The sequence below is a fragment of the Dendropsophus ebraccatus genome, chromosome 3 (genome assembly GCF_027789765.1).
Source record: "Dendropsophus ebraccatus isolate aDenEbr1 chromosome 3, aDenEbr1.pat, whole genome shotgun sequence".
Lineage (NCBI taxonomy): Eukaryota > Metazoa > Chordata > Amphibia > Anura > Hylidae > Dendropsophus > Dendropsophus ebraccatus.
In genome coordinates this window covers 123,275,095-123,347,183 of record NC_091456.1, presented here as the reverse complement: position 1 = coordinate 123,347,183, position 72,089 = coordinate 123,275,095, and the positions used below count along the sequence as shown (strand labels likewise).

General features: G+C 44.4%; 2 protein-coding genes across 3 annotated transcripts; one reads left to right on the top strand and one right to left on the bottom strand.

The window, feature by feature from the left end:
- Positions 1-13,134: 13,134 nt before the first annotated feature.
- Positions 13,135-70,624, bottom strand: C3H5orf63 (chromosome 3 C5orf63 homolog). Of its 2 annotated transcripts, none has more exons than XM_069964552.1 (4): positions 70,541-70,624; positions 42,729-42,836; positions 35,727-35,783; positions 13,135-13,942 (listed from the first exon to the last, which is right to left on the bottom strand). In XM_069964552.1, the coding sequence occupies exons 2-4, from the start codon at positions 42,834-42,836 to the stop codon at positions 13,766-13,768; spliced, it is 342 nt and encodes a 113-aa protein (XP_069820653.1). In that variant the 5' UTR covers positions 70,541-70,624; the 3' UTR covers positions 13,135-13,765. The 2 variants fall into 2 exon arrangements, with proteins under 2 accessions (XP_069820653.1, XP_069820654.1); XM_069964553.1 differs by lacking the exon at positions 70,541-70,624 and adding an exon at positions 70,275-70,495.
- Positions 58,090-63,710, top strand: LOC138787316 (U1 small nuclear ribonucleoprotein 70 kDa-like). The gene is made up of 3 exons (XM_069964551.1): positions 58,090-58,201; positions 59,116-59,491; positions 63,607-63,710. Exons 2-3 carry the CDS (start codon positions 59,119-59,121, stop codon positions 63,642-63,644), a joined length of 411 nt encoding a protein of 136 aa, XP_069820652.1. The 5' UTR covers positions 58,090-58,201; positions 59,116-59,118; the 3' UTR covers positions 63,645-63,710.
- Positions 70,625-72,089: the final 1,465 nt, after the last annotated feature.

Here is a 72,089-nt window from a genome sequence, read left to right as displayed (position 1 = left end):
CACAGTCACCAAGCTTACACTGAAAGGGTTAAGCAGTACATTTTAGAATTTTTCTCTAAACAACCAATCTAACCACTTAATACAATAACACTGTAATAATGACTCCTCTGTATTCTCTGCCATTAACATTTACCCTTTGGTAATGGATACTGCTTTTCATTTACTAAAGCATCAAAGGTCTAAAGCATAAATAAAAGCAGAAATCTTTATAAAATAAAAGGCAAAAAGGCAGCGCTATCTGCAGCAAAACAATTTCTGTAGCTCAAACCACAACATCACAGGCATGAAAGGACAGATACTAAAAGGACATTTCATGTCTCAAGAGAGTCTGGCAGTACAAACTCATGTCAACCTTTGCCACATTCCAAACAGGAATAAATGATTCACATGGATTTATATCATTTTACATCACTTAATGAGTGCTCTTCACAGACATGGTGGGGACATCACGATTACAGACAAGGCCACAATTAGAGGACAATAAAACTTTCATACTTTTCTCTCTATGCCTGCCCTACTCCCTCTGCTTTTCGCATTATGAGTTTGTCTTTTTCTTATGGTTATGTGACTCTTTGGGTGTTATGCTACACCATGCAATGCTAATGTGTTATGCCATACACATTAGACATGTCGTTTCAGCAGGATCAATCACTAATCTAATGTTATGGTGACATCCCAACTCTGATGGCAGATGTTAGGGGAGAGAAGCATAAGGCATGTTGGATTTAAACTGCATAATCTTTGGGTTTTTTAGGGAGATAAGCTTCCTACCAGAGCCGTGAGACAGAGGCTTTCACTTCTCTTCCCACTCAAAACACATGCAAGCTTATGTGTATGTGTACCTATGTGTATAGCCTGCTACTTTCTAGCAAAAACAGCACCACTCGTGACTGCATGTTGTGTGTGGTATTAAAAATTTAGCTACAATCACTTCACTGAGCTACAAAACCACAACAAGACAGGAAAGGTGTTGTTTCCGGAAGAAAGCAGCCATGTCTTTCTAAATCTGGATAACCTCTTTGACAGAGTGGCTCATATGTACTATAACTGTCAAGTTCTTAAACAGTTGAAACTTAAGACGAAACAAAGACTGCTCCATGTTTATCAAAGTGCTTTCTGAGAAATGTGCTGCATTCTTAGATTGTCTTGTCTACGTTTAGAGAAAGTTGGCTTAACCCCCTCCCGCCGCTGCACTGTAAATTAATGTAGCTACAGCCTATGCCTGACACTGCAGCGACATTAATTTAAGCCGCAGGATGACACAGGTGCAGGAGCTGCGCCTGTGTATCCGCGGCTGGTCCCGGCTATTAGTGATAGCCAGGGACCCGCCGCAACTCTCAGCACCGGAGTGCCACAACATCTATAGGGCTCCTGACAGAGAATTCTCCCTTTACAGAGGAAGAATTCTCTGTCCGCTGTCCATTGGGGCTCTGCAAAGGCTCTGGCTACAGAGGCCGGCGGGGGAAGGCTGGGCATGCGAGGTGCGTGCCCTTGAGCTATGCCCCCTCCCCTCTCTCCCCTGCCACTGTCACAAGATTGTAACAGAGGCAGGGGACAGAGGAGAGGGGGCAGACATAGGGACATCAGCATATTGGATCATTATGATCCCATAAGCTGATGTCCTAAAATTACCTGGGCATTGATGCATTAATAAACCATGGTCGTTAAAGGGTTAAAGAGAACCAGTCACCTCCCTGGTGGAGTGTAAACCGGCTCCGGTACCTCTTGGCTCTGTGCCCAACAGGCTCTGGCAGAGCGGTGATTAAGAAAAAAAACTTAAATTACTTACGGTAATTGTTTTTCTTTGAGCCCATGACAGCACCCCTGGAGAGCGTCCATCCCCTTTCTCATGAGACAGGAAACAGCCGCCAGGCAATCAATCAATCAATCAAGCTTTAAAAGGAGCCGCATCAACCCCTTACACCAGTTCGTTCCACAAGTATCCTGGATTCTAGAAGATATAAACACAACTCTGCTCTCCAGCAGAGAAAAATAGCTCCCCTCAGCGGAGAGTTCACTTCCCACCTAAGGCGGCAGAAGCAACTAGAAAAAATTTTCTACATTCATTGAGAACTGAATGAATAATCTTATCTCACATGTTTAATGTTAATACAAAAAAACCCCACTCAAATACACCCGGTGAAAAATTTTTTTTTTTTTTTATATATAGAGGGTGGGTATTTAGAGGGGTGCTGTCATGGGCTCAAAGAAAAACAATTACCGTAAGTAATTTAAGTTTTCCCTTCTCGCCCTATGACAGCACCCCTGGAGACTAGACTAGGCTAAATTAGGGGGGGACTACTGCCTGCAGGACTTTTCTCCCGAAAGAGAGATCCTCAGTACCTGGCAACTGTAACCTATAATGCCTGAAAAATGTGTGAGGTGAGCTCCAAGTAGCTGCTCTGCAGATCTGAGGGATAGATGCTGCAGCCCTCTCGGCCCAGGAAGTGGAGACTGCTCTAGTTGTATGGGCACCAAATCCTGTAGGAGGAACCATTTTAGAAGAGGTATAGGTTAGGGAAATAGTATCCTTAATCCATCTGGCTACAGTTTTTGCGGAAGCTGACTGGCCCCTATTTTTGCCGGAAAAAAGGACTAGTAATTGTTGAGATTTCCTCCATTCTTTTGTCTTTTCTAGATACATGATAAGGCACCTTCTAACATCTAATGCATGGAATCTTCTTTCTCCATCGTTTTTAGGCTCGGGACAAAAAGATGGTAAGATCACCTCCTGAGAGCGATGAAAATCGGTTACCACTTTAGGTAAAAAAGCTGGGTCTGGTGACAGGACAACTCTATCTGGAAGAATGTTCATGTAGGGTTTATTAATGGATAAGGCTGATAGTTCCCCTACTCGTCTAGCCGTAGTAATTGCTAATAAAAAGGCCAATTTTAAGGTTAAGATCTTATCTGATAGTTCTTCTAATGGCTCAAAAGGTGATACTGACAGGGCTGTCAAAACGATGTTCAAGTCCCATGGTGGAGTCCTAGGCATAATCGTGGGTCTAAGTCTGCCTGTAGCTTTAATAAACCGCCTAATCCATGGGTGGTCTGCAATTTTGTGATCAAATAAAGCGCTAAGGGCAGATATTTGTACTTTTAATGTGCTAGGTTTTAACCCTAACTCAAGACCCTTCTGCAGAAACTCCAGGACTTTAGGAATGTCTGGGGGTATTAACACATTAACCGGGACAGACATAAATTTATAAAAAGCTTTCCAAGTCCTCAGATATATTTGTGAAGTGACTTTCTTTCTGCTAGCCAATAAGGTATCAATAACTGAATTTGATAGACCTCTATCCAGCATCAGTCGCCTCTCAATAGCCAGGCCGTCAGATGAAGATTTTGCGATGATGGATGAAGAACCGGTCCTTGAGATAGAAGATCCGGAACTTCCGGAAGGACCCACGGCCTGGCTACTGAGAGTTTCCTGAGCCAAGAAAACCATACCCTCCTTGGCCAGAAGGGTGCCACTACTATGACTAGTGCCTTGTCCTGACGTATTTTCCTCAGCATCCTCGGAATCATCCGAATGGGAGGAAAAGCATAGAGCAGGCCCTTGCTCCAATCCTGAATAAAGGCATCCACTCCCGACGGAAGATCCCTGGGGTTGAGGGAAAAAAATCTTTCCACTCTCCTGTTGTCCCTGGTAGCGAAAAGATCTATTAGAGGGACTCCCCACATGGTCGTGATCTGCTGAAAAACCGCTGGACTGAGAACCCACTCCCCCTGGTTGAGTGATACTCTGCTCAGGAAGTCGGCCGTGATGTTGTCCGTCCCTTTGAGATGAAGGGCTGATATGGAAGCTACATGACTCTCTATCAGCCTGAAGATGAAATGGGATACTCTCATTAGCTGAGCTGACCTGGTTCCCCCTTGATGGTTCAGGTATGCTACTACTGTAGAATTGTCTGTTAGAATCCGGACATGTTTGTTCGTGATCATGTGTAGACAACGGGATAGAGTGTAAAGGACTGCCCTTAATTCCCTGAGATTCTGAGGGTCCTGACACTCTGAGCTGTTCCATTTCCCCTGTAGGAGTAGGGATTCTGCATGAGCCCCCCACCCCGTGGGGCTGGCGTCTGTCGTGATCTGAAATATATCTTTTTTCTCCCAGGGAATGCCTTCCGTCAAGTTTTTCCGCGTCACCCACCACTGTAGGGACCTTAGTACTGGGGGAGATAGTGTAAAAGGCTTGTCTAGTGACTCTGCCTGTCTGTCCCAGGTGTCTAAAATCTGTGCCTGTAGAGTCCTGGAATGATACTGTGCCCAGGCTACTGCTGGAATGGTAGACGTCATGAGTCCCAGGACTGACATGGCCTGTCTTAGGGAACAGGAACCCCGGGTTAAAAGATCTTTTACTCTTGTTATGATCAGGTCCACCTTTTGGGGAGGAAGAAAAGAACATTGAACCAAAGAATCTAGTCTTATCCCCAAAAAGGAGCAAATCTGGTTTGGGCGCAGGCAGGACTTTTCTAGATTTACCTCCAGACCTAGTCTGGAGAAGATGTTCTGGACTGACAGGCAATGCTGGGAGACTACCCTCTCTGATGGCCCTACTATCAGAAAGTCGTCTAAGTATGGTATTATGACAATGTCCTGTTCCCTGACATGAGCCATGACCTCCGCTATCAGTTTTGTAAATACTCTGGGTGCCTGGCACAAACCGAAGGGGAGAGCCCTGTACTGATAATGATGAATCCCCCCTCCCATGCGAATAGCCACTCTCAACAGATTCTGGTGGTCCGGTAAATGGGGAGATGGTAATATGCATCTCGGAGGTCCAGAGTGCACATGTAGCAATTTTGTGACCGGTTCAGGATGGCCGACTGAATAGTCTCCATCCTGAATTTCTCGTAGCAGAGGTGCCGGTTCAGGTCCTTCAGGTTTATAATTGTGCGAAACGCACCGTTGGGTTTCCTTACTAGGAACAGGGTTGAGTAAAAGCCCGACCCCCGTTCCGAACTGGGAACCTGAACCAGCACCTCTTTCTGGAGAAGAGAAAGGACTTCGGATTCTAAAGCCCTCTGTTTCTCTGGATATCGGCTCAAATCTGTTATAATAAAACGATGACCTGGGGGAGACAGAATTTTTAGTTTTAATCCATGTTTTATTGACTCCTTCACCCACTTGCTTGAGGTTATCAACTCCCATTGCTGAGAGAATCGCATCAGGCGTCCCCCCCACAGGCCCCCTGGCGTCATTTTTTATCCTCTTTTTTGGAGGTGTTAATTTTGGAGAACAAATAACCCCTCCCTTTACCAGGGGCTTTCCAATTTCTCTGCTTCGGATAAGATGTTTGAGCCCCCCCCCCCTTCCCTTGCTATGAAAGGGCCTCTTGGGAGGAGGAGGAACAGAGGGGAACTTTCTCTTACGGTCCGAAGCTAGAATCCAATGCTGGACCAAACAACAATTCTCCTTGACATGGAAGGGCACATAATTTAGATTTAGACGTAGCTTCCCCCTTCCAATCTTTCACCCAAATAGCTCTACCGGCTGAATTGGAGACCGCTGTAGCTCTAGCGGCTAATCTAAGGGTATCTGCTGAGGGGTCCGTCATGAAATCTACTGCTCCAAAAATAGTTGGGAAGGCTTTAAGAAGATCTTCCCTGGGCGTACCCTCTCTGATATTGGACTCTAATTCCTCTAACCAGAGCTTTACGGATCTACCAACTGAAGTACTGGCTACCATGGGTTTAAAAATAGCTGCAGCCGCTTCCCAGTCTTTCCTAAAAAAACTATCTGCCCTTCTATCCATGGGATCCTTCAATGTGCCCGTATCCTCAAAAGGCAGAGCCCCCTGATTCTTCGTTATCTTAGAAACTGGAGGGTCAATCATAGGGGCTCTATCCCATCTCTCCGTCTCGGTTTCGTCAAAGGGATATTTGCGCTTCATAGCCCTAGGTACAAAAAATTTTTTATCCGGTTTTTTCCACTCTCTATCTATAAGATCTTTCATAGACTGATGGATAGGAAAAACTTTCTTCTTCCTAGGAGCCAGACTTTCAAACATCTTATCTTGAATAGACAAAGTCTCTTTAGATTCCTCCAAATTCATTGTGGCTCTAACTGCCTTAACTAGGGACTCTACTTTTTCCACCGGGAATAACGGTTTGCCCGACAATTCATCTGCTGAATTATCTGAAGATACTTGACATTCCCCCTCTTCCTCTGGATCAGATTCCAGCGTAATAACGGGACTGGAAGAGTGGGATATAGACATTTTGGTTCTGGATGTAGAGGCTGAAGAAGCCGAGGTAGAGGCTGTGGTAGAGGCAGCAGAAACCGACCTCTCCTTGGGCATAGCTTTCGTAACTTCATCTCTAATTAAACCCCTGTAAGTGCAAGTGAGATAACCTTTAGGGAACCGTTGGACCAGCATAACACATTTCTAAACCAAAAAGCAGATAAATCTCACTTAATGCTCTTCATAAAGGAAGGAGACTCTTCTTCTATAACCTTAGAAAGACACACATTGCACAGGGATTTAGAATAAGAGGAATGCAGCTTCTTATGACACATCAGGCATTCCTTTCTACTCTTTCCTTTCTTAGAAGAATCCTACAGTAGAAGTAGCAGAAAAAACAACCCTCAGGAAAAATAAACACAGGAAAATCATTTGGGGTACAACCCCTCTCACCACCATGCGAACCTCTGCCTGGGATTCCTGTGTCTCAGTGTGTTCTGCTTCTTCCTCCATGTTGAAGCTGAAGAAGCTGTAGCCGCAGTAGTGGGAAGCACCTCCACCTGCTAGTATGCTGGTCCAGAAGCTGGCTGGGTTCCTGTTCCGGTTGGCACACACTGAAACAAGCCACACTCCCGCTTTAATTCATAGAGGGGGACCGCCCCCCCTCTCCCTCTCACCAATCGGTGGCGAGCTGCCGAACACCGCCGACAACGGACCGCCCCTCCGAGCCCCTGATAGCCCCCAGACATCAGGTGGGTAAAAAACTCCTCCCCCAAGCCCCGGAGCCCCCGGCGCAGCCCGGCCCCCGTCCACGCCGGCGCGCGAAGTACGCGCGGCGCGAACCGGAAGTCCCTCCGCACCTAGGGCGCCTCCGGAAGTTGGCCGCATCACATGACCGCCGCGACGTCACCACGCCGACGCGGGCACGCATGTACGTACGCCCGCGTCTGCCGGAAGCCGCCGCCTGCTGCCACGAACACCCGGCTTTCCCCCGCAGGCCCGGGACCCGGTGGAAAGAACTCACCCTGGCCGGAGGTAGAAGGGAATTGAAGGCAAAAGGAGGGGAACCAGGAGGACCACAGACTGACCAGGTGGCTCTTTTCAGGTAAGAGGCTTACACCGGCAGGGTAACCCGGGCTATCAATCTTTAGGAACCGGGCGCCCACAGCTTCAGCTTGATCCTGGCGACTTTTGGGAAGGTGCAGAGGAGCTGCACCCTCCACCATCCTTCTTCTCAGAAGACAGGAAACAGAACTGGTGTAAGGGGTTGATGCGGCTCCTTTTAAAGCTTGATTGATTGATTGATTGATTGCCTGGCGGCTGTTTCCTGTCTCATGAGAAAGGGGATGGACGCTTTCCAGGGGTGCTGTCATAGGGCGAGAAGGGAAAACATCTTTAATCCTCTTCCTGGCTCCCAGTCTGTAGGCATTGAGGCTGAGCTGCAGCGGCATGTAGTCATGCTGCCTTGACCCTCTTCCCAACCACCGATTGGCAACCCGAGCACTGGAAACTTAATGCAAAGGCCAGAGCTCAGGCTGCCAATGAAACACAAGTGGCTGGAAGCCATGTTACCACATGCTGCTACATCTCTGCCCAATGCCTACATAGTTGGAGCCAGGACGTGGATTAAAGTTTTTTTTTTTTTTTTAATATGCTGGGAACAGCATCAGAGAGCTGTGCCAGGCTGCTATAAGGTACTGGGGCGGTTCACACTCCACCAGGTTCCCCTTAAACTGCAATCTTCCACCAGATTTCTGAAACAGGATGACGCATCTTAAGGCTGGGTTCACACTACGTATATTTCAGTCAGTATTGTGGTCCTCATATTGCAACCAAAACCAGGAGTGGATTGAAAACACAGAAAGGCTCTGTCCACACAATGTTGAAATTGAGTGGGTGGCCGCCATATAACAGTAAATTACTGCCATTATTTCAATATAACAGCCGTTTTTTTTTAAAATAACAGCAAATATTTGCCATTAAATGGCGGCCATCCACTCAATTTCAGAATTGTGTGAACAGATCCTTTCTGTGTTTTGGTTGCAATATGAGGACCACAATACTGACTGAAATATACGTAGTGTGAACCCAGCCTCAAGAGAACCAATCACCAGGAATGGATGTTTTTTTTTTTATTTCATTGTACAGGAAAAAAAAAAAAAAAACTGTAAATGTAATTAAGTAAAAAAAAAATGTTCTATTCATTAAAATAGCACATCATATACTTTTCAGAAAGAGTCGGCACGAGGACAACCATACCAGAAGTACCCAGCCTGCCCTGCTACATTACGCCATCCTCCATCAGTTTCTGTCAATGACAGCTGCCTGTTCTCACTGGAGCACTGCTGCAGGGCTTGACTTGTGACATTGATCGGGTCAGCAGATGCTGGACACATTGATGGGAAGGTCAGGGAGTGATAAAACACACTGTGCAAGCACCTCTGACTCCCTTACACTTGACCCTGTATCTGTAAATGAGTGTGTCCTGGATATAGCCTGATCGCATGCTTCCCTGTAAACAGCATAGTCTGGGCTATTGCCACCGTGTAGGTAAGGGTTATTAAAGTGATATTGTCACCCCCTTTCCATATAAGGAGTACTCTGCACCATTCTTACGCTTAAATTCTGGACATTTCATATCTTACCGTATAAGGCTGGGTTCACACTACGTATATTTCAGTCAGTATTGCGGTCCTCATATTGCAACCAAAACCAGGAGTGGATTAAAAAGACAGAAAGGCTCTGTCCACACAATGTTGAAATTGAGTGGATGGCCGCCATATAACAGTAAATAACTGCCATTATTTCAATACAACAGCCGTTGTTTTAAAATAACAGCAAATATTTGCCATTAAATGGCAGCCATCCACTCAATTTCAACATTGTGTGAACAGAGCCTTTCTGTGTTTTTAATCCACTCTTGGTTGTGGTTGCAATATGAGGACCACAATACTGACTGAAATATACGTAGTGTGAACCCAGCCTAAAGTATTTCTTGGTGGTCTCTCTCCTCAAAAATGCATGTTGTTGTTGGTGGACAGTGCTGTAGGAGCGGGGTCTAAAGTCAGCGGTGCCCCATATCGCCATTCACAATGGTGTCATAAGCCCCAGCTAATCTGTGATGTCATCTGCATCTAGACCCCGCCTCCCTGCAGCCAGAGGTTTGCCCATTCCAATGCAGAGGAGGCAAGGCCTAGATCCAGATGACATCACCGGAGCCGCTCTACGGTAACAATGTGGGAAGATATATGGGACACTGCTGACATTAAGCTCCGCCCCTACTGTACTGTCCACCAACAATCATATGCATTTTTGAATGGAAAGAGCACCAAAAAATCCTTTATATGGTAAGATATGAAATGTTTATGGTGGCCAGGAAAAAAGGGGGCGTGATGCGCTGCTGGCGTTTCAAGGGGGTGCTGGGCTGTCTGATGCGTGGTGGACCAGTGGGGGTAATACTGCTGGGCTGTGTGTATCTGTGGCTGACTGGTTTGGGGGGGAAGGGGGGTTGGTCTGGGTGCTGGGCTGTGTCATGCAGGGCTGGGGGGGGGGGGGGGGAGGTTGGGTGCTTGGCAGTCTGATGTATGGCCGAGTGTGTGTAGGTAGGGTGCCTTCTCTTTGGGTATTCCTTTCGCCTGGCTGTGCTCTGCACTGCAAAGTCTTGCCACCTTCTCCTGATGACATCTCCTGGGTGCCAGGTTACCTAGTCAATAGACAGCTAACCCTACCCCCAGAGAAGAGATCATGTGTGCTGCTTCTACGAAGGAAGGGGGAAGAAGGAGCAGTGGTGTTGGAGAGGACACAGGGAAGGAGATATTAGACATCCAGAGTGGGTAAGTTTAGAGGGAGGCTGGTATTGGGAAGTAGGACTGCTTAGAATATTATTTTTATTACCCAGATAACCCCCAGATAAGCTTACACTTCCTGATTAGAGAGAAAGGTGCCACCGATGTATAAAAAACAGAGGAACACACAATAGCTGAAGCTCAAAGTTTAGCCTACCCCTCCCTGAGGAATGTTTGCTGTAAAGCATATCTCTAAATGCTATTAAAACAGCTTAGGAAAGATGGCTTCCCACAAAAAAGACGAAACATTCACTTTGAAGGGTTAATCATAGTGCTGCGTAGGCAGGGTGCCCACGTCTGTTTCATGTTTCCCATGGTTCAGGCAGCATGTAACCACTGACAGGTCCCTTTTAATCATTTAATACAATTACTTTCCAACACTAATGATAATTATTACATCAATGCCCAGCTTTGCTAAGCTTGTATTCGTTTTATGTTGTACAGCCCCCACTGTCCCCAAGGAGGTTGTGGCATGCTCCATCAAATGCTGTATTACAGAAATATTCTTCCTTTAAAGCACTGCTTGTAAGGTCCTGAAGAATAATGTAAGACATATTATTACAATCATAGCACACCTGAAGGAAGCATAAGCACTTAACAGCACAGTTAAAATAAATTGTTGTAGGTGTTTGACCTTTGGTGTTTCTTTTAGCTAATGTTGCGTATTTCGATCAATTTGTTCAGAGTAGCAGCAAGTGTACAGCTTCATGGTACAACAAAAGAACAGCTGAAATCGATCCTGTAACACCAACAGCTGTGTGTGACCAGGCTGTTCATAATGAATACGGCTGCCCGAGAAGAAAATACAAAAACACCAGAAATGGAAAATTCACATAGTGTTAAAAATGTTTATACAGAAAGTGCTAGAAATCATGTGGTTTCAAAAGTTTCATGTGGGAGTTTCTTATCTCTAGACACTTGCCAATGAAAGGATCACTATTAGGCCTCATTCCAGCTCTGACTAGCTTCTGTCCCTTTCATCTACAGTGTATTTTACTATATTCTCTCATATTGTAACTTTGCTATACTATACAGATACGGTCTGTAATAGACTATGTTCATACAGTGTATTTTTTTTGACAAGAATGACCATTGTTGCCGATTAAAACGACGGTTGTGCCGTTGTTCTTACATAGTGTGAACATGGCCTTAGGGATGTTCCACAGCTTTTTGTGACAGGTTTTTCATTCAGTATTTTGAGCCAAAGCCAGGAGTAAATTTAAAAATATAAAGTATGGACTTCTACAGCTCCTTCTCTACTGGATCTACTTCCTGCTTTCCCTCAAAAAATGAAAAGCTGCTATAAAAGGCATTATGTGAAACCTTTTTTATAATCCCTTTTGTTAAAAGGAAACTGTCAGCTAGAAGACATTCCAAACTGCTTACATGGATACATAGCTATGTATAAAGAGATTATTCATACATTTATTGTAGTTGTCTGAGGTTTTGATCAGCTAAAAAGGTCTTTTATTGCCACTCTTAAGTGTCATAAAGGTGTGGGCAAGACACTAACATGAAGTTAAGTTCCCTAGCCACACCTCCCTGACTTGTGACAAAGCCTCAGACAAGGACAATAAAAGGTATGTGTGGTCTTACTGCTTACTGATAGATAGATAGATAGATAGATAGATAGATAGAGTAGGCTGCAAAGACAAGCATGGAATAGGCTCTGAAGCTGAACCCACCACATACACAGCAGATTCCCACTACTGTGGCAGCTGGGACCTGAGAAAACTCTGATCGTTATTGTTTAACAACAGAGCACTTGCACTTTACACAGGTATTCTTTTGGAGTGTCAGGATATAAGATCAATTTGGCCATGTAATATACAGGGCCTGGAACACATTGTTTGGGGCTGCGGTGGGAGCGACATGTATATTTTCATGTGTTTTCCATGTGATGGTTTACCCTTATTGGGTTTTTAGGTGTTTTTAAGTGTTTGTCCATTTTGCTTTGTTTTTTTTATGTATTTGTGATAATAAAGAAGTTACTGTGAACTTAATATGCTTGTCATACGTTTGTGGGTGCGCCATTTATTGTTTCTCTGTTTTTATTTATGGTATGCTATTGACTGTAACATCTAAGCAGTTAGAGGTAAAGTGTCCCATCTGTAACCCAATCATGGGTGCCACTGGCTTGTTATTACAGCTAATTTGCAATGACGTTCTTTTTATGCCTTTTTTCACCAGAATATATGGTAAGAACACAGATCCAAGATATGCCAGTGTGAAAGTCGCTTTACTAGTATTTGATTTGATCTAAAAGAATTTAAAGAGGTTATGCAAAAAAACCATTCCCTACAGCCTCCCCCTGGCCCCTCACCAAAAGCAATATTTGCAGCTCAGCTCCTGTTAGAAGTGTACCTATCATTTAAACAAACGTCTGACAAGTCATAGTAACTTATCTGAAGTGTGCATCGGTGGGGCTCTGAGAGCTGAGACCCCTGCCAATTGCTAAAACTGAAGCAAACAGTGGGAAAATAAATATTTCATAAACTGACAATTTTGCTAGGTTTTTCTACCTTCAAAGAATGGAGAGGCCTGTAATTTTAATCATAGGCACACTTCAAATTCCAGAAAATCCGTAACTAATTATTTTGATTTGATTCGTAAATAATTATTTTGCATTTTATTGCACAAAATATTTGAAAAAATAGAAACAGAACTTAATATTTTGTACAATTACAAATTTGCACAATTTGTTTGCAATTACAAAGACCGTGGAGGGATTTTGTCCCATTCCTCCATACCGATCTTTCAGGTTTCGGGGCTGTAACTGGGCAACACTGAATTTCAGCTCCCTCCAGACATTTTCTATTGGGTTCAGGGGTGGAGACTGGCTAGGCCACTCCAGGAACTTGATGTTTCCTTTGGGGCCACTCCTTAGTTGCCCTGGCTGTGTGTTTCAGATCATTGTCATTTTGGAAGACACAGCCATGACCTATCTTACTGAGGGAAGAAGGCTGACCTGGACCTGTGCTGGTGTGAGCGGGGGAATCTTGACATGCAGGATTTTAATCCATGATGGCATAGTGTGTTAGTAACATTAATCTTTGAGACTGTGGTCCCAGCTCTCTACAGGTCATTGGCCAGGTCCTCCTGTGTAGATATGTGCTGATTCCTGACCTTTGCAGAATCACCCCACAAGGTGAGATCTTGCATGGAGCCAGAGACCAAGAAAGATTGACAAATGTCTCATGTTTCTTCCATCCTCTAATAATTGCGCAAAGCGTTGTTGCCTTCTCATCAAGCTGCTTGCCTATTGTCTTGTAGCCCGTCCCAACCTTGCGCAGGTCTACAATTTTGTCCCCGGTGTTCTAAGAGAGCTCTTTGGTCTTGGCTAGAGATGAGTGAATTTACATTACAAATCATTACGAATCGCTTCGTTTGCTCGGCAGTCAGTTTGTACGCAGGCTGACTTTGATCTCTGTCCCACTCGCCAGCTGCTCCACCCCAAGTACCTAGAAAAGCTGGATCCAGTCCTAGGAAACAGGGAGAAGTTTCCTAGGACTGGATCCAGCTTTTACAGGCACCCGGGGTGGATTTATCTAAACAGGTTGAAAAATTTCTGGGTTTACCATGATCATACTGACCAAAGGCACAATTAAAAATTTTTATTATTATTTTTTTTCATCTATTTAACATTTAACAGTCTTCCTCATATCACACAAATAACATATGAAAATTTATATTTTTACAGGTTGTATGAAAACCTAATCTTACATCTTGGGAATCATTTAACGGCATAATTCTGCTCCAACCTACTAAGGTGCCTCTCCAGCTTCTTAATGTTTACTCTGTGCATCATCAGGAACTGTCCATTAAGGTGAAACACTGGAATGTCATGTTTATAGCGATCATACCAGGCCGTGTTCTCAGGAAGTGTGATGTCCACTTGCTCTAAAATAAACTAAAACAGAGAAAAAAAATTCTGTGTTATCATCAAATCTTATACACCATGTAAAATACTGACGAGTTCTTCTGTTATACAGGTATAATATTTCCGTAGGGACTAGAAACGAGCGAACCTGGAGCATGCTCGAGTCCATCCGAACCTGAATGTTCAGCATTTGATTAGCGGTGGCTGCTGAAGTTGGATAAAGCCCTAAGGCTATGTGGAAAACATGGATATAGTCATTGGCTGTATCCATGTTTTCCAGACAACCTTAGAGCTTTATCCAAGTTCAGCAGCCCCAGCTAATCAAATACCGAACGTTCGGATGGACTCGAACCCAGTTCACTCATCTCTAGTAGGGACCCATCTCAATAAGATAGTCTTGTCATTGCAGATGAGCTCAGTAATCAAAATGAGATGAGTGAACTTACAGTAAGTTTGAGTTCACGCAAACCCAAACACTCAGTCTTTGAATCCCGCAGCCTGGAGAAGATGGATGCGACCCTAGGGCTGCCAGGAAAGCATGAATACAGCCATAGGCTTTTTTTTCCAGAAACAGCATCACATCTGTCTATATGTGTTCCATCTTGTATAGCAGTGAAGCCCAATACACTTTTCATTCAAGATTGTCACAACTACATACATTATGTAAGTCAAGCAAACTCCACATTATCACTGTCAACTTGCTTCACTTGGGTGACAAAGAAGTAGCTAGATTTAGGTCAGCAGATTCTGACAGAAAAGGCTACCATTGTAGATCAGTGGAAACTGTACATGCTTCAATACTACTGAAGTGTGTCCTATTCCACCGTCTTTTCTTGTGGGTTTATAAAACTTTCAAAAATATATTTATATTGTCTCTAAAATTCTTGGTGTTTCTCTTTTTTTTTTTATAGACTTAAAAGTAAAAACAGCCCAAAATATTACCAGTGAGGCCAATAAAAATATATTTATGTAGAAGTAACATGCTGTGAAATTTGTTTTATAGTATTATTATTTTGACTTATTCCCAATTTATTGCCCTTCACTTCTTTGCTTTGTGTTTTATATACTAAGGCAATACTGCAGCACACTGTACAACAACTTGCATTGAGGCTGGCTGTGCAGGCTGCTATATCGAATGTCATCACATCATTCCCTATTGCTGTAAATTTGTAACTTGGGATCTGGTTTTGTTTATTGGAAAGATATTTTAGATTTTAGGTTTATCTGGAGTCTTCCTGCTGTTGTGTCATTATGGGTCTGTGATCCTGCTTCCTGTAGATAACTTGTGTATGTTCACTACTCATCTGACCTGGTTGTGCCTTCTGTACCACCCATTCAGGTCTATTCTGCATGCACTGCAATGTCACCTAGATATGAGTGACATATTGTTGGCAATGATAAGACTAAGACAACAAGATCAGCATGAGGATAGGCTTCATCATCATTCCATCATATCAGATGTAACATATCTGACACAGCAAGTGCACATATTGAAAAATATACAGTACAATACATACAGTCAGGACATCTAAGCAACAATATAATTAGATTACCAAATCTTGTCTTTTTGTGACTATGGTAACACAGCTTGTCTATGTTCACCTGTATCTAATAGCATGACAGCTATTCCCAGTGTATCCAGTCCCTCGTATTTATACCCGTCACATCAATAACACCATTATTATAGAGCAATGATAAATAGGTCTTGCATTTTTTTGATGCTGCAAACCATTGAATTACGCTTCATATTTTTCACTTTAGACCATGCACTGAAAGAGTCAGCAGTGTGATTCAAATACAATTACTATGCTAAAAGATATGTGAAAGCTTTTTGCATACTTTAATGTGCACCGCTGTGTCCTGAAGGGACACAAATGCCTGTAAATAAAAGCTTTAGTCTCGTTAAATATTTAATTTAGCTTTCTAAGAGTGAAGAAGGACGGCGAGTACAGAATTACAGGTCAAATGCTTCTGACAAACACATTTTAATCAAAGAAAGAATGCACAAATACTGTAATCATAGAAAGTGAACAAAATACTGGGGATTTGGAGTTATAACCAGCACCTCCATTTTTTTACCCCGCAAACTCTGAAACTTATCATTAGGGTAGAAACAAACACACACACCGGATCCACAGCGTATTTCACGCTGCAAAATTGCAGTGAAATCTGCTGCGGATCCCTTGCCTGTCATTTTCAATGAGATGACATACTCGCAGCGGGATTGACATCCCGCTGCAAGTATGTAAGTGGCACCCCCTTAATCCCCCCCGTCACCTGGAGCATACATTACCTGCGGATTTCGTTGCGAATAAATAAATCACAGATGTTTTGGGATTGTGTTCTGTGCAATGATGTAACAAAACTGGAACTTATTGGGCCTATCAATCAGTGGTATTTTCGGCGAAGGAAAAATAAATACGCTGAAAAGAACACTCTTGACTACAGTGAAACGCAGCTGAGGCTCGGTGATGCTTTGTCGCTGTACTAAGTACTAAAGATAATTGTCATGAAGGGGATGAAAAATCCCAAGACTGCAGTAGTCATAAAAAGTGTCCTCTTATATGGAATTTTGAGAAACCACTTGCTCTGTAAGTTACATTTAGCTATTTAAATTGTTCTTACATGAGTTATTTTTTGCAAACAAGAAATCTAGAAGTGTTTGTCAATAAACCTAATTTACAACGAGGGATGAATCAGTTAATTGCAACTGTACTTAAAAGTGTTACTCTCATTTGAAATAAATGTTGTCATCAGACTGACTGGCAAGACCCGCAGCCATCCTGAGATACAGCCTTGCAATTTTGTATCAAGTACCCTACTGGCTCTGTCCAGCTCAGGCTATAAAGGTCCACGACAACGGCATGGACAAGAATATTCCAGCATGCAATGGCTAAAAAGGGCATGACTTTTTATGTAAAATGGCAGTTTTTTTTGTTTTGCTTTTTAGCAAAATCATACATTTACAGTATTGGCAACCACATGCTGGAGGGGTTTTATCCACATACACTAACTGCACTACTGAAAATCTGACAAACTAATATGCATAAAGTATCAATTGCTTCTGGGGGGTACAGCTCCGCAGCTGAGACATGAACAGCAGACTTGCTGTTCAGTATGGTTTTCTAATTCATTGCTTATAGCCTCACAGTTTTGTGAGTCAAACTACTATTTGCTGTTTTAGGAAAAACATGAAGGTAATGCAAACTGTAGAGTGTCTAATTTTAGGTCCTCTACCAAGGGCCAATTAACATTAATGATTATTCTCATGGTGCTTTTACACAGAAAGATTATCTGACAGATTATCTGCCAAAGATTTGAAGCCAAAGCCAGGAACAGACTATGAACAGAGATCAGATCATAAAGGAAAGAATGAGATTTCTCCTCTTTCCAAATGTATTTCTGGCTTTGGCTGATAATCTGTCAGATAATCTTTCTGTGTATATGGGCCCTAATGCAGCATTTACACGAAACGATAATTGGCCCGATCGTAGAATTAACGATGTCGGAGTAATGATTTTTTTTTCATAACGATCAGCGTTTAGATGGTACGATATATCGTATGGAAAAAATCGTTTTGCGATCGCGCGCCCGCAGCCCGGCCCCCCCGCTCATCCGCAGCCCCCATCGCCACCCCCGCCGCTCCGATCGCAACCCCCCCCCACCTCCGCTCCGGTCGCCCCCCCCCCCGTCGCTCCGATCGCAACCCCCCCCACCTCCGCTCCGGTCGCCCCCCCACCCCCCGCCGCTCCGATAGCCCCCGCCGGACCGGCTGAAAGCATACGTTACCTGCTCCACGTAGCAGGTCTTCCACATCCCCCGGCTCCGCTCTTCAGTGCACTGATTGGCTGAAGAGGGGAGCCGGGAATTTCAAACGGCTCCTCTTCAGCCAATCAGTGCTCCTCTTCAGCACTGATTGGCTGAAGAGGAGCAGTTTGAAATTCCCGACTCCCTTCTTCAGCCAATCAATGCACGGCAGCACTGATTGGCTGAAGAGGAGCCGTTTGAAATTCCCGGCTCCCCTCTTCAGCCAATCAGTGCTGCCTTGCAGGGGTGGCGATCAGAGTGGCGGAGGCAGGGGTGGCGATCAGAGCGGCGGTGGCGATCGAGCCGGCGCAGGGCTGCGGATGAGCGGGGGGGCCGGGCTCGAGCGGCCGGACTATCGCGCGATGACGTTTTACACGGAACGATCTGCGAATTTTTTGCGAACAACGATTTGATAACATGTTGAAAGATCAAAATGAACGATTTCTCATTCATCGTTTGCTGCGTTTACACGTACGATTATTATTCGAATTCGATCATTATCGCGCAAATTTGCACGATAATCATTACGTGTAAACGCAGCATTAGGAAAGCTCATTCACTCGATAATCAGTCTGTGTAAAAGGGCCAGTGATCAACTGAGGAAATCATTGTTATCGGCCATAGATCTGTCTGTCTAAACAGGAGAGGTGCGGCCGATAACTGTGTATTTAACCCCTTGCCCCGTACAAGATTTTTGGCAAATCTGGAACTTCTCACATTCAAAGAGTCATACTGCATATAATTTTCCATAAAATGAGACATACCAGGGCTTTTTTTGAGGGAACAAATAGATCTTTTTAATGACATTCTTCATTTTATCATAAAGCATACTGCAAAACAGAGGAAAATATATGTGTCTCCATTTTGTAGGTCAGTACAATTACAGCGTTAGGCAGCTTTTTTTTTTGCACTTTTTTACTAACTTTAAATCGCTACATTCTGACTTTTTTTTTTTTCCTTCTATAGATTCATATTACGGCTTTTTTGCTATGATCTGTACTTTTTATCGGCACCAGACTTGGGTGGATGGGACATTTAATTTGCTTTTTATTCCATTTTTTTTTCCTTTACATCTGGTCCGAGTGTGACTGGGATCATAACGTGTGAGGTCTGCTCAGCCAGTCAGCAGCCGAGGCACTGACTTGCTGAGCGGACCTCACACGTCACAACCCGGTCCCCACCTAGACCAGGAAGCAATCAGGGACCAGAGTGTCTGGATATAGCTACATTCTGGTGTGGGGGAGTTAAGAGCATGTTATTTCTTTTAACCTCCCACTCTCCAGCACTTGCTCTTCTTCAGGTGACTTCACGAACAATTCAGAAACTGTGTGTGCGGAGTACTACAAACAGGCACCAATCTAGTTCATGGACGTTCAATTGCGCCCACGAAAGGCTGCACATCGAGCCATGTAAAAGGGCCCCTAGTTTGCATCATCTTAATCGGGCATAGTTTTTATGTATTTCTAGAACATTTAAAACATGCCCCACTTTAAAAAGAAGTCCGGGCACTGACTTTTTTCTCAAAAATGCTTGGGAGGAGGTGGGTGAACAAAACAACATACACTTACCTTCCCAGCTCCAGCGCTGGGGTCTGCTGCCCTCCACTCCAGTTCCCCAGTCCCTGGCCGCTTGTAGGTCTGAGTGGGATCTGGGACATGATGTATCAGGCCTGCTTAGTCAGCTGACTTGCTGAGCAGGCTTGGAACGTCACTTCCCAAGTCTTCTCTAAGGCTACGTTCACACAGAGCAAAAGGAGCGGATTACGCAAGGAAATATTTCCGCCTGAAATCAACTGACGCTGAATTCCGAGCAGAATATAAGCAGAATGTAAGCAGAATCCCTGCGTATTCTGCTAGGAAAGTGTTTAGCTCGTAATCAGCTCTTGACAAATTCAGCGCGGAATACTCGAGGAATCCGCGCTGAATCTGCATGCATTCAGCGCTGAAATTCAGTGAGTATTTGGTGAGTAAACTAGACTATACCAGAACATATACTAGAATCCTCCTCCCCCCCCCTTTTCCCCATTTCTGCGCTGATTCAGCGAGTAATTTCCGCTTGTATTACGCTTGCATTCCGCGCTGAATATGCGCGTATTCCGCGCTGAAACAGAAAATCAGAGCCCCATCGATTTGTATAGGCTTCCGCTAGCGGAAGAATGAACATGTTCATTCTTCTGGCGGAAAGCGGATTAGTTCAGTGCGGAAATTCCACTGTGTGAACTGCAGAGCAGAATTTCCATTCAACACAATGGAAATTAGCTCTGCACCTATTTTAACGGCTGAAATTTCAGAGCTGATTCAGCGCAGAAATTCAGCTGCTTTTGCTCAGTGGGAACGAGCCCTAAACCAGGAAGCGGACGGGGACTGGAGTGGAGGACAGCGGATCCAAGTGGTGGAGCTGGGATGTAAGTGCATGTTGTTTTGTTTACCCACCTCCTCCCCAGCAGTTTTGGGGGAAAAAAGCCAGCGCCTGGACTTTTCTTTAAAAGGGGTTATCCAGCGCTACAAAAACATGGCCACTTTTCCCCCTGTCTTGTCTCTAGATCGGGTGGGGTTTCAAACTCAGTTCCATTGAACTAAATAGAGCTCAATTGCAAACAATTCCATGAACTAGAGACAAGAGAGTGGGAAAAGTGGCCATGTTTAAGTCCTACCTGACCATCAGGCATAATGCAAAAATCTCTATTCTGTTTGTCAAATTTGTTATAAAAATCTGTTGGAACAATAGATTTTGCACAAAAATTCCAGCACCCATTTTTAATTTCTCCTCCCAATGTGTTTTTTCTGTCTGGAAAAAGCTGGACTTTGGGGGCGAGGGTCACAGGCATAACCTTAAAGTTCCACAAGTATTAAAATAACTAAAAACTACAAAAAAAATTGCAATAAAAAAAAGAAAAAAAGATTAACATTCATGGTATTTTAAGAGATGAGGGGTGAAGGGAGAACACAGGAATACGTTTACCTGCAAAACTGTGAGTTCATAGTTAATAGCCACATGATTTTGCAAGTGAACAGCAATTTTACTCACAAATATGCACAGACACTTTCAATCAATTAGGAAACTGTGTCAAACAGCATGACCACACATTTTTTGGCTGCTATGAGAGTCCAGACCCAGAAATAAAAGCTGTTTATTAACATCGCTTCATGTCTCATATAATGATTTCACTGTGAGTCCATCAAATAACAGTGCAGGAGATAAGGAGGCCACCTGGAGAGTTAGCTGTGTAGAAAAGCCAGGATATTCATTATATACAACACTGTTAAATACTAACAGTATAGTCTGGAGTCTGCAGTTTTATTTGTGTCCATAATGCATACTGTCTGCGTCACATACACTATAAAAGATTGATGGCAGCAAACACACAAAGACAAGGTAAAGACCTGCTCAGAATGGGGTAAAAATGAATATTGTGCAACTGATAATCCTACTCAGTTGTACAAGGCTTCTGTGTTTGATCAGACGTATATAAACAACATCTGACAGTTTCATCAACCGCACAACACGTGCCAGATGGAGGTCACTGAGGCAAACAGGTTTTCCTTTACACCTTGATTAATGGTTTGTTTGATTGTGGACAGATATGGAAAATACACAGGTATACACCTGATACAGCATGTCACTGGGTTCTGAGAGTCCACTCAGTGTGGGCTCTGCAATAACACGTTTTGTGTGCAGATTCCTACAGCTAGATGTTAAATGTTCATGTTTCAGAACAAACTGCACAGTAAATCATAAATAGTAAAATGACACACTAACAAATAAAATATAACAGTAACCATATTAAACATCAGGTGGTATAGATCAGTGTTTCTCAACCTCAAAGGGAACCAATCACGCCGAAATTGCCCACATTGATAAGGAAACGTGCTGGTACATCACCCAGCACGCTTCCCAAACATCCCCCTGTACCCTCCTTTATTACCCTGCAATCTTACATTTGTGAAGTCCTGCGCCATATGCTAATCAGCCCCAAGTAGTCATGGTGGGCTGAACTAGTCACGGTCCTGGGCGTAGTTATCCGGGTCCTGGGCGGTTTCCAGTGCCGTAATCACGCCCAGAGGGGCGTGATTCAAAGACCTGCGCTCCGCCAACGTCATCTCTGGTTTGCGTTCCACACTTATTCACCACCATACGTCGTGAAATGAATAGAAAATAGAGTCAAGACATTGACAAGGTTAGAAATAATGATTTGTATTTGAAATAACTGTTTTTACATTAAACTTTGCTTTCGTCAAAGAATCCTCCTTTTGCAGCAATTACAGCATTGCACACCTTTGGCATTCTAGCTATTAATCTGTTGAGGTAAGCTGGAGAAATTGCACCCCATGCTTCTAGAAGCAGCTCCCACAAGTTGGATTGGTTGGATGGGCACTTCTGGCGTACCATACGGTCAAGCTGCTCCCACAACAGCTCAATGGGGTTCAGATCTGGTGACTGCGCTGGCCACTCCATTACCGATAGAATACCAGCTGCCTGCTTCTGCTGTAAATAGTTCTTGCACAATTTGGAGGTGTGTTTAGGGTCATTGTCCTGCAGTAGGATGAAAATGGCTCCAATTAAGCGCTGTCCACTGGGTATGGCATGGCGTTGCAAGATTGAGTGATAGCCTTCCTTATTCAGAATCCCTTTTACCCTGTACAAATCTCCCACCTTACCAGCACCAAAGCAACCCCAGACCATCACATTACCTCCACCATGCTTAACAGATGGCGTCAGGCATTCTTCCAGCATCTTTTCATTTGTTCTGCATCTCACAAACGTTCTTCTTTGTGATCCAAACACCTCAAACTTGGATTCATCCGTCCACAACACTTTTTTCCAGTCTTCCTCTGTCCAATGTCTGTGTTCTTTTGCCCATCTTAATCTTTTTCTTTTATTGGCCACTCTCAGATATGGCTTTTTCTTTGCCACTCTGCCCTGAAGCCCAAACTCCCGCAGCCGCCTCTTCACTGTAGATGACACTGGTGTTTTGCGGGTACTATTTAATGAAGATGCCAGTTGGGGACCTGTGAGGCGTCTGTTTCTCAAACTAGAGACTCTAATGTGCTTATCTTCTTGCTTAGTTGTGCAACGCGGCCTCCCATTTCTTTTTCTACTCTGGTTAGAGCCTGTTTGTGCTGTCCTCTGAAGGGAGTAGTACACACCGTTGTAGGAAATCTTCAATTTCTTCGCAATTTCTCGCATGGAATAGCCTTCATTTCTAAGACTAGACTGTCGAGTTTCAGATGAAAGTTCTCTTTTTCTGGCCATTTTGAGCATTTAATTGACCCCACAAATGTGATGCTCCAGAAACATAATCTGCTCAAAGGAAGGTCAGTTTTGTAGCTTCTGTAACGAGCTAGACTGTTTTCAGATGTGTGAACATGATTGCACAAGGGTTTTCTAATCATCAATTAGCCTTCTGAGCCAATGAGCAAACACATTGTACCATTAGAACACTGGAGTCATAGTTGCTGGAAATGGGCCTCTATGCACCTATGTAGATATTGCACCAAAAACCAGACATTTGCAGCTAGAATAGTCATTTACCACATTAGCAATGTATAGAGTGTATTTGTTTAAAGTTAGGACTAGTTTAAAGTTATCTTGATTGAAAAGTACAGTGCTTTTCCTTCAAAAATAAGGACATTTCAATGTGACCCCAAACTTTTGAACAGTAGTGTACATTACCTCTCCTTGCTGCACGGGATCCTGACTCTCCCGCCCAGCCAATCAGTGTGTTGCCCAGCCGCAGCCACTGATTGGCTTGGCGGGAGAGCAGGACGCCGGAACCCGTGCAGGAGAGAGGTAATGTATATACAGACAGAGAAGCGGGAGCCAGGCAGGAGCAGAAGGGGTTAAGGGGACGGCTGCATCAAGGAAGCGGCTCAATTTGCATCAATCTTTTCTCGCAAAATAGTAGCAGAAAACCTTTAGTATGTTTAATAAAATATATTTTATTTTACATATATAATCAGTTATTACTTACATATCCCCGGTTAGCATTATACCCCTATTGTTTCATCAATCTTTCTTGTTTTATATATTTGAAGAATAATACATTACACTTATTCCCAGTCCATTAGTATATGTGAGAATGACCCAGTGGCCTGGTTTGGACATGTATAGAAAGATACCATCAAGACAAGGTAAGTATTGTCTACTGTAGTTACATAGCACATAATCCTGTACTCTAGAATAATTTAACCAGATCACTAGAATGCCATATAGGAATATTTTGTACCAAATAGTAAATAAAGTCACTATAATCATTTTAATTGCCTAAATGCAAATGCACTGAAAAGTCTAAACTAAAACAATAAGATCATTTATTCAGTTTGAGTTAATCTATTTTACAAAAAAGTGAAATAAATAAATAAAATATAGGGGGAGGGGCGTTACGCTGTTAAAAAAAATATATATATATCAGTGCCACTATTAAAAAAAAAACAAAAAAACAACAAAATGAAGTGTATAAAAACGCCATTTTCTTAACATTTCACTTTACTTTGAACTTTTGTAGTATATCTATCCATTGTGTTTGACATCTGTGTTGTATAAAGTTAACCCTTTCCCGCACAAGGACGTAACTGTACGTCCTCGTGCAGGTGCGGGCGTTCAGACCGGGGCCGCACGACGACCCTGCTCTGAACCGCCGCGACCCCGTGTACCTCATGTAGCCCGGGATCGCGGCTATTAACGGGCACGGTCAGATCGCCGTGCCCGCTAATTAGATAATCAGAGGCAGCTGTCAAAGATGACCGCTGCCTCCGATTAACGGATTCAGCTGTTCCCTGGTGTCTAGTGGGGGAGATCGCTCCTCCGTGACGTTGTCCCGGAGGAGCGATCTCCGTTACTGAAGCCGGCCGGGGACCTCTGCAAGATGGCGCCGTCCCCGCCTCGGCACTCGTTTGTTTTCTTAACATTTCACTTTACTTTGAAATTTTGTGGTATATCTATCCATTGTGTTTGACATCTGTGTTGTATAAAGTTAACCCTTTCCCGCACGAGGACGTAACTGTACGTCCTCGTGCAGGTGCGGGCTAATTGTAGTGGGGCCACGTCTTCGGTCGTCCAGCGTCGGAAATCTTAGGAAACACTCGGGTCCTCGGGTTCGGCGGGCCTCGGCAATCTCCGGCAGCGTCGCTCTACTGCCCCCTAGCGGCTGATCAGTAAATATCATTCACTGATCAGTTGCTTTGGGTTAAAAAGTTGTTGTTTTTTTCCCCCAATTTTTTTTTCTTCCTTTTTTTGCGCCCTAACGCCGCTGAGTGCTGATCAGCATCGCACGTAAGTGCGCCGCTGATCAGCAACTCCTCCTTTTTGGCGTAGGGGCGTTTTTTCCCCCTTATATCCTACTGCCACTGTCTGCTGATAAGTGCCGCACATAAATGCGGCATTTATCAGCAGCTCCTTTCTTGGCGTAGGGATATTTTTTCTTACTGTCAAAAAAACACGTAAAAAAAACCTACACTACACCACACTACATGAAATAAAGTTTTACACTACACCACTACACATTTACATACCCCATATACCAATCACCGTATAAAGATGGCCCCCAGGTGTTTTCGGCGTCGGACGCATACGTTATTATAGCCTCCGACACCGAAACAGCCAGTGAGGATGAATGGGGGGATCCTTTTTCCTCCATTCATCCTCATCATCCAGTGACGTGTCTGGGGGGTAGCATAGCGTACGCTGCCCCCCCCCAGACACGTCTTTTCCGCCAGTACCGTCCCAATAAGAGATGACGGTATGGCGTGAAATTCTACAAACTCTGTGAGAATACCTCAGGGTACTCTTACAGATTTAGGGTACGTGCACACTGCGGCATGGCGAAGGATAACACTTTGTGCATTCCGCAGCTGGCACCCGCCGGGGGACTGATGGAGGCACGCGTCTCCACCCGTGTCATAGACTCCATCCTATGCACACGCTGATTCCGTTGTCCGTCCAAAGAATGAACACGTTCATTCTTTGGACAGAGGGCGGAGTCCGCCCATGCACAGAATGGAGTGTGACACGAGCGCAGAGGCATGCCTCCATCAGTCCGCCGGCGGGTGCCAGCTGCGGAATGCACAAAGGGTTATCCTTCGCCATTCCACAGTGTGCACGTACCCTTACAGTGTATGAAGGAAGGGACACCCGAATCCAGCCCCCAGATGTCCCTCCCCATCCTCGAAGTTAGTGGGGAGATCGTTCGTGAACTGATCCTCCCACTGCTGGATAAAGGTTACCACCTGCACGGGGATAACTTTTATACCAGCCCCCCCCTCTTCTGGTCCCTCGCTGCCCGAGCTACTGTAGCTTGTGGCACGATCCGAAAATATCAGCAGTAGTAATAAAGCCCTAATATTTAGCAGCCATAGAGCGGACCCCGCGCTTCTGGATATGAAGGACCCCGTATCGCACCAGGTGACGTCCTGACACAGGAGAACGGGAGACCCCAGAAGAAGTGCAAAGTGTGGCGTAACAGGGGGATCAGAAAGGACACCATTTTCCAGTGTGACGCCTGTCCTGATCCCCCCGGCCTCTGTATACTGGATCGCTTCAAGGCGTACCACACATCATTGGGGTTCTACATTTTCTAAATTCTGTCCCTTATTCCTATTTTAGGGGTCACGTTGATCCAGGGATTATTCTGATTGCCATTATGGAGTCGGGAAGAAATTTTCCCCCTGTGATGAGGCTACTGTCGTCTGCCTCACGGAGGTTTTTTTTGCCTTCCTCTGGATCAACACAGGTTGAATTTGATGGACACCTGTCATTTTCAACCTTATAAACTAATAATTGGCCTAATACCCCCAAATAAATTAGAATTGTCCCTTTTCCCCAGCTAAATAGGTATGGCCGCCATTCCCATTAGAGGGTACCATGATGCAATTACAAAGCTCCTGTGCGGCCAGGACAGTAGAAACCCCCCACAAGTGACCCCATTCTGGAAACTACACCCCATAAGGAATCTAACAAGGGGGGCAGCGGGGATATGGCCCCCTGGTGACAGCCACATTTGGGACGTGAAAATGAAAAACATTTTATTTTTTATTTTCACGGCACATGTTCCACATATGTGCCCGTCACCAGTGGGGTCTATATGCTCACTGTACCACTTGTTGGATTCCTTATGGGGTGTAGTTTCCAGAATGGGGTCACTTGTAGGGGGTTTCTACTGTCCTGGCAGCACAGGAGCCTTTTAATTGCGACATGGCCTCCATCCTTCATTCCAGCCTCTAAATGGCGCTCTGTCCCTATGGTGGCTTGCCCTGTGCCCATATGGCACATTATGTCCACATGTGGGGTATTTTCGTACTCAGGGGAAATTACCCTACACATTTTGTGTTCACTTTCTTTTTTAACCCCTTGTGGAAAAGGAAAAAAAATCAAGGCTAGACCAACATTTAGTGAAAAGATGTTTAATTTTTACACTAAATCATTGATCTTGTCTTGATTTTTTCATTTTCACAAGGGGTTAAAAGATAAAAAAAAAACACTAAATGTGTAGAGCAATTTCCCCTGAGTACGGAAATACCCCACATGTGGACATAAAGCGCCATGTGGATGCAGAGCAAGCCTCCAAAGGGAAGGAGCGCCATTTGGATTTTGGAGGCTGGATGTTGCCAGAATGGATGATGAACGCCATGTCGCATTTACAGAGCCCTCGTGCTGCCAAAACACTGGAAAACCCCCACAAGTGACCCCATTCTTGAAGCTACACCCCTCAAGGAATCTAACAAGGGGTGCAGTGAGGATATGGACCCCTTGATGACGGCCACATTTGTGCCGTGAAAGTGAAAAAAATGAAAATTTTCCCTTTCACGTCACATTGTTCCACATTTGTGCCCGTCACCAGTGGGGTCCACATGCTTACTGAACCCCTTGTTAGATTCCTTGAGGGGTGTAGTTTCCAGAATGGGGTCACTTGTGGAGGGTTTCCAGTGTTTTGGCAGCACGAGGGCTCCAGTAAAATCCAGCTTGCAAAGGCCAATTGGCACTCCTTCCCTTTGGAGGCTCGTCCTGCACCCGCTTGGCACTTTATGTCCACATGTGGGGTATTTCTGTACTCGGGAGAAACTGCGCTACACGTTTGGTGTTTTTTTTTTCTTTTATCCCCTTGTAAAAATGAAAAATGAATGCTAGAACAACATTTTAGTGTAAAAAATAGAATTTTTACTTTTTTACACCACATTGTTCTGAAAATCTGTGAAGCACCTGTGGGGTCCAAATGCTCACCGCACCCCTTGTTACATTCCTTGAGGGGTGAAGTTTTCTAAATAGTGTCCCTTTAGGGGTGTTTTTAGGTTTTGGCACCCCAGAGCCTCTGCCAACCTGAAGTGGTACAGTCAAAAATGACCAAATATAACAGAAGCGTTGAAATTCACTAGGCGCTCCCTTATATCTGAGGCTTGTGGTTGCGTCAAATAGCGCAATAGGGCCACATATGGGGTATTTCTATAAACTGCAGAAACGGATCAATATTGGGGTGCATTTCTCTGCTAATAGGTTTATCATTATGAAAGATATTGGATTACAATCTCTGCACAGAAAATAAAAATTTTCAAATTTCTTACACACTTAGCTTTTATTTCTGTGACTCCCCTAAAGGGTTAAAAAACTTTCTGGATGTGCTTTTGCAGAGTTTGGGGGGTGCAGTTTCTGAAATGGGGTGCTTTGTGGGGCTTTCTAACATACAGTCCCCTCAAATACACTTTAAACCTGAACAGGTCCCTAAAAATATCTGATTTGAAAATTTAACTGAAAATTTGGAAAATTGCTGCTAATGTTTTAAGCTTCCTATTGTCTAAAAAAAATTAAATATAGTTTAATAAATGCTGCCAACATAAAGTAGACATGTTGCTAATGCTATTTAATATATAATTTATGTGGCATAACCATTTTCTGTATAAGCAGAAAGGTTTCAAAGTTGGAAGAATGCATTTTTTCACAATTTTTCACGTTATTTTGGTGTTTTTCATAAAGATTCGTTATGAGTGTCGACTCCATTTTACCAGAAATGTAAAGTACCATATGTCACGAGAAAACAATCTCAGAATCGTCCGGATAGGTAAAAGCATCCCGAAGTTATTAATGAATAAAGTGACACAGGTCATATTCATAAAATTTGTCTCTGTCCTTAAGGGGTTAAAGGGATTCTAGCACAAAATATTGTCTTCTTCTAATGCCTTATCAAAATAAAACATTTTAAGTATAGGAGAAAAAGTTTTAAAAATAAAATAACCATTCTTATCCTAAAATAAGTCACATTTCTCCCCTGTGTCATAGCACCATCTGGGTGATGCAATACAATGTCTCTCTTGCAATATAAGATTTGTATTTTTTTGTATATTTTGAAGATAATTGCCTAAGAAACAGCAATACACAGCAATGTAAAAAAATATTTCTGCAAAAGCTTTAAAAAGTTTTACTCGATTAGTATCTGATCATACTAAGGTATAGAGTCCATGAAATGTTGTGTCTGTTGATGAAGGATTATGAACCACAAGGAGATAACTGCTATTTTTTTTACATAATTAAAAATCTGTACTGAAGTGTTTTTGTTCTCATCTGCTTTTACTTGCTGATTGTAAATTTTCTCTTCTGTGCATGACTTTGGGGGCAGCCAACTTGTCAGAGCTGCAGCTCTCAGCTCTGAACAGCAGTTCTTGAGATTTTATTTAATAGCAGACACCTGGACGTAAGAAACCTCAAAGACTTCTATGGTATAATGTTGTGGTCATGCTCAGTGGCGTGTGAAGAGATCACTGTGCAGGCACCAGGATGAGGCATGCTGTTAAAAGTGTTGCCAATATGTACCTTTGACTTTACCTTACTTGTTTCAAAAGTTGTATAGTAAGTCTTAAAGGCGGAAAAAAAATGTTTTTTCAAATCAAGGCATTGTGCACGGTGGGGCTTGTGGAAGTAACAAAAAACATATCCAAAAGAGTCCCAGCACTCACCATTCTTGCTGAATTTTGTGAAGTTTATTTACAGTGCATCACAGATAGATGTAGGACGTGTTTTGTCTGTTAGGCCAGCAGTAGCCAATGAAGGCTTTATAGCCTACATGTATCTGTAATGCATGTATAAATGAACTTCACACGATTCAGCAAGACTGGTGAGTACTGGGACTATTTTAGGATATCTAAGTTTAAGAATAGGCTGGAACCGTTCTGCACGCTCCTCATTATCATCACAGACAGGATTACAGTGTAATTAATGTACAGACAGCGAATCACACTGTTAAAGGAGAAGTTTGTTGAAAATTATAATTAAAGTATTGTATTGCCCCCCAAAAGTTATACAAATCACCAATATACACTTATTATGGGAAACGCATATAAAGTGCTTTTTTCCCTGCACTTACTACTGCATCCAGACTTTATTTCCTGGATAACAGAGTGATGTCACGACCACAGCTGTGTGGGCTGTGGCTGCTGGAGAGGATGATGACAGAGGGATGCTCAGTGTCCCTCCAGTGCCCTGTGTCCCTCTGCCATCATTCTGTCCAGCAGCCACAGCCCACACAGCTCTGGGAGTCGGGTCGTGACATCACCATTTTATCCAGGAAGTGAAGCCTTGATGCAGTAGTAAGTGCAGGGAAAAAAACACTTTATATGCATTTCACGTAATAAGTGTATATTGGTGATTTGTATAAGTTTTGGGGGACAGTACAGTATTTATTAATGCCGGGGCCTATTTTTCAAATCTGAACTGTCTTATTTATGTAGTTATAACTGCGATGCTTTTAATTATTGCGGTTATTCTTATTTTCAGAAAAATTTCAAATTCTGATTTTATTAGGGACCAGTTCGGTTCTGAAGTGGATTTGTGGGGCCTGAATGTTAGTTACCCCAATAAATCCTTTTACTGCAAAAACTGCACTCCTCAAAGTATTCAAAGTAACATTTCATAAATTTATTAACCCTTTAGGTGTTTCATAGAAATTTAAGCAGGTTGGAGGAGAAATTAAAAATTTTCATTTTTTTTGGCAAATATTCAATTTTTATCCATTTTTTCCTCTAACACAGCAAATATTAACACAGCAAATACCACTCACTATTTATTCTGCTTATTCCAATGTTTCTAGAAATCCCTCATATGTGGCCGCAGTGCGTCACCTGACTCCACAGGCCTCAGACATGACAGACCCCTGGTGAATTTTGGGGCCTCTTTTTATTTCAGTTTATTTTTTTTTTTAACCATTATACCATGTGCCAAAGCGCGGCTCTCCCCGGGCAGGGGCAACAGGAGGAGGCTGTTTTGCCTCCTCCCGCTACCTGATTGCCGCTAGGGACAGTGGCAGGGAAGCAGGGACAGCATGACGTTCCTGGAAGGTCATGTTGCAGGAACTACCTGCTTTACAGAACGTTCCGGGAACGTCATTTTGCGGCATGGGGTTAAAACAATACAATGGTGACAGCTCTCTCTACACACACACACACACACACAGTGACCTCTGCAAAGGTCACAGACCAAGCCTAGAAAACTCTCCAATGAAAGTCAATGAATTATCTACAGTCTATTGCCTCCTATAGTCTATGTGGCTGCTGCAAAGCATCTCTCTAAATGTGGTAAACAAAGGCAGTAAAGAAATTCAGGCAAGAAAGCAAACTCAAAAATAATTTAGAAGAAATTAAATCAGGTTAGAAAAAAAAATGTTTCAGTATCACGTTTCAGGGAGGGTGAAATGGGCGCAGTATAGTGCAGCCCGTACATGACAGGGTGGGCAGGAAGTTAGGGACCTGGCTGCTAGCATGGTTGCTACGGTAGGGAGAAGCAGCCATTCAGAAGTTTGTTGCTCTATGAAAGAGCCAATGGAGGTAGTGTGGAGCGTGGGGGGAGTGTTGTAGCTGGGGGGTAGAAATAGGCTGGGGGGAGGGGTTACCTCATTCTGCTGCGTCCGGACCTGAGACAGGAGCACCATGTCACGTCCATCCGACAGCTGATGATTCTCATGACATCCCTGAGAGAAGCCGCGGTGCGCCATGGGGCCAACTGGCTGCAGGAGCAGCTCAGTCAGGTGATCCGGGAGGCGGGGGAAGGCTCGGGTTCCTCGGGGAGCTGACCGCCCGCACGCCGCTGGAGTGGCTCAGCCCAGACGTGCCCCGCACCCGGCGTGTAGGGAGCCCTAGGCAGGACCCTCCAGCCCCCTCTGACCAGCCTGCAGCTCCTGGGCCTGGGAAAAATCACGGGGGAAATCACCCCCAGTCCCGCTGTTTTAGAAGGTCAAAAGGATGATCCACTGAGGCTTCATGCAAAAGGGTCGGACGCCGGTGAATCTCGAGGCGATGCTGCCTCATCTAAGTAGGTACCCTGACCAGATGGCGGCTCGACTCTTGCATGAGGGTTTTCAGTTTGGCTTCCGCATCCCCTTCTCTCCCGAAGCGGCAATTTTTCGCCCACAAAACCTGAAGTCGTCCAGAGTCCGGCCTGACCTGGTGGGTGAGAAATTGGCAAAGGAGGTTGTCCTGGGGCGCATGGCGGGCCCGTTCTTGGATCCGTCGTGGCCTCACCTGCGGGTTTCTCCTTTAGGTTTGGTCCCCAAAAAAGAGCCCAACAAGTTCCGGTTGATCGATCACTTGTCTTACCCCTCTGGTGGGTCGGTCAATGATGGTATTGATCACGAGGCTTGTTCGGTTTCATATGTCTCATTTGATCGGGCAGTTGCTTGGGTGCGGCGGTGTGGACCGGGGTCGCTGATGGCCAAAACGGACATCGAATCGGCCTTCAGGTTACAAGTGCACCCGGAGTATTTCCACTTGTTGGGCTGTATGTGGGAAGGGCAGTATTATGTGGACTGTTGCTTACCGATGGGGTGCTTGATTTCTTGTGCTTACTTTGAGGCATTTAGCACGTTTGTCAAGTGGGTCGTGCGCGAGGAGTCGGGTTTGCAGTCGGTCCTGCATTACCTGGATGATTCTTGTGTGTCGGCCCGGCAAGGTCTGCGGTTTGTTTAGTTCTGCTGCATTCAGTCGAACGGGTGGCGGCTAGGTTCGGCATTCCATTGGCGCCGGATAAGACCGAGGGCCCGGCGACTGTTGTTCGTTTTTTGGGCATCGAAATTGACTCGGTTGCAATGGAGTGCCACCTACCCCCGGACAAGCTGTGGGCTATTTTTTGGGGTTGCGCAAAGTACGCCTGCGCCAGCTTCAGTCCTTGTTGGGTAAATTTAATTTTGCCTCCGAGACGGTTCCCCTCTTCATTTCATCCAGTTGACGGCTGATCATCGCGCTGATCTTCAAGTGTGGTCGGAGTTCTTGGAGCGTTATAATGGCCGTTCAATGTGGATGGAGGATTGGGTGGAGAATGTTGATATCAAGCTGTTCACGGATGCTTTGGGTTCTGTCGGTTTTGGTGCTTACTTTGCAGGTGAATGGGTTGCGGGAGAGTGGCCTGATGTTTGGCGTGAGTGTGGCTTTGTTCGGAACCTGGCTTTGCTTAAGCTGTTCCCTATAGTGGCAGCAGTAGAGGCGTGGGGACCTCGGTTTCGCAGTAAAAAGGTTCGGTTTTGCTGTGACAACCTCTCCGTGGTCCAGGCGATCAATAGCTTGTCTGCCTCCTCCCCGTCCATTGTTAACTTGTTGCGCCATCTTGTTTTGCGTGGGCTTGAGTTGAATGTGTGGCTTTCTGCTAGTCACCTGCCGGGTGTACGGACCTCCATTGCTGATTCGCTTTCTCGTTTACAGTGGGATCGTTTCCGCGAGTTGGCCCCGGAAGCGGATCAGCAAGGGAGGATCTGCCTGGCCTGTCTGTGGAGCCTGGTCTCAGGAACGCCTTCCGTCTGATTGAGCGCGCTGTCGGCAGTTCCACATGGAGGGGTCGGGTGTCTGCATGGCAAGAGTGGTTGCGTTTTTGTGGGGCTGTAGGGTCGGATGGTCTGAGTGGGGACCTTGTGCCGCTTCTATTGATGTTTGTGGGTGATGCCTTTAGTGAAGGGATTTCGGCGTCCGGTTTAGTTAGAAAGCTTTCGGGTCTGTCTTATTGGTTTCGTTTGCTTGGGGTTCATGATGTTACTAGGGATTTTGTTGTTCGTCAATCGGTTGCTGGGTACAAGAAGTCTAGAATGTCCCGGGATGATAGACGGCCTGTGTCTTTTGGCATTTTCGTGAGTCTCATGGGTGTGTTGGATGGTTTGTGTATGAATGGATTTGAAAGTGCTTTATTCTGAGCTGCTTTTTCTTTGGCCTTCTTTGGGGCTTTAAGAATCTGCGAGCTTATCAGCCGGTCGTGTCTGTCTGACAATGGCATGTCGAGTGCGGATGTTTCATGGGCGGTTGATCGAGTGTCTTGCTTGCTTCGCCGTTCCAAGACTGACCAGGCTGGGAGGGGTAAGACGGTGGTACTTTAGCCAGTCGACGGCTCTCCCGCTTGCCCAGTCCGGTGTGTGGGTGATTAATTGAGGTTGCGGCCTCAGGAGCGGGGTGGCTACTTTCTCATCCACCAGGATGGCAAGGAGTTATCCCGTTTTCAATTTATTGCAGTATTCCGGAAAGGTCTGGAGCGGCTGGGCTTACCGTCCCGTGAGTTCGCATCCCATTCCTTCCGGATTGGGGGGGCGACAGAGGCTGTTAGATGGGGTTTGGCTGATGGTGTGGTTCGGCAGATTGGACGGTGGGAATCTTCACGGTTCCGTTCGTATGTTCGTCTGGGTGTTCTGTAATTGCCCTACTCCTTTCTCCCCCCTCCTTTGTATTTGTGTTCTGTGTTTTTTGTTTCCTAGATGGTGCCTGCCTGGTGTGGATACTCGGGCACTCGTATGTGCATCGTGGGGCCCGGCGTGCGGACGTTCGACCCGAGGGCCAGCAGTTAGGCTTTCCACGGAGCGAGGTGCATATTTGATGGATCGGTATTGGGGGCCTGCTGTGGCGGTGGGGTTTTACCCGAAATTCATTTTTATGCCCGGTTAGATCGGGCCCCAGACATTCTAACCCTGCATGTTGGAGGGAACGACTTGGGAGCCCATTCCTCCAGGGACCTCATACGGGATATAAAATTCGATCTGCTTCGGCTTTGGTCCCTGTTCCCGGGTATTATAGTTGTATGGTCCGAGATGGCGGCGCGTTTTGTTTGGCGCCAGGCCCGCTCCAAGGATCGGCTTAATAGCGCTAGGGGGCGGGTTAATAGGGAAGTCTCACGATTTGTTGCGCGCAATGGAGGAATTGTAGTCCGGCACAGAGACTTCGAGGTACCAGACTGGGGATTTTTGCACAGGGATGGAGTTCACCTAAATGAGGTCGGCATGGACCTATGGTCGTCTAATCTCCAAGACGGTATTGAGTCGGCGTTGAGGGTTTGGAGGGACTCCCAAGCCCAAGGAGTCGGGCTTGCTCGCGGTGGCGGAGGGGTGGTCACGGATGGCCCTGAGTGAGTTGGTTCAGGGGCCCATTTAAAGTGATGGGGAACCCCTGTTTTTTCTTATCTGGAGTTTGGTTTTTGGATTTAGTGCAGGTGGTTACCGCTTAAGCGGTTATTCTGAGGTTCCATAGGAACCAGGTGGACAGCAGTACATAACATATTTGCCATCCCCGAGCCGACGCGGTGCGACTGGGGATTATAAATTACACTTGTACTGCTTGGTTGGGCTATCTGTTACCTCCCCATATTGTTGCTATGGTTATTATGTTTACAAATAAATCATAAAAGTTAATAAATAATAGATAATAAAATGTTTACAGAGTTATTTATGTTTTTCTATTTAATAAAGAGGCTGCTGTGGCCAGCATTTTCCAATGTCACTCATCGTGGTGTCCGTTACTGGGGGTGGGGGGGGAGGAGTAAAAAAGGAATCGTTAAGGTGGGAGGGTAACGCTGGGTATTAGGTTTGTTCCCTATACCCGTAATCTGCCTTACCCAGGTCAAGTGACACACTCGCTATAAGAAAATCAAAGTGGAAGAAAATTTCCATGGGAAATCACACGTGCCAACCACCTACATAATAATTTCTAGTACACCATTAACACTTTTCAATTATACAGACATATTCATGCTTTAATTATGTTCATAGATAGACATGAATATACATTACCCTATCCATATATGGTACAAGAACTTCCTTAGCATCATCACACAACGGACATGGATTCTAGAAAGAACACATATATAGGCACAGTTTTAGTTTATGATTTATTAACATTTAGCATTATACTGCTAGGTTGTACTCATATATAAATACTTTATAAAAATAATGGCTGTGATGTTAATTCATCTTATGACAATCCTTTGCCATTTTAGTTTTTGTCAAAAGTTTTTTTTGCTGTATTGAGATTTTCATCCAATGTTTGGTTTGATATATTAAAGGGAATGTACCATCAGGCCGGGGCTGAAGCACTGGAGGTGGACCGTCCCACCCCCAGTGGGAGGAACCCTCCGCCCCTCTATGACAGGGCTCCATTAGAATCAATAGAGCTGTATCATAGAGGAGCGGGGGTTTCCTCCCACTGGGCGTGGGCTGGTCCGCCTCCAGTGCTTCAGCCCGGCCGTGATGGTACATTCCCTTTAAAGGAGAAGTCCGACTACAAGGAAAAAAAAAATGTCAACTGCAGGGGCAGAAGGGGACATAAACTATGCAGACTAACCTCTCTCCATGCCTCTCCAGCACTGGGTCACTGCTCTGGGACCCCCGCCAGGCTCCAGGATCTCCTGAAGAGCTGATGTCACATTCCAGCTGATTGAGAACCTGCTCAGCCAGTCAGGGATTGGGGACGGGACACTGCTCCAGTCACAGATTGTCTGAGCAGGCTGTCCATCAGCTGGGACTTCATTACACTGGGATTTCATCACAACTTGGGGAAAATGTCTTCTGGCAGGGGTCCCGGTGCCTGTCAGCACATCACAGGCATGGGGAGTGGTAAGCAATACTTTATTGCTATGTCCTCCTCTGCCTCTGCTGCCTGTCACATTATAAAAATGGCTGGGCTTCTCCTTTAAAGGGGTACTCGTGACAAATTTTAAATTTAGGGATGGTCCGAACCTGCCGAGGTTCGGGTTCGTACGAACCCGGACTCTCGGCAATGATTCCCGCTATCTTTAACCTCCGTGCAGAGGGTGGATACAGCGGGAAGACCGCCTGGAAAACTGGGATACAGCCTATGGCTGTGGCTGTATCCCAGTACGAACCCGAACCTCGGCAGGTTCGGACCATCCCTATTTAAATTACTTCTATTTAAAGTCTTCCGGTACTTATCAGCTGCTTTATGCTCTACAGGAAGTGGTGCATTCTTTCCAGTCAGACACAGTGCTCTCTGCTATCACCTCTGTCCGTGTCAGGAACTATCCAGAGCAGTAGCAAATCCCCATAGAAAACCTCTCCTGCTCTGGACAGTTCCTGACACCAGTAATTTTTCACCAACCTAACAGGCTTGCTTATCCCTCCATAATACAGCTTAGCCCAACAGCCATATATTTATTTATTTTTTTGCCGAAAAGAGGACTGCCAGGATAAAGCAAGGCAACCTATTGAAAAGCATGAGTCTTAACACTTCCAAATACTGTATATTAGCACTGATAGACAATGCCTGTCTTTAGGGGTCCGTTCACACTACGGAATCAGCACAGAATTTCAAGCAGAGTCTGCATCGTGGACTTGGCTTGATGTTCCTGAAGCATTTTGTCAATAGGATGTCTCACACGCACTCCGCCATCTGTCTAAAGAATTGACATGTACATGTGAGACATTTTATTATATCGATGGGACAGGCAGAACTTCAAGTGGAGTCCACGACGCAGAGTCCGCTTGAAGTTCTGCTCTGATTCTGGACCCTTAGATGCGTTACCAAACCTAACAACTGAGGATAACTACACCCTAATTAGCAATACATACAATCGTTTAGGAATATTTATTGCCACCTACACTCCAACCCAGCAAAAAAAAAAAAAAAAAAAAAAAAAAAAAAAGGTTCATTTTATTCGGCAAGATGTGCTGTTTGATGTGAGAACTTAATAGTATTTTCTGGCTGTTTATCATTGAGAGATTGAACGTTTCAGAAGAGAAATTATTTATAGACGTATATAAAGGTTGTCAGCCTTGCAAACTCCATTTTTCATCTGATACGATGTTGTCATGCACTGCCAATTTACAGGAGCTCTGCTTATTCAAATTACATTCTCAGACGGGAGAAAAACGGATTTATTTCCCTCTGATTACAGCCCATTACAGTTATAAGTCAAGAGAAGATTAGAATGCATTCACAAGCTCAGCCGATCTTTTCGTCATGTGTATATATGACAAGGGTATAAAGAAACAAAAAAATAAAGAAAAGAAATTATGCAGAGATTTTTGCTTCAGTGAATGAAATAAAGAGCATTATCTGATTTACTACTGGCAGCATGCATTTATACAAAGCCTTCATCAGAGACACACTTCTGTACGGACAAAAGGCACATATCAGCAAAGCTAGTTTCTTTGTACATGTGCCACCAATATGGGACAGTACCTTACCCAGAAAATAGTGTTGATTTTTTTAGGCCATACGAAGAGGAGATCAGTTTCAATGCTGAATGTAACAATAAAATACCTGATTCCTTCCTTTTTCATCTTTAGGGTATAAACCCACACACCGTATAAGCAGCGTATTTACTGCTGCGATACGCAGCAAACACGCAGCAAATACGCAGCAAAAACGCAGCAGATTATATCTAAATAACTGAACACAGCATCAAATCTGTACCAACAAATCTGCTGCGTATTTGTTGCATATCTGCTGTTTATACGGTGTGTGGGTTTGTACCCTTATGCCTTAAAGGACAACTCCCATGGGACCCCAAAAAAAAACACACAGACACCATACTCACCATCCCTCCGGTGATTATCGCCACTCGATTCGCCCGCCGCTCCGTCACCTCCGTCCGCGGTCCAGCAATGTCTCTCACTTACGGGTCCATGGGAGAGATAAGGCTGCCAGTGCGCTTGCACACCGGCAGCTTTTTCATTGGCTGGAGCGCATCACAATCAGGGCTAAGCAAGCTGGAAGCCATGTGATGCGCTCCAGCCAATGAAAAGGCTGCTGGTACGCATGTGCGTCAGCAGCCTTTTCTCTCCCATTCACTTTCTATGAAGACGCCGAGGAGGAAGAAGAGTTGTCCTTTAATTCCTTTGATTCCATATCCCCTCTTGATGTAGGTAAAATGCTTGTCTGCTTATCAGACTGCTCTATGAACAGTATATTTTTGTAGTCTTAAGACAAGATTCTCAGCTCTCGGATAGTCCAGCACTGATCATCGTTTTATCTAAATGAAAAGAGAAGATGGAAACGGAGGGGAGCTACAGGTTTCTTTTTTTTTTTTACTTTACAATATTTCACTGTTTAATGTGAAACATTTCTGGACAACTGAAGGGTCGGTTTAATTTGTAATATGGATACTTAGAAACATAGAAGATTGTTGCAGAAAAAGACCACTTGGTCTATCTAGTGTGACCTTTCAGTATCTATCTTCTTATTGTCATAGGGCCCTCGCACACTGAGTAAAAAAGGCGGAATTTGCAAGTGGAGTCCGCACAGCGGATTCTGCTTGTCGTTCTGCCTGTCCTATTGCTTCAATGGGATTTCTCTTGCACATCTGCTTTCCACTCAAAGAATGAACATGTTTATCTCAGGCATGTTTAAATTCTGTTATTGTAGATTTACCTACCACATCTGCTGGAAGTTTGCTCCAAGCATCTACTACTCTTTCAGTAAAGTAATTTTCTCATGTTGCTCCCCCAACTAATCTCCCACTGTGTCCTTATGTTCTTGAGTTATTTTTTACAGGAATATGGATACTTACAGTACAACATTTGTACAAAATAAGCAACAAAAAGGTTACACAAATTTGTAATTTCAGACAAAAAGGGGTTTTCTAGGCAAATTGATTGGTGACTTATCACCAATAGCTGTGTGTCAGAGTGCCAACACCTGGCATGTCTGCCTATCAGCTGCCCTGCAGTACTGCTATGGTCTGATCTACACTGTGAATGGGAAGGAGGCAGTTGGTTCAGGTCTATATGTAGAGGCCGGGCCTGGTTACTGCTCTTTCAGAGACAACACGACTCTTGTCTCCAGTTCAGGTGTGATTTGCAATTAAGCTCCATTCACTTTAATGGAACTGAGCAGCAAAACCCCACCAAAGCTGGAGACAAGAGTGGGGCTGTCTCTTTAAGAAAGTGGCCATGTTTTTGTAGCACTGGATAACCCCTTTAAAGTGAACAACAATAATAGTATTCTTTGTGTCTTACATGGAGCATGACTGACCCTTACTTTTACACCCCAAATTATATCTATTATAGTTAAAAGGGTATTCCAGCAAACAATATTTGTAAAAAAGTAGATATCCTGAAGTTAAATAGTTTGTAATATACCTTTAGGGTATAAACCCACACGCCGTATATGCAGCAGATACGCAACAAATACGCAGCAGATTTGTTGGTACAGATTTGATGCTGTGTTCAGTTATTTAGATCTAATCTGCTGCGAGTTTGCTGCGAGTTTGCTGCGTATCGCAGCAGTAAATACGCTGCATATACGATGTGTGGGTTTATACCCTTACACAAGAAATCTAAGCTTTCAATGACATTTGTGGTTGTGGTTCCTTGACCAGTAACCATCGGCATGCTCTCACTGCTACCCACTATTACTCATGTTGAGAAGTTTATCTATCACCGCCCCTCCAGCTATGTCACATAACCATGTCACTACACTTTGCCAGAGAAACAGCTGTCTGTGGATGGATCCTGGCTTTGGTATTTCCCAGCTAATATCATCAGACTTGTAATTGAATTGGATATTGACTGGAGGGGACACTTAATATGGTCGTTTAGTGGTCTCCCTACAGGAGCCATCCCTTTGCTGGGTCCTTTCCTGGAGGGATATCTGGCTAGTCCCACGTTTTGAAACTCATAACTGAGGTCCTAAAGTGGACCTTTTTGCTCTTTGCCAGAGAATCTGATGCATGGCTAGTTCCCACACTGAGACATAATGGGCAATATTCAGGATATTGTCTAAAACAAAAACTTTTTGTCCATAACAACTGATTACAGTGGAGATTTCATTTCATATTCTTTTCTTTAAAAATGAAAGCTGTGTTGTTGGCTATAAAGATAGCTTTGATAAACCTGCCCCAATGTTCCAGCATTTAGAGATTGTAGCCACATACGTATTGGGTTCTCCAGCAAGGTGCCCTCATAGGGTTAAGTAATATGGCTGGTGGGGTGGAAGGGGAGTTTAGTCAAAAGATGGTTTGAAATGCTGGCAATAATAAAGCTACACTTTCATTCTCCTGGTCTCCTGATTCTTGACACAGGAAATTCCCTAGACCACTATGTTTCTGGCCAAGGATGCACAGCCACATAAGCCCTGGAACCTTAGGATTACTTTGGTTAAAGAGGTAGTTCATCCAGTCAGGGAGGGGGTGGATGAAAACAATTACATCTACTTACGACTCCGGCTCAAGCACTGCTGCCTTCCTCTAGCTGCTCCGGTCCCTGGGCGCTTCTTGGTCTGAGATGGAGCTTGAGAGCTTGGCAGGCCCTTACAGCCATTCAGCGGCTGTAGTGGTATCCCGCCTCTGCTGCTAAATGGCTGAGCAGGTCTGAAAAGTAACATCTCAAGCCCCAACTTGTTCCCCGTCTCAGACCAACAAGAGGCCCCGGAGACAGTTGTTTTCATCCACCCTCTCCCCGGCAATTGTGTATGGCGAAAAAAATAGGGGGGGGGGGGTTCCTGGCAGGAGTATATCAAGGTATAAAAAAAAAAAAAAAAAAAGGTATAAAACTGTGTACCTTAAGGGAAAAAAACAGCTGACCCAGGTATCCCTTCAAAAAAAGAAAAATGGGTTCTGAATTAGCACTCACCTGTTATTTATAGGCTATAATCTATCACACATGTTGTACATTGGAAGCCCCTGAAAACACAGGAATGGGTCATTGCTTCTAATGTTACTATTACAAGAAATGGTTATAACCTTCAAAAGTTAATGTTTTTAAAACTTGAGAAGAAACAAGAATTGTATCCATTCCAAAGAAATATAGTCTATTTCTGTATATCATACAAATGGCAAAAGAAACCACATAATTAAGCTGACAAAATATCAGTGTAACTCTTGATTCCTAAAAAAAAAAAGCTGTCTCCTAAAAATCTTTTAAAAAGTCACTGAAAGCTTGTACCTTCACATTGTTTTATGGTTGAGGTCATAAATACTCACATTTCTCCCCTCTAAACAGTACCAAAAGGCTGGTAATGTAACATAGTTCCTAGGGAAAGGATATATATTACCATTCATTTAGCTGTCTGTGACTGCAATCTGCTAAAAAATACAGTTTTTGGCTGGGTTCACACTATGTATATTTGAGGCTGTATTTGGTCCTCATGTCAGGTCCTCATAGCAACCAAAACCAGGAGTGGATTAAAAACACAGAAAGGATCTGTTCACACAATGTTGAAATTGAGTGGATGGCCGCCATATAACAGTAAATAACGGCCATTATTTCAATACCACAGCCGTTGTTTTAAAATAACAGCAAATATTTGCCATTAAATGGCGGCCATCCACTCAATTACAACATTATGTGAACAGAGCCTTTCTGTGTTTTCAATCCACTCCTGGTTTTGGTTGCTATACAGCCTCACAAATACAGCCTCAAATATACATAGTGTGAACCCAGCCTTATGTTGCAATGAAGTGTCAAAGAGGTGTGGCCAAGGCAGATCAGATTAAATCATCCCCAGCACAGCATGTTTCCTCACAATGCACTTAGCAAAAACCCAGTGCATCAGTAACCCTTCTCCCTCCACATGCCATCTATAGTAGTGTACTGAGTAACCCATCAGCCCTGCGCTTTCACAACACTAGGTCATGGCACAGCAGAGATGAGTATGTGATGTGTTCTGCTGTGTTGTTATTGGCTAGAGAAGTGACAGTAACACTTTAGCAGTTTCGGGCATATGTTTATTTTTACCTAGTTTCTATCTTTATTTTTCATTTGCTGATATACTGTACATTTTGAAAACATGATAAAAACAGATATGATGGCCCCACTAAACACACATGCACATACCTTTGTAAAGAGAGTGAGCACTGGCTTCTCCTTCTGGGCTGTGAAATGCCTTTTTGTTGCTTGAAATGCTAAATGTTTTACTCTGTGCAAATATCTTAACTGGAACATCTAGAAGGATAGTAAGAAAAGAAAAGAAACATTTAAAACTGACAAAAATAACAATGCAGTTATTTAAAACCTGTTGTTTCAGATAACTTTTCAGGGTAAGGTTCCATTTTCACATCACCTGTTCTGCCATATCTCACTGTATGTCGGCAATGGACCAAACAGCCACAAATTGACATTTGACCACTTAGGTGAATGAGTCTTTAAGCAACACAATTGGATATTTGTGTGCATCTTTTTTGACAGGTTGTGCATGTACGGGAAGACATGTGGCTTAAAATGTAACCTGAATAGGGTGCAAGGTTTCAAGTGTGTACAAGACGGCGGCAATAATCCTGACTATTACATGATTTTCATATGGCATTTTCTACTATATTTCCATTCTGCACGCTTCAGCTGAGCTAGTGGGTGAAGCCTAGCCTCTCAGAAGTCTCCCATATACTGCACACAATAAAAAGGGTATCCTGCTCTTCTGTGTCTCTAAATACAGCCTAAGCAGCAGCAGCATGGAGGACAATATAGAGCGTTTTAATACTTGCAATAAACTCTCGTATAGCCTCTATGCAGTCTCTTTTCTAGCTTTCTCCAATTACTCACCATACAGAAAGAAAAATTGCTAACAATGCCAGATACCTGTAACAAAGAGGTCCGCCAAAGGCCCAGATTTATCAGCTCTCTGTCAGCATCTGCGCTCCTAAATAATAATGGCCCCAAAGGAACTACCTGCCCAGCCAGTCAGTGACTTCAGCTGTGCCCCACCTCAGTCACTGATTGGCTGAGAGGGCATTTCTGTGTAGGGCCATGACATCACAGAATCAGGAGCCCGTCGGAGAATCATGAGCTGTGATGCTGCACTGAAGGGGCATGAGGATGGGTAAATAGGAGTTCTTTATTATATCACCACCACCACCCTCCGCCCCCCCTGGATTTTTCACTGTTGCACAGAATATCCCTATCATTTCTGCCCCTTTCTCTCTCTCTCTCTCTCTCTCTTCTTTCTTAAACACACACACAGCCTGCTGCAGACATATCACACATACACACAGCCTGCTGCAGCCATAGCTCACACACACACAGCCTGCTGCAGCCATAGCACTCACACACACACGCATCCTACTGCAGCCATAGCACAATGAAGAAAAATACATAATCTATTCCCAGAGAGAAAACACCACATTAAGGATAGAGGCTACTGCTATACTACTTATGGGTTCTCCTCCTCCTTCTCTATATTACATAAATCATTCTATTACACTTCTGCTCATAATCATCCAGAATCTAGTAAGAGAAAAGCACAGATCTCCCCCCACACAATGGACTCTTCAGAAACAAACTAACAAATAATAATCGCCAACTTTTCCCTGATCATCCCTATCTAATAGGGCCAGTGCTTTATTACTGATATATGGAGGAACTGCTTCACCCTGTATAACTAAAAGTATGGGAGAAAGGGCTTTGCTGTTTTTTTAATAAATGCCTTAGATTGATAAAACAAAATATATTAATGAGGAACATTTATAAAATTCATATGCAAACTCAATTATAAAATTTTTCCCAACTCCAGCCAAAACTAGCTCCAACTCCACAGCCCTGGTAAAATCCCAGAATTATATTCATTTTGTGGCAGTATTTCTTGACATAAACAATCTGATTACACTGGTAATTCTAATCACATTGCAAAGAACACAATCAAAATTCAAATTTTTATTATTGTGCTTACAAAACTCAGTGAGAATTAAACTAAGCATTATGTAAAGGCGAATCAAGGATTGTGTTATGCTGCGGTTCTATGCAAACAGAGAAAGGTAGCGAAAATGCAACCTTTGCTATGTTCACACAGTATTTTTGCTTAGTATAATTTTGCAACCAATGTTGAAATTGAGTGGATGGCCGCAATTTGATGGCAAATAATGGTCGTTATTTTAAAACAACGGCCTTTGTTTTAAAATAACGTCAATTATTTGCCATTAAAGGAGAAGTCCGGCGAAAATTTTTTATTGAAGTATTGTATTGGCCACCAAAAGTTATACAAATTACCAATATACACTTATTACGGGAAATACTTATAAAGTGCTTTTTTCCCTGCACTTACTATTGTATCAAGGCTTCACTTCCTGGATAAAATGGTGATGTCACAACGCGACTCCCAGAGCTGTGCGGGCTGTGGCTGCTGGAGAGGATGATGGCAGAGGGATGCTCAGTGTTCCTTCAGTGCCCTGTGTCCCTCTGCCATCATCCTCTCCAGCAGCCACAGCCCGCACAGCTCTGGGAGTCGGGTCGTGACATCACCATTTTATCCAGGAAGTGAAGCCTTCATGCAGTAGTAAGTGCAGGGAAAAAGCACTTTATGTGCATTTCCCATAATAAGTGTATATAGGTGATTAGTATAACTTTTGGGGGACAATACAATACTTAAATAAATTTTTTTGCCAGACTTCTCGTTTTACTGACAACCATCCACTCAATTTCAACAGTGTGTGAACACAGCCTTTCTGTGTTTTCAATTCACTCCTGGCTTTGGTTGCAAAATACTGTCCAAAAAAACTAAGCAAAAATACTGTGTGCGAACATAGCCTAAGGCTATGTTCACACTGCGTATGATTCCATCCATAGATCGTACGCCGTCGTACATGTGCGACTGAAACTACGGGCGTGGGAAAAATAAACATGCGGCCGGATGCGTACGAACCGCGAACATACGCCCGTAGTACAGTTATGCTTCCCTAGCTTGTTTCGAAGCGATCTGAGGCAGGTCATTTACTTGGAAATCTTCACCCAGCCCCGTAAACCACACAGAACCTTTTGGATCGAAAAATCAAGTTCAATTTGGCTGAAATAAGTACTTTGTACGGGACCGCATAGAAATCCACGGCCGTGAGTTTCAACATGAGCTCATACGTAGTGTGCACTGTGCGGGCGTATATCGTATTCTTTCAAGCAAACGCATCAACCTCAAAACTACGTGCGTGTATTCGCTGTTCGCACTACAGACGGAATCATACGCAGTGTGAACATAGCCTAAGGCTGTAATTACCCCTTTAGGGCAGATTTCGGCCGACTGCATTTTAGGGTCTATATTATGAATACAGCATCGGGGCCTTACAGGTATCTAAACTCAATCGAGGAGCTGGGCAATATTATGGACAGTAAAATGCTGTAAGATACTGATACTGTATGTATCCTATTACTATTATTAACTGATCCTAGAACCTAATGCAGCTTGTAGAAAAATTATTACATTAGTAATAACAAATTATATTCTAAAAAAGATTTACCAATATGTGGCAAGTCACCTGATCTATACCTTAAAATGATGTCAATGTTAGCCTTTCTTCTGATTTTCTAAGTGTTTAGTATTATTGTCTATCTTTAGGCAGACTTCTCAGCAGGCGAGCTGGTAGAAGAAACTGGTTTCTCTTACTGGCCAAGCACAACACAGCCGCTGTCATTTCCTATCTACCACTTCATAAATTTAGAGTGAAACGCATAGCCAGCTTTTGATATGCCCCATGTAAAATGACTAGAATACATTACAGTGGATGTTCAGAAAGCCCAGTAGCAAATTTCTGACTGGGGATGAAATCAAAGAAAAAATAATAGAGTGGGCTTTTATGCCGCATTTTATACCCATAACCAATGAGAAAAATACTGAAAGCCTCTGTCTTCCATCAAAAAAGATACCCCAACTATGTTCAGTAAATATACAGCAAGTATAGCAAACGCTGACTATCGTATACTTCGTATATCGTATAAGAGAACCAATCAGCACGATTGGTAGTCATGGCTCTTTGCCTGTCAGAGCACAGTGTAGGGATGATTGACAGGCAGATAGACCCATTAATGGCTTCTGTGGCTGTCAATCATTCCTGCACTGCACACTGGCAGAGAGCTGTGACTAGTCATGGGCCGCTCCCCGTCCAGATGACTAGTTGCCGTCCCTCTCCCAGCCTTGCACGCTGGAATAAAACTACTTTTTCCCCCCATGTAAAGCTACCGCTGCAAACGTGGCTAGTATCCTCGGGGAGATGTATAGTAGATCTATACTGTGCAAGTGGGAACCATATCAGCACAATTATACTGATTAGTTTCCTTTAAAGTCACTGTTTTTTGTAAAAACTTTTGACATGTCATAGAGACATGTCAAAAGTTTTGATCAGTCCGGGTCTGAATGTTCCGACCTGTATCGATGAGAAGAACGAGTCGGGAGAAGACCATGTTAAGTGCGGACAGGTCGTTCTCCAAATCGGTACGGGTCTAAACACTCAGACCTGGACTGATCAAAACTTTTGACATATCTCTATGACATGTCAAAAGTTTTTACAAACAGTGACACTTTAATACGCTGTATAAATAACATACTGTATACAGTATATCGCTATAATACTTGAGTTTATACACAGTATATTCCCATCTTAAAGAGGACCTGTCACCCCCCGTGCCAGGGTGACAGGCTCCTGACCCCCTGCTAGATCCCCCTATACTCACCTAATCGCGCCAGGTCCCACTTCCTGATGCGGTCCGGTCACGGAGATTTCAGCTCCCGAAGCCCGACGCGCGCGCACACAGGAGAGTCCGACGCTCATAGAGAATGAATGGGGAGTCCGATGCTCCGTCATTCTCTATGGGCATCAGACTCTCCTGTGACCGCGCGCGTGCCGGGCTTCGGGAGCTGAAATCTCCGTGACCCGACCGCATCAGGAAGCGGGACCCGGCGTGATTAGGTAAGTATAGGGCGCTCTACCAGGGGGTCGGGAGCCTGTCACCCCGGCACGGGGGGTGACAGGTATCCTTTAAAAATTAAAATCAATATGCCATCACTTTATGGTGGGTATGAGTCCAATCACTAGAATCTGCACTGATCCCAGAGGGCTAAGGCCTCTTCACTGGCCATTCGCATGGCAGAGGGCAGTACAATGGGTGGCCGGGGCACTGCTGTACACAAAACACCTGTAAAGAATCACTGCTTTGTTCTGTTGTACTGTACTGTATATCAAACAAAAAGTTTTTTCTGTAGAAAAGAACTTGACTTGGTAAAGGATTTTTTTCTTGTTTTGTTTTTCTACAATTTCTTTTTATTAGCTGGACATCATGCACTTTATTCCTTTACTGCTGTACTATCGATCTAATGTCTGTTTTATCTTGTTAATCATAAAACTTTAATAAAAAGAGAATTAAAGAAAAAGATAGAGAAAATACATTCAAGAGATCATTTGGTCAGGCAATAAGTGCTTAGCTGAAAGCCAATCTTTTTATTTGAGCCTGAAAAAGGGAACAGACAAACGATTATAGTAAGGCACCATGTACTTTATTTTTTGCGTCTAATACATTCATTTAGGGGACATTCACACATCCGCAGAATACTGTCATGTACGGACAGTGTTCTGCAGACCAGACCTTGGAAACCTCAGCGTCACAACTAATTATGATGTCGGGAGCTCCAAAACTGTTTAAAAGTTTGCGCTAGTGTACTGACACAGTGGCACCACAGACAGTTTTCTGCTGATGTGTGAATGCCCTGTAAATGTGTGTGCCATGAAAAACTCTTACTTGATGGAGGCCCGAAAATTTTCCTACAGCTATTAATACTAGAGATGAGCGAATTTGCTGAAGTTCGGGTTCGTATGAACCTGAACTATCGGCTTCTGATTCCCGCTGTCTGCAGCCTCCGTAAACAGGGTGGATACAGCGTAAGGACCACCTGGAAAACTGGGATACAGCCTATGCCAATGTCTGTATCCCAGTTTCCTGGGCGGTCCGTAAGGCTGTATCCACCCTGTTCACGGAGGCTGCAGACAGCGGGATTCAGAAGCCGATAGTTCAGGTTCATACAAACCTGAACTTCGGCAAATTCGCTCATCTCTAATTAATACATGAATAGCTGTGTCTACAAAACAATTGCTCATTAATCATTCATCAGTTGATCAACCTACTTCTATCCAATGTGTGTGGGTATTCCATCTGGAGTAATTATGGCCTATCCACAGTATTCATACGATAGGGTATAACAACGATGTTTCTCCAAAAACAAGCCCTACCCCAAAAATGGACCCTAGCTTGATTTTACAAGGTTTTTGCAGTAGGCTTGAAATATAAGCTCAGTACCTGCTCACTGTGTTGGGGTGATCAACTTCCAACTTCGGAGATGCGTGTAGCTAGAAAGTGTTCCTAGTAATATGATAGCTGGCTTTCACAACTTCACTTCCAGGTACTAAATGTCCATAGTGGAAGCGCCCCGGCTGGTGGCATGCTCTGTTAATGCTTCACCGGGATTCCCCGCGCAGAAATAAGATTTCCTGGGGATCAGTGATGCAACACAGTAACACATCCTTGCATTTTACCAGTCTTATACCCTGTTGATCATATATCATAAACTGGTAGACATTGTTAACTCCAGGGCACTAGACAGTGCATGCGCTGGATACTTCCCTAAAAAAAAATGTATATAGTTCTGGGTTTTTTTTGGAAGTTTCTTTGCAAAATATTTAAAATGATTCATAATTATTATCCTAATAAAAGCTCCAAAAATGTTTCTTAAGATTGAGTTTAGGATAGTGAATCCTCTCTCAATGTAATAAACCATCGTCCTGACTAACAGATTTATACTGAAAGCTCAAAAAAGAAAGATTTAAATATTCTAGAAGTTCTCTGTAGAAATGCCAGCTCCAAAGCTCATAAAAGAAAGAACTTTATTTAGCTTTCCATTTTCCCTTCAACTGTCTGAAGAAAACAATTCTAAGACTCTAATGTGATTTCATTACAACAGGAATTGCACATTTTGCATATTGCTTTCTTTTGGAGTGTTTTAAAAACACTATGATAATACCTCTGCACCCCCTCATTAGGTGACAAAGAAAGCAAAAGCTAGACATGAACAATAGGTGGTACAGCATATGGTTTTTCAGCTCGAGCAGCATTAAAATCAGCCCAAAGAGAGAGCTTTCAGACGAATAGGCTTTTAATGTTCTTAAAGCCGCTGCTTTGTTAGGCTAAAGGAGGAAAAGGCAGAATGTTAGACTACATAAGCACAGTGCTTATTAAAGATAAAGGCATTGATTCATGTAGCGTTCCGACGAGCAGATTGGTGTTCAGCTCTGAGAGACATTTCAGCTCATGGCTCTAACCTTCAAGTTTGGGGCTAATTAGTAACAAAGTGGGAGCTGCAGGCTCACCTTAACACCTGAGTGCCCGGAGCAAGCACCTACTGGGGTCTAGCACCAACCCGCCTTCATACACTGCTTAATGCGGAAGGCTAGCTTCACATATCCAGGTAGTGGAAGCATTTTTCAGCACATGGAATACAGCACCTGCAGTTTCAGGCAACTCTTCCACAAGCTTACAGACTAAGGCTGGGTTCACACTACGTATATTTGAGGCTGTATGTTTGAGGCTGTATAGCAACCAAAACAAGGAGTGGATTGAAAACACAGAAAGGCTATGTTCACATAATGTTGTAATTGAGTGGATGGCCGTCATTTAATGGCAAATATTTGCTGTTATTTTAAAACAACGGCTGTTATATTGAAATAATGGAAGTTATTTACCGTTATATGGCGGCCATCCACTCAATTTCAACATTGTGTGAACAGATCCTTTCTGGGTTTTCAATCCACTCCTGGTTTTGGTTGCTATGAGGACCTTACATGAGGACCAAATACAGCCTGAAATATACATAGTGTGAACCCAGCCTAAGTAGGGTGGGTTCATACTGAGGAATTCTTGCGGATAATATCCGCGGAATTCCGCTGTCTGTCCGAGCGCCTTTCCGCCGGCTCCATAGACATCATTCTATGGGCCGGCGTATTCCGCTATCCGCTGAAAGAAGACATGTCACTTCTTTTGGCGGATAACGGAATTCGCCGGCCCATAGAATGGTGTCTATGGACCCGGCAAAAAGGCAGGCGGCCATGCGCGCGAACAGCAGACTTTATCCGCGAGAATTCCGTAGTGTTAACCCACCCATAGGGTTGAAACACAGTGATAAGAACTATGATTAGGAACTGTGAAATGTCAGCATTCTATATGCAATACATTTCATACTGTACTTACCTGGTATCACATTTATTATGTATTTTAGACACTCAAAGCCAAAGCCAGGAATAGATTTGAAAAGAGGAGAAATCTCAGGCTTTTCTTTATGACCTGATCTCTGTTTATAGTCTGTTTCTGGCTTTGGCTTCAATTCTTTGGCAGATAACCTGTCATAATCTCTCTGTGTAAATGGACCCTTAAACTATTAACAAATGGATCTGGCTTAAAGGACAACTTATGCCAAAATATAATTTTTAATATTGTTATTACACAGACAAAGTTAGACAAAATCCTAATACAGTGGTACCTTGGTTTAAGAGTAACTTGGATTGAGAGTGTTTTGCAAGAAGAGCTCACAGTTTTTCAAAATTATACCTTGCGTTGCATTGTAAGAGCATTGCTTCAGTTTAAGAGCTCCCTGTACTGGGTAGGAGGGGAGTGGGGGAGGGGCATGGCCTGTACAGCGTGGTTTACAGCACTGTAACCTGACCCAGGAAGTCTCCCTTACCTTCTAAATCATGGCACATCTGTCAGCCCTTGTGTTTCCCATCCTCTCTATTCCTGCTATAATGCGCCTGCACTCACACTCGGCTATACACATCACTGCTATAATGTGCCTGCACCTACACTGTCCTCCTGCACAGCTCTGTGATTCTCACTTCCCGATTGGTCCATGCTGAAAACACACCCCTTCTCCATTGCTGTCATGTGACCACACAGACCTGACAGCAGCCCTGTTTCTCTATTCTAGCCTGTTATACTACACTACTGCATTATAGGGATCTGCAGCTCCATCCTGTATCTACAAACTACTGCTGTTTTTTCAGGTTGATGCACTTACTATACATTATACTCCCTGTGTTGACACTATACTGTACAGTAGCTTATAATATCACATATTCAGCTGTTTTTCATGTTATTCAGAATAAATTATTTTTGGGGTGTGGAACCAATTGTCTGCATATCAGTGATTTCTAATGGTGCGTTTACACAGCACAGGAATGGATTTGAGAAGAGAAGAAATCTCAGTCTTTCCTTTATGACCTGTTCTCTGTTTATAGTCTGTTCCTGGTTTTGGCTTAAAAAATCTGTCAGATAAATCTTTCTGTGTAAACGCACCATAGGGGTCCATTTACACTGAAAGATTATCTGACAGATTATCTGCCAAAGATTTATAGCCAAGTCAGAAACGGACTATAAACAGAGATCAGGTCATAAAGGAAAGCCTGAGATTTTTCCTCTTTTCAAATCCATTCCTGATTTTTGGCTTCAAATCTTTGGCAGATAATGTCAGATAATTCACTGGTCAACGGCCAAAAAGGTTCCGTCATGAAAACAGTTGATCTTAACAAATTTTGGGTTGCTGAAATCGAAAATGATGTTCAAATTTTGAAATTGGCTCTAATTTTCAAGATATGGACATACTTTCTATATTTCTCACAGCCTGTGATACAATACTGGGAAAAGTTTGCATCATCAGTATTGTATCATCAACTGGTATATTGCATCATCTAATGCTGCGTTTACACAGACAGATTTATCTGACAGATCATTGAAGCCAAAACCAGGAACAGACTATAAACAAGGATCAGGTCATAAAGGAAAGACTGGGATCTATCCTCTTTTCAAATCCATTTCTGGCTTTGGCTTCCAAAATCTGTCAGATAAATCTTTCTGTGTAAACGCAGTTAGAATGACCAATATGGAAAAAAGGTATCAGGGTAAGGCTAGGTTCACACTGCGTTTTTGAAATCCGTCTTCTTTTGCAAAAAACGGATGAAAAAAAAAAGTATGCATTTGTGTGCATCCGTTCTTCCATTGACTTCCATTATAAAAAAAAAAAAAAAAAAAACAACGGATCAAAATGGATTTTTTTTTACAATTGAAGTCAATGGAAAAATGGATCAAAACAGATGCACACAAATGCATCCATTTTTTTTCATCCGAAAAACGGATTGCAAAAACGCAGTGTGAACCTAGCCTCAATGGAACCCATGAATGCTTGCAGATTACTGTTGGACAGTTGTCAGAGACAATCCCATGTATGAATACAAAAGACGTGTAAATGCATCAAGAAGCCATTGGATAAGGACCTACATTCCAGAGTTCAATAAACAATTAATTAGTAAAAATTCTTAGATATGCCTGTAAATTGTAGTTGATTTCAGATAGAACTAAGTTTCCTATGAATATATTTCAAAAGTTTATGAACAGTAAACTTGCTTCCTTATGATTGCAGAAGTAATGAATATGTCGGCTATTATACTGTATTCTATACAATTCACAAAACAGTAACATGAGAACTCTTCCATATCATAGAAACTAGAGCCAATTAACATTTTTCCTTGTGATATTTGAATTCAGCACATAAAAATCATTAGGAAATGGCTAATTTTATTTCTGAACCAAACAACTTTTGAAAATTTGTTGGCAAGTGTAATCTTTCTGTGTAAATGGTCCCTTATGGGAAAATTTGCTTTGGTTTGATTTGGATTACAAGCACGGTGCCGGAACGAATTATGCTTGTAATCCAAGGCACCACTGTATACACTAATTATGGGAAATGCACATATAGTGCTATTTCCCTCAGTGTAGTAGATCAAATAGGCTTAATTTTCTAAAAAAAAAACAAACAAAAAAAAAACTGTGATGTCACGAATCCTGTGTACTGTATATACCTATTGTGTCCAGCATGGGGCGCTGTATAGTGTAGAAATTACATGTAGACAGGATGGCGGCATATCAAAAGCATTTATGGCTGGAGAGGTGCTGGAGGCACATGGGGGACATTTGGTGATGCTGCTGGACATGCGGTATAAAGGAGAAGACCGTCGAAAGTTTTTATTAAAGTACTGTTATACAGTTATACAAATCCCCAATATATACTTATTACAGGAAATGCTTATAAAGAGCTTTTTTCCCTGCACTTACTACTGCATCAAGGCTTCACTTCCTGGATAAAATGGTGATGTCACAACCCGACCCCCAGAGTTGTGCGAGCTGTGGCTGCTGGAGAGGATGATGACAGAGGGATGCTCAGTGTCCCTCCAGTGCCCTGTGTCCCTCTGCCACCATCCTCTCCAGCAGCCACAGCCCACACAGCTCTGGGAGTCGGGTCATGACATCACCATGTTATTCAGGAAGTGAAGCCTTGATGTAGTAGTGCAGGGAAAAAGCACTTTATAAGCATTTCCCGTAATAAGTGTATATTGGTGATTTGTATAACTTTTGGGGGGCAATACAGTACTTTAATAAAAAATTTGCCAGACTTCTCCTTTAATGCAGGCACAGAGTCTCCTGTCAGGAGATTTCAGTCAGTTAGGGGAGTCAGATCTAGAGGAGTTCGGGCAGCAAGAGAGTCACCAGTCAGAAGCCCCTGTATGCCTGTAACTGCAGGAGGTGGATCGGGATCGGCAACCCTGCAAGCTTGTGCAATGGCATAATAGAGGAGCCAGGAGGTCCAGGAGCTACAGCAGCTCCTGGACCTTCCGGCTCCTCTCATTGAAGCAATAGGACAGCCAGAATTTCAAACAGAATCCTCTGTGCAGACTCCGATAGTAAATTCCACCTCTATTGCTTAGTGTGCACAGGCCCTAATAGAGAAGGAGCATGTCTTTATCAGAAACGGTGCATGGCTATGATGCAACACTGTGCGCCAAAAATTTACCAACAATTTACCATTGGTGTATAAAAATGCACCAAATTTATCAAACAGCGTAACCCACTTTTACTAACTTTTGCAATTTTTTGATGTTTAGTCACATAGTACAAGTTTTGCCTTGCACACATGGAATTTTTTTTTTCTTGGCACTGCTTCAGCCGCTGATTGGCTGAAATTACGATAGAGCATCGTCATCCCAGCCAATCAGTGGCTGCAGGAAAGCCGCTGATTTACAGGCTCCATCTTTGATGAGGCAGAGCCTGGCACACTTGTAGCTCAGTGTGCCAGGCTTTGCTGAAGAATAGGGGCATCGGGGTGGGTGGGGGCCACATTGTGAAGTCTGGCAAACTGTTAAGTGTGGATGGGTGTTTTTCAGAGGATTACATCAGATTCGGTAGACTATGTCAATGACCAGCGTATTTTTTTTTCCAACTAATAAAATGGTCAAAGAGGGGCATGGGGTGTTTCTTTTTTTAATAAAAGACTTCGCTATGGTCGGGGCCTAGTGTTAGCCGGTATAAAATGGCTAACACCCCCCCCCTAATATTACCTCAGTACCCACCACACCACAGGTACTGGGAAGAGCCGGGTACCAGTAGTCCTGGAACGGCAAATTTGGCACTTCTGGACTGGGCAGTATTAGGATGGTATTATTAGGCTGGGGAGGGCCAAAGAAAATGGCCCTTCCCACCCTAGTACTACTAAGCTCCTGTTGTTTGGTTTATAAACTTGGCTGGCTATGGAAATAGGGGGAACCTTTTCTAATTTTGAAAAAAAAAGTGTATAGGGTTCCCCCTATTTTCATAACCAGTCAGGTTTAAAAAGCAAACAGCAGCAGCCTAGCAGTACTAGGGTGGGAAGAGACATTTTTGGGCCATCTACAGCCTAATAATACCAGCCTGCTACCGCCAAGGAGCACCAATATTGATGCTCCAGGACTACTGGTACTCTTCCCAGTACCCCTCGTGTGGTGGGTACTGGGGTAATATTGGGAAGGGTTAGTGTTAGCCATTTTATATCGGTTAACACTAGACTTTTACTACTAAGTCTGTGATAAAATAGAATAAAATACAACACAATTTTTATTTTTTTTTATTAAAAAAAAAAAAAAAAAAAAAAAAGAGAACACCTCTCTTTGACCATTTTATTGTAGAAAAAAAAAAAAAAAAAAAAAAAAAGGATGGTCCTCAACGTAGTCCACTGAATCCGAAGTAGTCCTCTGGATACCAATGTCTGAAACACTCAAGGGAAAAACAAACAAAAAAAATGGCAGAACACCCATCATTGTGACAGGTGTTCTGCACCTTACAGTATGCAGCATCTTGGCAGATAACATTCACACTAAACCCCCTGGGGGCCAGATTGTTCAGTCTGGCAGACAAAGGGTTAAGTGAGGATGCATGCCATCCTCACCTAATTCCATGGGGGCCACACTGATGTCACAATACACCCATTCCAGCAAGGAAGGGGATTAATTGCCTCCTGAGTGCAGTGTTGGGGGGAGAAAGGGGGCCCTATTGATACTCACCCCAACGCCTTCGTTCTTCAGCAAAGCCTGGCACACTGAGCTAGTGTGTACCCCCGGAATAGAGCACAGCCTGGCTCCCAGGGGGTTCATTTAACCCACTGTGGACCAAACTGTGCTGTTCTGCGGTTTTGTTTTGTTTTTTTTTGGGGGGGGGCATAAAAAAATGCTACAAAAAAAAAAAAAAAAACACAAACTATGTGTGAGGGTACCCTAATATGTTTCATTAACCAAAATAAAGTACCAATATGGACAGTGAAAGCAACGACTATGTAATCTATGCTCTTTACAGATCCTACTTTATGTTTAGTACTATGAGTGCAAATGAATTATCTGTAATATACAGTATTACACAGCAGGCAATTATATAAATAACCAATACTCACGTTAGCAATCCTATGCCCGGGTCTAGTTGCTGTTTACCCAGATCCAGTGCTGTTGCATTCTCAAATGTGATTGCTGCAGCACTGACCTCACCACTACAACCAGGCGCAGAAGAAAGTGGATGCAGCCCTCTACTGATCTGGACAGTTCCTGTCATGGACAGAAGTGGCAGCAGAGAGCACTGTATCAGACTGGAAAGAATACACTACTTCCTGCAGGACATATGGAGCACCTGCCCACAGATATGCAATGACACTACATTCATTTAGGAGACAATTGTCCCCAGTTCTCTGAGTAAGTGGGTGTTCCATAGGACAGACCCCCAACTAATCAGCTAGTTATCCCATTATGATGTGAAGAAGAGATAACCCCTTTACCATGCAGAATAAACAGCAAAACCCATTTTATCCGGTTTCAAAAATAGTTGAAGAATAAAAAACAACGGTCTATAATGTAATGGTTAATGAGCCGACATGATGGCGGAATTACAACAAATACCTCCAACACATTCTCTACGGAGAAGTAATCTGTCAAGTTGTCTGAAAGCAAAACATTCTCTTCTCGTGTTAATTAATGTGTTGCTACATATCACAACCAGCTCCTTATGAAAACATTGCAGCTTCTGCTCCAGAAAGCCGACTCATCTATCCCGCCACGTGGTAATATATGCAGGTCAGGAGAAGCGCCAAACAGTCCAACTACATTACCGCTGGACCCTTTGTAACCTGGGAGATTATCAAGGCCTGCGCTTGGTGCAGACCTGGGAAAAGTTGCAAATTCTGTGGCTTTTTGTTGATCTGTGCCATGCTCACCAAGTGGGTATGGGGGGCGCCATGTGAAAGAATGCATGACGCATTCTTTTTGTCAGGTTGTTTGGACAGATCATCCTCTGAATAATTATCCTCTTAGAATCTATAGCAATTTTCATGCCAAAAACGGCTCCGTTTTTCATTAGAAGCCAAAGGTGCAAAATCTTAGTCACTATCCTGAGTGTTTGCACATGGATACTTCCACTTAAAAAATCCACATAGAAATTGTCGTTGGAGATTCTGTTCAGACTTTGGGGTGGAATTTTTTGTTCAGACTTTGCCTATGTGAACAAACCGTTAAGGGCTTTCTACACAGGCCGATTATAAACCAGGATTGTTGCTAGAAAGGCTCATTCAGATGATAATTGGCCTGTGACAGCAGTCAGCCGAGGAGTAACGCCCGATCCCCAACTAATCACATCTTTTCGGCAGTCTTTAAAATATATGGCTATTGGCAGCTCATCTTCCTGTGTGAACAGGTTGTGTGTGGCTGATAGCAAAGGGAAACTGACAGCACAAACATGCATATATCCTCGCTGTCAGTTTCCAGATGATATAAATGGTGCATATGTACCTTCTGTGCTACTGTGTGATCTGGCATCTCTGCTGTATCTTCAGGCTGCCATCTCCTCCAGAATGATTGACGGCTGGAGGAGGCAGGATGGGATGCCAGGTGCCACAGCAGCACAGAAGGTGTGTATGCACCACTTGTGTCATCTGGAAACTGACTGCAACCATATTTGCATGGTAGATGCTATTTCCAAGTGGGCTAAAGGCCCTGTGATGTCATCATGCCCATGTGACCAGACTCCTGTGTGGGAGGAGCTAATCTCAGTCTGCAGTTCCCGGGCTTTCTTCTCACCACAGAGGATGCTGTCAGGCCGGCTGTTGTGTTATCACACTATGGGGCTGTTTATGAGGTGTTTTCAGTTTCTGTGCAGTGAAATATGATACACATGAGGTAAGCACCCTCTGGCTGCACTGTTATGGAGGGTCAGGGGGTCTGTGGCTGCACTGTTATGGGATGTTATGGAGGGTCAGGGGGTCTGTGGCTGCACTGTTATGGGATGTTATGGAGGGTCAGGGGGTCTGTGGCTGCACTGTTATGGGATGTTATGGAGGGTCAGGGGGTCTGTGGCTGCACTGTTATGGGATGTTATGGAGGGTCATGGTGTCTGTGGCTGCACTGTTATGGGATGTTATGGAGGGTCAGGGGGTCTGTGGCTGCACTGTTATGGGATGTTATGGAGGGTCAGGGGGTCTGTGGCTGCACTGTTATGGAGGGTCAGGGGGTCTGTGGCTGCACTGTTATGGGATGTTATGGAGGGTCAGGGGGTCTGTGGCTGCACTGTTATGGAGGGTCAGGGGGTCTGTGGCTGCACTGTTATGGAGGGTCAGGGGGTCTGTGGCTGCACTGTTATGGAGGGTCAGGGGGTCTGTGGCTGCACTGTTATGGAGGGTCAGGGGGTCTATGGCTGCACTGTTATGGAGGGTCGGGGTCTATGGCTGCACTGTTATGGAGGGTCAGGGGGTCTTTGGCTGCATTGTTATGGGATGTTATGAAGGGTTAGGGGTCTGTAGGAATGGTGTTATGCGACGGTCTGCAGGGTCAGGGGTCTGTAGGAATGGTGTTATGCTATGGTCTGCAGGGTCAGGGGTCTGTAGGAATGGTGTTATGCGACGGTCTGCAGGGTCAGGGGTGTGGGAGCGTTCTGCGATGTTCTGCAGTCACCATCTGTGAGAGCCAGTGTCATAGCTATAGGGGCCACATTAGACGACTAGGCCTGGATGCCCCCTCACCACCCCCTATCGCTCTCCAGTTCTCCTGAATGAGCTGATGCGCTCTCCTCGTTCTCCCTTCATCTTTTGGCACAGGCCATGTCCTTGTCCAACGCTGCCTGCACCGAAAGGAGAAGGAGGAGAGTGTGCAGAGGACGAAGGAGGTGCCAGGAGAGGAGAGCGTGCAGAGGACGAAGGAGGTGTCGGGAGAGGAGAGCGCGGAGAGGACGAAGGAGGTGCCGGGAGAGGAGAGCGCGGAGAGGACGAAGGAGGTGCCGGGAGAGGAGAGGCGCAGAGGACGAAGGAGGTGCCAGGAGAGGAGAGCGCGGAGAGGATGAAGGAGGTGCCAGGAGAGGAGAGCGCGGAGAGGATGAAGGAGGTGCCGGGAGAGGAGAGCGCGGAGAGGATGAAGAAGGTGCCGGGGGAGGAGACACGCGCTGCCACCAGAATGCTGCCAGGGAACAGGTGACAGGTGAGTTGAAGTTTGTTTTGTTTTTTTTAAACTAATTGGGGACACAGGGGCCAATAAAATATATCTGGCACAGAGGAGGGCATAAATCTGATTGGGGGCACAGGAGGGGGGGGCATAAAACAACTAATTGGGGGCACAGAGGGGCATATATCTGGGGGGGCTAAAAGTGATTGGGGGGGCTAAAACTGACTGGGGTGTACAGAGGAAAGCCTAAAACTGATTGGGGGTCACAGAGAGGGTGTGTGTGCATAAAAAAACTAATTGGGGCACAAAGGAGGGCACAAGTCTGATTGGGGGACACAGAGGAAGGCCTAAAAGTAATTGGGGGCACAGAGGAGCATATATCTGGAACAGAGGAGGGCATAAATTTGATTGGGGGGGCTAAAAGTTATTGGGGGCTAAAACTGATTGGGGGCATAGAGAGGGGGCTAAAACTGATTGGGGTCACAGAGGGGTGGGGGCTAAAACTGGGGGCACAGAGGGGGTGGGGCTAAAACTGATTGGGGGCATAGGGGGACCCTAAAACTCATTGGGGGCACAGAGGGGAGGCCCCTAAAACATATATGGCTCCAAGGGGGGGGGTATGGTTTCAAGGGTACTTGTAGATAACTAGACTAGAAGATAAGGGCTGTAGTAGTTGTGATATCAGGAGTGTGTGTGTGTGTGTGGGGGGGGGGGGGGCGGTAATAGTAGCAGCAATGGCAGTGCAAGCAGTAGACTAGTATTGGGGGAGTAGTAGAGTAGTATTGGGGGGAGTAGTAGACTAGTATTGGGGGGAGTAGCAGACTAGTATTGGGGGGAGTAGTAGACTAGTATTGGGGGGAGTAGTAGAGCAGTATTGGGTTGGTAGTAGTAGAGCAGTATTGGGTTGGTAGTAGTAGAGCAGTATTGGGGGGAGTAGTAGACTAGTATTGGGAGGAATAGTAGACTAGTATTGGGAGGAGTAGTAGACTAGTATTGGGAGGAGTAGTAGACTAGTATTGGGAGGAGTAGTAGAGCAGTATTGGAGGGAGTAGTAGACTAGTATTGGGGGGAGTAGTAGACTAGTATTGGGGGAGTAGTAGAGCAGTATTGGGGGAGTAGTAGACTAGTATTGGGGGGAGTAGTAGACTAGTATTGGGGAAGTAGTAGAGCAGTATTGGGAGGAGTAGTAGACTAGTATTGGGGGGAGTAGTAGACTAGTATTGGGAGGAGTAGTAGACTAGTATTGGGGGGAGTAGTAGACTAGTATTGGGGGGAGTAGTAGACTAGTATTGGGGGGAGTAGTAGACTAGTATTGGGGGGAGTAGTAGACTAGTATTGGGGGGAGTAGTAGAGCAGTAATGGGGGGAGTAGTAGAGCAGTATTGGGGGGAGTAGTAGACTAGTATTGGGGGGAGTAGTAGACTAGTATTGGGGGGAGTAGTAGACTAGTATTGGGGGGAGTAGTAGACTAGTATTGGGGGGAGTAGTAGACTAGTATTGGGGGGAGCAGTAGACTAGTAGAGCAGTATTGGGGGAGTAGTAGACTAGTATTGGGAGGAGTAGTAGAGCAGTATTGGAGGGAGTAGTAGACTAGTATTGGGGGGAGTAGTAGACTAGTATTGGGGGAGTAGTAGAGCAGTATTGGGGGAGTAGTAGACTAGTATTGGGGGGAGTAGTAGAGCAGTATTGGGGGAGTAGTAGACTAGTATTGGGGAAGTAGTAGAGCAGTATTGGGAGGAGTAGTAGACTAGTATTGGGGGGAGTAGTAGACTAGTATTGGGAGGAGTAGTAGACTAGTATTGGGGGGAGTAGTAGACTAGTATTGGGGGGAGTAGTAGACTAGTATTGGGGGGAGTAGTAGACTAGTATTGGGGGGAGTAGTAGACTAGTATTGGGGGGAGTAGTAGAGCAGTAATGGGGGGAGTAGTAGAGCAGTATTGGGGGGAGTAGTAGACTAGTATTGGGGGGAGAAGTAGACTAGTATTGGGGGGAGTAGTAGACTAGTATTGGGGGGAGTAGTAGACTAGTATTGGGGGGAGTAGTAGACTAGTATTGGGGGGAGTAGTAGACTAGTATTGGGGGGAGTAGTAGACTAGTATTGGGGGGAGTAGTAGACTAGTATTGGGGGGAGTAGTAGACTAGTATTGGGGGGAGTAGTAGACTAGTATTGGGGGGAGTAGTAGACTAGTATTGGGGGGAGCAGTAGACTAGTAGAGCAGTATTGGGGGAGTAGTAGACTAGTATTGGGAGGAGTAGTAGAGCAGTATTGGGAGGAGGAGTAGTAGAGCAGTATTGGGGGAGTAGTAGAGCAGTATTGGGAGGAGTAGTAGACTAGTATTGGGGGGAGTAGTAGACTAGTATTGGGGGTAGCAGTAGAGCAGTATTGGGAGGAGTAGTAGACTAGTATTGGGGGAGTAGTAGGCTAGTATTGGGGGAGTAGTAGGCTAGTATTGGGGGGGAGTAGCAGAGTAGTATTGGGGGGGAGTAGTAGGCTAGTATTGGGGGGAGTAGTAGACTAGTATTGGGGGGAGGAGTAGACTAGTATTGGGGGGAGTAGTAGACTAGCATTGGGGGGAGTAGTAGACTAGCATTGGGAGGAGTAGTAGACTAGTATTGGGGGGAGGAGTAGACTAGTATTGGGGGGAGTAGTAGACTAGTATTGGGAGGAGTAGTAGATTAGTATTGGGGGGAATAGTAGACTAGTATTGGGGGGAGTAGTAGACTAGTATTGGGGGGAGTAGTAGACTAGTATTGGGGGGAGTAGTAGACTAGTATTGGGGGGAGTAGTAGACTAGTATTGGGGGGAGTAGTAGACTAGTATTGGGAGGAGTAGTAGACTAGTATTGGGGGGAGTAGTAGACTAGTATTGGGGGTAGCAGTAGAGCAGTATTGGGAGGAGTAGTAGACTAGTATTGGGGGAGTAGTAGGCTAGTATTGGGGGAGTAGTAGGCTAGTATTGGGGGGGAGTAGCAGAGTAGTATTGGGGGGGAGTAGTAGGCTAGTATTGGGGGGAGTAGTAGACTAGTATTGGGGGGAGGAGTAGACTAGTATTGGGGGGAGGAGTAGACTAGTATTGGGGGGAGTAGTAGACTAGCATTGGGAGGAGTAGTAGACTAGCATTGGGGGGAGGAGTAGACTAGTATTGGGGGGAGTAGTAGACTAGTATTGGGAGGAGTAGTAGATTAGTATTGGGGGGAGTAGTAGACTAGTATTGGGGGGAGTAGTAGACTAGTATTGGGGGGAGTAGTAGACTAGTATTGGGGGGAGTAGTAGACTAGTATTGGGGGGAGTAGTAGACTAGTATTGGGGGGAGTAGTAGACTAGTATTGGGGGGAGTAGTAGACTAGTATTGGGGGGAGTAGTAGACTAGTATTGGGGGGAGTAGTAGACTAGTATTGGGGGGAGTAGTAGACTAGTATTGGGAGGAGTAGTAGACTAGTATTGGGAGGAGTAGTAGACTAGTATTGGGGGGAGTAGTAGACTAGTATTGGGGGGAGTAGTAGACTAGTATTGGGAGGAGTAGTAGACTAGTATTGGGAGGAGTAGTAGACTAGTATTGGGGGGAGTAGTAGACTAGTATTGGGAGGAGTAGTAGGGCAGTATTGGGGGAATAGTAGAGCAGTATTGAGATTGTAGTAGACTAGTATTGGGGGGAGGAGTAGACTAGTATTGGGGGGAGGAGTAGACTAGTATTGGGGGGAGGAGTAGACTAGTATTGGGGGGAGGAGTAGACTAGTATTGGGGGGAGGAGTAGACTAGTATTGGGGGGAGTAGTAGACTAGTATTGGGGGGAGTAGTAGAGCAGTATTAGGGGGAGTAGTAGAGCAGTATTGGGGGGAGTAGTAGAGCAGTATTGGGAGGAGTAGTAGACTAGTATTGGGAGGAGTAGTAGACTAGTATTGGGGGGAGTAGTAGACTAGTATTGGGAGGAGTAGTAGACTAGTATTGGGAGGAGTAGTAGACTAGTATTGGGGGGAGTAGTAGACTAGTATTGGGGGGAGTAGTAGACTAGTATTGGGGGGAGTAGTAGACTAGTATTGGGAGGAGTAGTAGGGCAGTATTGGGGAATAGTAGAGCAGTATTGAGATTGTAGTAGACTAGTATTGGGAGGAGTAGTAGACTAGTATCTTTCTCTCCTTTTTGTTTTTTCAGATCTCTTTATCCAGAGCATTCCGTATTCCATGGACTAGATCGATGTTTTGGTTTAATAAAATGCTCATCGTGTTTTTATTTGCATAAAACATATTTTTAACTTGTGTCTTGTCTTTTTGTGTTTACTTTACAGTAGGGCTGGGCGATAAATCAAATTAATTCACCCAAAATTTGATAATTGATTTGATTTTTTATTAATTTTTTTTAAACTGATCTTCAAAAAAAATAAATAAATCATTGGACGGAGGAGCGTTGTTGGCGGGTTCAGCTGCTGAAGCAGAGCCTGGGGGAGGGAGAGCGCCCAGCAGTGTCCTCTGTCCCTCCTGTTGACCTGCCCCCATAGCGGGATGAGTATACGCACTCCCAGCCGCACACGCCCCCAGTCTCTGGAAGAGGCAGCCTCAGGTACTGCAGGATAGGGTGACTGGGGCAGAGATGGTAGCGTCGCTGTGATTACTGGAGCTGTACAGGATCGGGGGTATGCACTGCGTCCCCGCTCCTGCTGTACACTTCCAGTAACCGCAGTGACCCTATCCTGTGGCCTGCTCCAGAGCCTGGGGCCTCCATATTTGCCTGGGAGGGGAACGTGCGTGCCCGGAGAGGAGGAGGAGTAAACCAGGTGTGTGCTCTCCTCCCCCAGTCTGCCCCTTTTCAAGGTTTCATGGGGCCCCATGAAGTTGTTTGCTATGGGATATCATGACTCCTAGTTACGCACCAGCCCCTCATCTATACCTGTACTACTATTACACCCCTCATCTGTTCCTGTATTATTATTACTACTACTACACCCCTCATCTATACCTGTACTACTATTACACCCCTCATCTGTTCCTGTATTATTACTACTACTACACCCCTCATCTATACCTGTACTACTATTACACCCCTCATCTGTTCCTGTATTATTATTACTACTACTACACCCCTCATCTATACCTGTACTACTATTACACCCCTCATCTGTTCCTGTATTATTACTACTACTACACCCCTCATCTATACCTGTACTACTATTACACCCCTCATCTGTTCCTGTATTACTACTACTACTACACCCCTCATCTATACCTGTACTACTATTACACCCCTCATCTGTTCCTGTATTACTACTACTACTACACCCCTCATCTATACCTGTACTACTATTACACCCCTCATCTGTTCCTGTATTATTACTACTACTGCACCCCTCATCTGTTCCTGTATTATTACTACTACTGCACCCCTCATCTGTTCCTGTATTATTATTACTACTACTACACCCCTCATCTATACCTGTACTACTATTACACCCCTCATCTGTTCCTGTATTATTACCACTACTACACCCCTCATCTATACCTGTACTACTATTACACCCCTCATCTGTTCCTGCATTATTATTACTACTACTACACCCCTCATCTATACCTGTACTACTATTACACCCCTCATCTGTTCCTGTATTATTACTACTACTACACCCCTCATCTATACCTGTACTACTATTACACCCCTCATCTGTTCCTGTATTACTACTACACCCCTCATCTATACCTGTACTACTATTACACCCCTCATCTGTTCCTGTATTACTACTACTACTACACCCCTCATCTATACCTGTACTACTATTACACCCCTCATCTGTTCCTGTATTATTACTACTACTGCACCCCTCATCTGTTCCTGTATTATTACTACTACTGCACCCCTCATCTGTTCCTGTATTATTACTACTACTACACCCCTCATCTGTTCCTGTATTATTACTACTACTACACCCCTCATCTGTTCCTGTATTATTACTACTACTGCACCCCTCATCTGTTCCTGTATTATTACTACTACTGCACCCCTCATCTGTTCCTGTACTACTACACCCCTTACCACTATACCTCCACTACTACACCCTACCTTGATGGAGGCACAAACAAGATCTCCTATACGATATAAGGCACAAAGGAGGCTTGTCTACTACATGGGGACACGGGGAGCACTGTTACTTTCTCACGTCATTAAAATAGTATCTGACGCTGCAAGGAGAAAAAGCGAGAATCTTCCCCCAAAAAATTTAAAAATAGAGATTTTATTTTTTTGGTCCTACTTTACAGGCTTAGTAGTGGAAGCCATCGCCAGTACCTGGTCCTGTGAAGAATCGGGTGCCACTAGTCCCACAGAATAAGACAAGGTGTTCCTGGACTGGATGGTGACAGGCTGGTGTTATTAGGGTGGGAAGGGCCAAAATAGATGCACATTCCCACCCTGGTACAACTAGGCTGCTGCTTTTTTTTTTTTTTCTTAACCTGGCTGGTCATGGAAATGGGAGGGGCCCCTACACTTTTCATTTTAATTTAAAAAAAAAAGGTGTGTAGGGTCCCTCCATTTCCATAAACAGCAGCCACCTAACTACAGCATAGTAGTAGCTGAAAGAACATAGAATGGATGAATTATGGTAAATGCAAGGAACATTAGAAGACATGGATCAGATAACATATCCAAAATAAAATCTATACCAATCCTTACACACGGGCCTAGTCATTACACCCACGATAGGGTCCTGTACAGGCCCAGTCATTACACCCGCTATAGGATACTGTACAGGCCCAGTCATTACACCCGCTATAGGATACTGTACAGGCCCAGTCATTACACCCGCTATAGGATACTGTACAGGCCCAGTCATTACACCCGCTATAGGGTCCTGTACAGGCCCAGTCATTACACCCGCTATAAGGTGTTGTACAGGCCCAGTCATTACACCTGTTATAAGGTGCTGTACCAGGTACATAGATCCACGTTATAAGAGAGCAGAAGTACTGGGTACATAGATATAAGAGAGCAGATGTACCAGGTACATAGATATAAGAGAGCAGATGTACCAGGTACATAGATCCACTTGGATTTAGCATCCTCACACTGGGTAAGCTATTTCCAAGTGAGGGAATGGACAGGGTACACAGATCCACTTTCCAAGAGAGCAGATGTACTGGGTACATAGATCCACTTGGAAATAGCTTACCCAGTGTGAGGATGCTAAATCCAAGTGAATCTACGTACCAGGTACATCTGCTGTCTTGGAAAGTGGATCTACTGTATGTACCAGGTACATTTAATCACTTGGATTTAGCATCCTCACACTGAATAAGCTATTTCCAAGTAAGGGATGGACAAGGTATATAGATCCGCTTCCCAAGAAATCAGATGTACCAGGTACGTAGATCCACTTGGAAATAGCTTATTCAGTGTGAGTATGCTAAATCCAAGTGGATCTATGTACATGATACATCTGCTCTCTTGGAAAGGGTATCTACTGGGTACATAGATCCACTTATATTTAGCATTCTCACACTGAATAAGCTATTTACAAGTGAATCTATGTACCTGGTACATAGATCCACTTTACAAGAGAGCAGAAGTACCAGGTACATAGATCCACTTGGATTTAGCATTCTCACACTAAGTAAGCTATTTCCAAGTGAGGGGATGGACAGGGTACGTAGATTCACTTGGAAATAGCTTATTCAGTGTGAGAATGCTAAATACAAGTGGATCTACGTACCAGGTACATCTGCTCTCTTGGAAAGTGGATCTATGTACCCTGTCCATCCCCCTCACTTGGAAATGGCTTACTCAGTGTACCAGGTACGTAGATTCACTTGGATTTAGCATGCTCACATTGAGTAAGCTATTTTCAAGTGAGGGAATGGACGGTACGGATTTAATGCTAAATTCAAGTGGGTTAAAGGACCTGGTCCCTCTATCTGCTAGAAAGTAGCTTAATGTATTATGGGTATGCTAAGGTCCCTCTGCCCACTTGGAAATAGCTTATACTATGCGGGTATGCTAAATCCAAGTGGGCTAAAGGACCTGGTCCCTCTGCCCACTACAAAGTAGCTTATATTATGTGGGTATTCTAAGGTCTCAGCTTATATTATGTGGGTATTCTAAGGTCTCTCTACCCACTTGGAAATAGCTTATCCTATGTGAGAATGCTAAATCCAAGTGGGCTAAAGGACCTGGTCCCTCTACCCACTTGGAAATAGCTTATACTATGCGGGTATGCAAAGGTCCCTCTACCCACTTGGAAATAGCTTATACTATGCGGGTATGCTAAGGGCCCTTTACCCACTTGGAAATAGCTTATACTATGTGGGTATGCTAAATCCAAGTGGGCTAAAGGACCTGGTCCCTCTACCCACTACAAAGTAGCTTATATTATGTGGGTATTCTAAGGTCCCTCTGCCCACTTGGAAATAGCTTATACTATGTGAGAATGCTAAATCCAAGTGGGCTAAAGGACCTGGTCCCTCTACCCACTTGGAAATAGCTTATACTATGTGGGTATGCAAAGGTCCCTCTACCCAATTGGAAATAGCTTATACTATGTGGGTATGCAAAGGTCCCTCTACCCACTTGGAAATAGCTTATACTATGTGGGTATGCAAAGGTCCCTCTACCCACTTGGAAATAGCTTATACTATGTGGTAATGCTAAGGTCCCTCTGCCCACTTGGAAATAGCTTATACTATGCGGGTATGCAAAGGTCCCTCTACCCACTTGGAAATAGCTTATACTATGCGGGTATGCTAAGGGCCCTTTACCCACTTGGAAATAGCTTATACTATGTGAGAATGCTAAATCCAAGTGGGCTAAAGGACCTGGTCCCTCTACCCACTTGGAAATAGATTATACTATGCGGGTATGCTAAGGTCCATCTGCCCACTTGGAAATAGCTTATACTATGTGAGAATGCTAAATCCAAGTGGGCTAAAGGACCTGGTCCCTCTACCCACTTGGAAATAGCTTATACTATGTGGGTATGCTAAGGTCCCTCTACCCACTTGGAAATAGCTTATACTATGTGGTAATGCTAAGGTCCCTCTACCCACTTGGAAATAGCTTATACTATGTGGGTATGCTAAATCCAAGTGGGCTAAAGGACCTGGTCCCTCTACCCACTACAAAGTAGCTTATATTATGTGGGTATTCTAAGGTCCCTCTACCCACTTGGAAATAGCTTATCCTATGTGAGAATGCTAAATCCAAGTGGGCTAAAGGACCTGGTCCCTCTACCCACTTGGAAATAGCTTATACTATGTGGGTATGCTAGGGTCCCTCTACCCACTTGGAAATAGCTTATACTATGCGGGTATGCTAAGGGCCCTTTACCCACTTGGAAATAGCTTATACTATGCGGGTATGCTAAATCCAAGTGGGCTAAAGGACCTGGTCCCTCTACCCACTACAAAGTAGCTTATACTATGTGGGTATGCTAAGGTCCCTCTACCCACTTGGAAATAGCTTATACTATGTGGGTATGCTAAATCCAAGTGGGCTAAAGGACCTGGTCCCTCTACCCACTACAAAGTAGCTTATATTATGTGGGTATTCTAAGGTCCCTCTACCCACTTGGAAATAGCTTATCCTATGTGAGAATGCTAAATCCAAGTGGGCTAAAGGACCTGGTCCCTCTACCCACTTGGAAATAGCTTATACTATGTGGGTATGCTAGGGTCCCTCTACCCACTTGGAAATAGCTTATACTATGCGGGTATGCTAAGGGCCCTTTACCCACTTGGAAATAGCTTATACTATGCGGGTATGCTAAATCCAAGTGGGCTAAAGGACCTGGTCCCTCTACCCACTACAGAGTAGCTTATACTATGTGGGTATGCTAAGGTCCCTCTACCCACTTGGAAATAGCTTATACTATGCGGGTATGCTAAGGTCCCTCTGCCCACTTGGAAATAGCTTATACTATGTGGTAATGCTAAGGTCCCTCTACCCACTTGGAAATAGCTTATACTATGTGGGTATGCTAAGGGCCCTTTACCCACTTGGAAATAGCTTATACTATGTGGGTATGCTAAGGTCCCTCTACCCACTTGGAAATAGCTTATACTATGTGGGTATGCTAAATCCAAGTGGGCTAAAGGACCTGGTCCCTCTACCCACTACAAAGTAGCTTATATTATGTGGGTATTCTAAGGTCCCTCTACCCACTTGGAAATAGCTTATCCTATGTGAGAATGCTAAATCCAAGTGGGCTAAAGGACCTGGTCCCTCTACCCACTTGGAAATAGCTTATACTATGCGGGTATGCTAAGGGCCCTTTACCCACTTGGAAATAGCTTATACTATGCGGGTATGCTAAATCCAAGTGGGCTAAAGGACCTGGTCCCTCTACCCACTACAGAGTAGCTTATACTATGTGGGTATGCTAAGGTCTCTCTACCCACTTGGAAATAGCTTATACTATGCGGGTATGCTAAGGTCCCTCTGCCCACTTGGAAATAGCTTATACTATGTGGGTATGCTAAGGGCCCTTTACCCACTTGGAAATAGCTTATACTATGTGGTAATGCTAAGGTCCCTCTACCCACTTGGAAATAGCTTATACTATGCGGGTATAGCATATCTGTGCTGTCAGTTTCTGGGCTGCTCAGTTTATTGTGCCATGTAAAGGCGCTGCAAACACTGACGGCCACTCATGTGCAGCCTCCCATGGCCGAAGAGCTGCAGGTGTACTACACAGCAAGCCGCACACCAGTCACATGACCTGGGCTGATACCTAGTCAGCACAACTACACACCACAGGCCCCATTGCATCCCTACAAGCAGAAATTCTCAGCTACTGAGAAAGAAATCTTTTTACTATACAAAGAAGCACATTTGCTGAAACTTACAGTCACTGTTTACATTTTGCTGCCCCCGTCGGACAACTGCAGTGTATTATGGGAAACCCTCCATAGCCTGTCACAGCATGTGACCCCAGAGCCCTGCGCCCGTCCAGTCACCATGTAACGCAGTGCTGGTAGTGACTACAGGACCGGCTGCTCGTGTAACCAGCAAGCTTCAGACATCCCCCTGAATGCTCACTAGTCATACAGCTATTAGCCAAACATATACAACGAAGAGCAGTCACATGACAATGCACACGTGTTTCACCCACCCTGTCTGCATCACATGGAAGGTCACTCAGTCCGGACACGGAGAGCAGCAGCAGCCGGTCTACTTCCTGCTACCAGAGCTGAGGCGACACTGCCATCTAGTGTGAGGAGGGTTCACTGCACCTGTTACACCACCGTGGGACTGAACTTCAGATGACTTGGAATCTCTGGATACTATATCGCAGTACTGATGTGTGTGTGATTTGTGCAGCACATTTCTCATATACCTCTACAAATATCACTCCAGGGGGTCTGCAGTCTATGCAGCAAGACAAACTTTCTGTTCCGGCCGCTTGGAAATTGATGGCACTGTGGAGCTACAATGGTGACCACAGAGCTGATACTGCATGGCACACACAGTAAGGGTGGTATTACACGGGCCGATGGGGGCCCGATAATACCTGTAAACCAGCAGCGATCTGCTAGGTCGTCGCTTGTTTACTGGACCTAAAACAAGGGCTGCAAGGACATCGTTACCGATGTTCTTGCAGCCCTTGCATAACGATATACATTACCCATCCACGTTCCATGGCTGCTGCTGCGGCCTTCTTCTCTCCGGGTCCCGTGCGCTGTAACGTCAGAGTGGCCTGTCACCTGACAGGCCACTCAGCCAATTACAGGCCGGGACCGCCGCGGCCTGTGATTGGCCGGACGGCCTGTCAGCTGACAGGCCACACTGGCGTTACAGCGCGTGGGACCCGGAGAGAAGAAGGCCGCAGCAGCAGCCATGGAACGTGGATGGGTAATGTATATCGTTGGTCGCCGCCCGCGCACCGCTATTACACGTAGCGGTACGCGACAAAAATAGGTCAGAACCTATATCAACGATCAGCCGATGACAACGATCGTTGTATTTATTACATGGAACGATAATCGGCCAAATCGGGCCGATTCGGCCGATTATTGTTCCGTGTAATAGTACCCTAATGCTACGTTTACACGGAACAATTATCGGGCGAATTTTCGCGATAACGATCGCATTGAGCGATAATTGTTCCGTGTAAACGCAGCGAACGATCAATCGATTAGCTAAAAATCGTTAATTTTGATCTTTGAACATGTTAATAAATCGACGTTGATCGTTCGCAAAAAATTTGCTGATCGTTCCGTGTAAACGGTCGTTCACTGATTTTACCTATGTGCAAGATAGGCTTAAGCAATCGCAAAACGAATTTTCTGTACGATATATCGTTCCATCTAAACGCTGATCGTTATAAAAAAAAAACGTTACTTTGAAATCATTAATTGTACGATCTGGCGAATTATCGCTCCGTGTAAACGTAGCATAAGTCACTGATACATACTGGGTGTTTTAACAATGTATCCTCCATCACAGCTACACACAGGTTGTTACTCAACCAAGTAGATTACCCATCCATGGCGCTCCCCCTGACAGGCTGGGGTCGCACATAGAAACGGCCGGCCTGCTCGGGGGGACCCTTTAACCAGTGGGCCCGGTGCACGTGCACCTTTTGCCCTCTGGTTAAAGCGGCCCTGCATGAACGGCTAACCGGGGCACATGAAACATGCAGTCCCCTCTGCCAGGCCCCT

What these genes read in the sequence shown, in the direction of transcription:
- C3H5orf63 (XM_069964552.1), bottom strand. Translation starts at nt 42,836, where the DNA reads ATGTTCCAGTTAAGATATTTGCACAGAGTAAAACATTTAGCATTTCAA. An exon ending in TGCTCACTCTCTTTACAAAG is followed by an intron (nt 35,784 to 42,728) that starts GTATGTGCATGT and finishes TGTTCTTTCTAG; the next exon opens with AATCCATGTCCGTTGTGTGA. An exon ending in TTGTACCATATATGGATAGG is followed by an intron (nt 13,943 to 35,726) that starts GTAATGTATATT and finishes TCTCTGTTTTAG; the next exon opens with TTTATTTTAGAGCAAGTGGA.
- LOC138787316 (XM_069964551.1), top strand. Translation starts at nt 59,119, where the DNA reads ATGTCCTTGTCCAACGCTGCCTGCACCGAAAGGAGAAGGAGGAGAGTG. An exon ending in TGCCAGGGAACAGGTGACAG is followed by an intron (nt 59,492 to 63,606) that starts GTGAGTTGAAGT and finishes TTGTTTTTTCAG; the next exon opens with ATCTCTTTATCCAGAGCATT.